Raw genomic sequence first — 72089 nt, forward strand, 5'->3', positions numbered from 1 at the left:
ATAAACAACCGTTGATGCACTTCGACCGTTATATTGATATTTGAATTGACGCCATGTGCGACGCGTCGCTTCGGGGGCACCCAGGCAGGTGTTTTACGAAGTACGAACGAATAAGTAACTTACAAACTCTATATATATTGTATAGGGTCAAAGGACCGACTCAAGGCCGGTGTTCAAGACATTCGCGTCGATAACCTTGCTAGGCGCCTCAATGTTGCCGATCGATGATGACAACTAAAATATATGATTTCATCGACGTGTAATATCTAATCTAAACATTTGCATACATAAAAAAGTAGTAATTGAATTTATAAAATAGTTAATATAGTTTTTATTTATCTTACTGAACATACTTTATTTATATAGATTTTTTAAAAGTATTATTAATAATTAGTAATATTACATTAGTTTAAAAAAGGCCAGTTGACAAACTGATCATTAAGTAGTAAATGTTCTACAACAACCATTTAAAATACATAATTATGGTTGCAGAAACTGAAAACAAAGTCAGTTCGTGCCTTTCAGTTTACCTAAACTTTTACACGTGTCTAATTTGTTATATTATGCGACGGCATCTGTAAACGTGTGTGTAAAATAATACATTATTGCAAGTGCAATTGCAAGTTTTACTCTTTTATTTAATTTTAATTTTTATAGGTATTTTAATTGCCTATCAACTGAAATATTATTCTAAAATGCTAATGAAGCGAGCGTTTTGTAGGTAGTTTTTTATAAATAATTATAATTAATATGTTTGTTTGTAACTATTTAGCATGACTACAAAAATACACCCTGGTAATATTGTCAGTTACTTTAAATTTTAACAAAAACTGTAACGGACATAAGCAACAATAATTTAAAAAAAAACAACACATTGTTGTTATTATACTTAAACAATTCTACGAATCTAAAAATATTATTATCTCTGACCTTTGAGTTATGATATTTATGGTTTCGACCATAAACTGTAAATATATACGCATGTCATGTTCCGACTTCGAGGGCGCCAGTTACTGATATTAATTATTATCGTCAGTAGTTATCAGTCAAAAGTGATACGAATACTATTTTATCATTTCGGCTATACACAAGATTAATATCTAATCAAAACTGATTCACCTGTACTTTATAGAATATTTTAAAACAAAATAACAAACATGTAATTTGTCAATAGGTATACGTAATTATCATTTTGTGCAAAAATATGTAGATAAAAAAGTATACAAATCAAATTTGATGTGAAACCTTTCCTTTAAATTTCAATTTGTTTTAAACATTTACATATTACTAGCTGACTCCGCAAACGTGGTTTTGCCATATATGTTATTAACCTCCTTAACCCCGCCCCCTATAACTTAGGGGTTTGAAAAATAGATGTTGGGCTATTTTCAGACCTACCCGATATGCAAACAAAATTTCATAAAAATCGGTCCAGCCGTTTCGGAGGAGTATGTTAACTAACATTTAACATGTAACTAACATTAACACGAGAATTTTATGTATAAAGATGTGTTTTTATAATTGTGTATGTTTATAGACATTTGAAGTATAATTGGATTGTTTATTTAGATAAAGGAAAATATTAGAGATATAATTAAATTGTAAAACGATTCTTAATCTTAGTTAAATATATTTGCTTTTTTTTTTGTTTTTTGTTATGTATGTTTAAACATTTCCAATAAATACTCTCTCAGTCTAAATCAATATAACTGACCTACACGAGCGCGTACGCCCACCTTTAAAATTGTAATCATAAATATGTTGATGATATCAATGATAATGAAATGCACCGCACATCCGTTATATCTTACTTGCTTTAAAAACATGCAGCTTGCTTACATTGCGTGTATTTATTGAGATGGTACCAGATGGTGGGTTCATTGTACGGTTCACCTTTTATTTTAGATATGAAGCCTTCGGGCTCGGGGGTTAGTAAGCTCCTTTGGGTAAAAAATCGTCAACCCACCTGGCTTTTAATATGTCTCCGACAACTTTCATATTATATACCCCGGACAGATGTAACAACAAGTAAGGTTTTATAAGTTCAATAGAAGTTGACATCATGTTATCATGTTACATGTCATGTGTTTTTTTTGTTTTCAATTACTGTTTTGCTTTGATGTTGTTTTTTTAATAATAGAATTAGATTGATTGATTTAGCTATTGGTTAATTCCAATAAGTTATGTAGATATAAAGGATTTGAAAAAAAAAAAAACGATCAAACAGTTGTGAAAATATTTGTATTGTACTCGTTTGTTTGAGCTCCATTTCTTAGTATTGTCTACTAAAAATTACCTGCTTTTGCCTTTTAAATTTACCACGTATATAATTTACCAGTAAACATAGAGTACCCAGTGCAAAATAATTTATTTATTTACAATTTTTTGGTAATCCAAGTGTATTTCTTAAATACAATGTGTGTTTTTAATACATTGATAGAAAATGTAACAAGATTTCTATTTTCTATCTTTGAAGCAAACGTAATGATAAATATTTTTTCTCTTTCAACATGTTAATTCATAAGTTTGAAGAAGGGCATCGGGTCTTGCAGATGTAATCAACATGCGTCGGAGAACACGTGCCAGCCAACAGCTGGCCAAACTTTTTTCTTTTTAATTTACATGTAACCATTGTTACTTTTTATATACATACATATTTTAACATGCGTCTCATCTTAAATTATTCATACAGAATTTTTTGATTATAGATATTAATTAATGTGACCACACAATTTATAATAAAACATTGAGTGGACCGAAACAAGGATTTAAATTTTAAATTAAATACGTACAAATATACGACATGACAAAAGTCATATTATATTATTTTATTTATATAAACAATAAAATATTGGATACAAGTTATAAAATATTTGTTTTTTATTGGGATGAGAAGTGGCTTGATTTTATATTAAATTTCCTTAGTGATCTACACTTCCGCCGCTGCTGCATATCTTAATATTATTGATTTTGTTCCCGTTTCCCGCGCTCAAATTCGACCCTCTTCGCTCTTTTCCCCGAGTCTCACCCCCCTCTCCTGCCACACTGTGCTGCGTCAGTACAAACCAATACTCGCTCGCAGTATTTCAAAACACAAATCATAACACTGGAAAATTAATGAAACCTGTCGCTAAACTTATAAGCTCCGATATTTCTGTTAATTTACTCCGAGTAAATTAAAACTTACAATATAAGTTAGATGATACGCACAGTTTCGTCCGCTCGATTGCTGCTCCGCTTATATGACTGAAATATTGCTATTCCTTACAGTTGCAGCCTATAAACCTTCCTCAATAAATAGACTTTCTAAAGAAAAAAATTATTAAATCGTGAGTCCGTAACATATCAGTGTTTTTGTATAGAAAAAAATCTAAGTAGGTATTAAATAAATAAATACAACATACACACACGGTCATCTGTTCCTAAAGTAAGCAACTTAATGCTTGTGTTTATAGGTAACAACCGACTGGTTAGCTACATTTTTTTTTTTTCGATAAACATATAAATAAATATATATAAAACACCCAGACTCGGAGTGGGAATCGAACCCCCAACTTCCGAAGCAGAAACAACAACGGGCTAGTCACCAAGTAGTATTAATATTTATTTATTCTTAAGGAGTAAAATTTGCTTTTAATTTATATTCATCATTTTATAGAAAAATATTTTGAAATATCCTTAGATTTGGTGTAGTAGTTACTTTTGTCAAGTAAGGGATAAGATGCATCTTGCAATAATCTTTTAATACAGCGTACACATACCGTAGCCTATAATTCCTATAAAATAAGCTCAGCGCAGGCCCTACTAAGAAGTGGGGTGGCGGTGGAAGGGAAGGGGGAAGGGGAGCTTCACATGACGGCAACAAACGGCATGCCGAACTTACCGCGGTTGTGCGATTATTCCGTCTACTGAGCGGAGGACGTAGTCAATGCCTCGCCTGCATCAAGCGCTGTGTTTGTTACTACTTCAGTCTGCAACGCGCTGTCGAATCGTACGGTCGTGTACACACGCAACTAAGTTTAATAGTGAATTTAATTATAATATAACGATATTTAAATTTAATTTATACATTCCGAAGTAAAAAAATTGTTTATAATATATCACGTTAGTTAATGGTGTTTGTGAAGTTCTAAAATCAATATATTGAGCTTCATGAACTGTGACCGTGTTTTGGATCATTTTCAACATTAGTACAACAGTGGTGAGGTACAACGTATGCGAAGTATAGAAATGAGCGGATTGACCATAAGAGTAAAAAGGGGTTCGAGGGGTAGTGCTACACTTCTCGAAGCAGCAAACAGAATTCTTAAGCTACTTGGCGTAAGCTCCACGAAGCGCGGGAAACAGCCATCAACCAAATCAAAGGTAAGGTCAACGGCTCCGTTTTATTTATATGTTTACCAGTATTTACGATGAAAATGTTATTATTAGGATTACTGTAGGCTGTGTTGATAAAACGAAAATACCAAATCTAACGTAGGTAAATACTAAAATAATAAATAAAAAGTAAATAAAAAATAAGTAAATAATAATTCAATATTTGTTCGTGATATAAAATAATAAAAGAAAATTGTATATAAAAACGTCCTTGCCATATTTAAACCTTAAAATACTTTGTTGATTGTATGACGTGGCGGTTTTAAAGAAACGGTTCAAAACTTTCGCTGCATCGTCTGTTTGTTTATACTTTCGCTCGTTGTAATTTTATGTTCAAGAGTACTGGAGAGGACTGTTAGTTGCGACAAGCGCGCAGCGTATGATCAGTTAAATGTAAATGATGCAAACATTGACGGCGGGCGCGGCACTGACACGGCACTTGTTTGTTCACGCGTAGTCTGCGTGATCATCTTGTTTACCACTACAAACGATTCACGATCCGCATTCATCGCCCTATTTGCAAGATTCTACGTAACATATTTTGTTATCTACGTTACTTTTTTATTTTTATGACTATAGACTACACAAAAATTAACAAACAAATAATATTATTTTGTAAAAATTTAAGACTCGCAAAACTATCAAAAGTAAGTACCTAAGTGATTGTGAGGTTTACGTTTAGTTATTTGGGATTGTTAGTATAGTAAAAGTAATATAAGTACTTAGGCATTATAAAGTAGATAGTATGTAAGCGAATAAAAAATATCGTCTCTGTTATGTTTTGAAAATATAAGGTTACATGTTTTACGAAGTTGTTTTTATTTCATTATTGTGGTGCGTAAGATTATTAGAGAAATATACGTCTACTTTTGGTTTGTACTTTGACACTTATGTATGAAATAGCTCGTAATAGATTGTGATAACCCTGTCCCAAAAATTATTTTAAAATACGTATATATTCAACTAGAAATATGTAAAGGTATATCTAAATAACATTATAATAAAACAGTTATGAAATATTTAGTTAATGACGGATGTATATAAACATAGTAAATGTTTATAGTTATAAAATAAAGATAACAATTTCTTGTTATGAGGAGGACAGTCATTCATTCAAAGCGTGAGTTTTATATCGGTACTAGTTTGCAGACCGTGATGGTTTGGACCGGGATGGGTATCTCAGGGGTCCACCCATAGTCATATCCCTCCATCTCTAAGCTTAAGAAAACAGATTATAACAAAAATACTGTAAAGAACTAAATCTGACTGAAATATATTTCGCTTAACATCTTCCTCTGTTATTCATCTAGAAACTTATCTAGACATTTTCTACATATTTTGCTAAATTTAGTTAAATTTGACACGAAATCTTTACGCGCCTCGTGCGGCATCTAAAAGAGAGAATTGTCTGATGAATGTGTTTGTAGGTGCGGTCATCGACGTAGAGGGTCTTAGTAGTGGGGATCGAGGTCGAGTACAGAGTAGGTGCGCGCGGACCGCGGAATGCGTTGCGGTGGGAATGCGCTCGGAGTACCGTTGTGGCGGTGTATGAGCACTGCCGCGGAATGCGAGACCCACTTGCGGTCTACATGAACTAACTCATTTCAGTGACTCATGTACCACATACATAAATTGCTCTGCAGTTGTTCCGACATTGCTGGATCTATGAGTAAACTACGGCTAATGAAGGGTTTATTCACCAAGAGCTATAAAGTAGTTTCTTGAAATGTCTAACATTTAAGTAGGCTTGTAATTTATGGACAGTTTATTTCATGTACAGATAGTAGTTAAGTCGCCAGTCGGTATTTCAGTATCAATTCTCTATAAACATCTCCCTCTTTAGATTTTCTATAAATTTTGTTTATTAAAGATTACCGTTAATTTGAAAGTATTTGTTTTATCTTTATTGCAATATCAATGATAAAAAACAAAAGCTCTTTCTCCATCTATCCTGGCCAAATTCAATTGAAACGGTGTTTTTTTTTTGTTTGACGCCTCCGTAAGCTGATGAACAAAAAACTTGGGCAGCAAACTTTAGAAATTGGATCATCGAACTGTAGGTGAGGCCAATGAACGTGGCGGCGTTTTGAATACATCAGACGTTTAGTTGTAAACTTAACTCTTAACGTGCTGGTGCGTCAATTTGCAACGACTTCATAGTTCTAATTTTTTTTTTCTTTTTAAAATTTTAAGAAAATTAATATATATAATAACTTGTTTGATTCGGAATAGATAACGTTGTCTTGAAATGATTTTTAACAGGTTTGTGTGGTTATATGAGCGTCATAAAAGAAAAAAATGTAGTTACATATAAAAACTTCTTGTTATGTTTTAATAGTATTTGATTGATACGTCTTTATTTTGATTACGACGTTGTCGTTGTATGGATTTCTGTTTAAAATCAATATTATATAATAAATAGTTTCATAATTTATCATACTCTTTTTTTTTGTTAAAGCCGAACACTAAAGTTACAAGCGAAGTAAGGGCTCCAATAGCAAGCACTGAATTCGCAACAGACTCTCCGGTCAAAATGCAAGCTTCACAAGCAGCGGCTGCTCCTGTCCAGACTCCGACGTCAACACATTCGTCCAATCAGAGCTATAGACACACCAAGCGAACTGCGAAAGATTATATTTTTGGAAAGTTGATTGGCGACGGCTGTTATAGTACAGTATTTTTGGCGAAAGACATCCATACTGGGAAGGAGTACGCAAGTAAGTATTTATATAAGTAAACAAAAACTGTTAGTCATAGTTTTATTACTGTTTATATACACTGGGTTGCAAAGAAAAGGGGTCGGTTAAAAAATCTTTAATATCTTCAAAAGTTCCTGACCCAGCTTTATGAAATAAAGACTAAATTAAAGAATTTTTAATGCCACATAAAATAATAAATGAGTAAAGTTCAGTAAATAACCTTAAGTATTAAATAAATAAATAAACTTCTTTTATTAATTTTTATTGATAAATATTTTCTAATTTTACATAGAAAATGGGTTAAATGAATTAACAAAAATAGAATGTTATTGTTTATAAATTCACATAAATAACCTTATTTTTTTGTTTACAGTTAAAGTTTGTGAAAAAAGTCACATCGTGCGTCATCAAAAAGTTCAGTATATAAAACGGGAAAAAGATGCCCTAAATATGCTTTTTAATGTTCCGCACGGGTTTGTGAAACTTTATTGCACGTTTCAAGATGAAGAAAGGTTGTATTTCGTATTGTCTTACGCAAAAAATGGCGAACTTTTGCATTATATTAACAAAGTAGGCTCTTTCGAGTTAAACGTTGCTAAATTTTATGCTGCAGAACTATTATTGGCTTTAGAAAAAATGCACGCAAAGGGGATTATTCACCGTGATCTGAAACCAGAAAATATTTTATTAGATGAAAACATGCATTTACAAATTGCCGATTTCGGAACTGTTAAAGTTCTTGAACCTGAAAAAATTAGATCTCCTAGTCCAGCTACTACCGAAAATAATGATGAAAGTGTAAGATCAAGAAAAATAAGTTTCGTTGGAACAGCGCAATACGTAAGCCCAGACATTTTACAAAACCGTGTCGATACACGTGCTTCGGATTTATGGGCGTTGGGTTGCATTATTTACCAAATGATATCTGGCTTACCTCCTTTCCGAGCTTCGAACGAATTTCTTACCTATCAAAAAATTTTAAAAATGGATTACGAATTTCCGGAAGGCTTTCCAGCAGAAGCCAAAGATTTAGTAGAAAAACTTTTAGTTTTAGACCATACTAAGAGGCTTGGATCTAGTGATAAAGGAGACACATATGAAAGTATCAGACAACATCCGTTTTTCGAAGGTATAGACTGGGAAAATATTTGGGAACAAACGCCGCCGAAGATAAGCCCCTATTTACCTGGCGGATCATTTGAAGAAGAGTATACAGTGCCTGATCATTTAGAACCTGGATTAGGAGGCAGGCAGATTTTACGATTATGGGAATTTGATTTATCTACATCTAGAGGTAAATAAATTATATATTTACATACCCTTTATTTAATATTTCGAAGTCTTATAGTTTTGTTAAAAAAATAATTTTCTAGATAATTTAAATGTGTAGAGATAAAAGGATGTACTGAAGCGTAAGCAAAAGAATTGTTCATGACCTAAATTCTTTTCAAACCTGATGTCATTTATAACCGAACTAGATCTGATAATATTTTATGTTTCCGTTTCTACATAACAGTCGAATTTATTCTAAAATTGAGTGAATTAACGCAAAATGTTGGGATGATGGAATTAAAAACCGTTTAACCAATAACTACACCACCAATTCAATACTAATTTGCGTTTAGATATAATGGTTAGAACTTTCAGGACATGTTTTATTACTTAACCATACTTGTAAAGTGTTTCAGATACAAAATTGTATCTTTAACTTGACAGATTTTTCATGTGAATTGACTAAATTTAGTCCGTTGGTTCACATTCTAAACGGATAGACTTTGTTCTTGAATTACCGTTCTATAAGAGACATGACGTCATTTTCCGGTGCATGGCAATAGCTATACAGCTGATCTCACAAGCAACGATATTTAAACTTTATAGATGACATCAGCTGACATTCAATAATGATTGAATTATTTAATACGACATTATGTCAATATGTAAAAATGTATTTTAAGATATTGATGTATATTCTTTCTTTATTGTTAATTTATTTAGAAAAATGATTACGATTTTTTCTTTTCTTTTTTACAGGAATTTTAAATATTAGTCCAGAGGAAAAACGTCGGCGTCTTGAAGTTCAAGCTAGAGAAAACAAATGGCACCAATTTGTAGACGGAGAACTTATATTGAAACAAGGTTTAGTAGAAAAGAGGAAGGGCTTATTCGCTAGACGTCGTATGTTATTATTGACCACAGGACCCAGATTATTTTATGTCGACCCCGTCAATATGGTCCTTAAAGGAGAGATCCCTTGGTCGCCGGAACTACGAGTTGAGGCTAAAAACTTTAGAATATTTTTAGTGTACACGGTAAGATATTAAAACATTTTTTTAATTCCACTGTAGTTTTGTCACTCTCAGAGAAGTGTTATTAATAAATATTGTATTAATATTGTTACAGCCAAATCGTACATATTACTTGGAAGACCCACAATCTTACGCATTAGAATGGACGCGAGTTATCGACGAAGTACGCATCGGTACGTACGGACGGGACACGACCTAGGCGCGCGTGCGGCGCCGAGCCGAGTCGCGCCCGCCGGGCTGCGCGCCCGCATTCCTCCCGTTCTTCGCACGGCGAGTGCACACTTCTAGGATAAAACTAGGCTTCATTTCGAGCACGAAAATCATCCAGAGAAAACTTTACATGACGATGAAAGATTCGTGTCCTGAGAATAAAAATTGGTAAATGATCCTTTAAGTTTGCGACGGCCAGTGCGGGCCGGTAGCGCTGGATCTACGTTTGAGCTGAGCAGCGCCACATATGTATCGAGAGCGCACGAAGACACGCTCGCGTCGGCGCTGCCCGCACTATAGGAGGACACGAGAAGACGACGTCAGTTCCCAAATGATCAGTGTGTTGACGCTGAATGACTGATTCCTACTAATATGTCCTGACTTTCTTAAATTATTGTTCTAATTTAAGTTACTTATTTAATTGTGGATATCGGCGGTTATATGTAAATATTTGTCGTAATTTATTATTAAAATCGTTAGGTGTATATAACGCGTATTTGTGGGCCTTTTTAACTTAAATTAATAATGGCCTCATGTATGAATGAACTTGTTATTCGCCACCCGCGTGTTCACGAAGCCCATTCCGGTTGGTAACTAGGCAATTCATAGCTAAATTAATAATTATTTATTTTATTTTATTTATTTGCCAACGGAATGCGACTTTTGTACAGATATTTAACAGTAGAAAAATAACTACGTTTCCATATTTTTTAAAACACTTGCCAGTAACAGTGTAAAGTTATCAATGAGAAATAGAAAGTTGTTTAATACTGGTGTGGCGTGACACTAAAATATGGAAATATTGTGAAAGAAGGCTAGCTTCTTAAATTAGGACTGGACAAATAAATGCAGAATCATATTATCATAATGATTTTTAAAAAAAATTCTGCACTTGTTCAGAAATTGTCTCTCTCAGATTGCAGTATCTTAATTTGTGTGCATTTTATGCATACTATGCACTATAGTCCTAATTTAGTCAAAGTATACGGATATTTTCACCAAAGGTGATTGATTACATGTTTTTGGAGTATTTGGTTAACTGTATATTAATTGATTAAATCCTGAAAAAAAGTCTATGATTATATCTAATACAAGTTTGTTTTATCGTTTATGTTTATTATAAAAATAATGAAGGAAGACCTACATTTTCAATGTCATGGCTTTCAGTTGATATTTTGAGTTATTTCAATATTAAAGCAGTGTCATTATGTTATAAACTGTTAGTTTAATATTTTTAAATGCCTTAACTTGCCTGAAAGTATTTATTTCAGAGGATTTTAATGTAGCCAAGGGATTAAATCCTTTAAAATCTCTTAGAAAAATTTAAATGTAAAAAAATCAACTGATTGTGATAAGTTTCGGTGACATTAATTGAATTTGTTAAACATTGCTTGGGACTACTCCATGACATTGTTATTAATAAAGTATCTGCATTTAAATTAAAAACCTAACTATACTAGCTATATTTTAAAACATTTGTATTGCATAAATTCCATAAATTAAATAAAAAATTGAAAATAAATTGAAGTTGATTTTTAAGTACACCGTTTTTTATTTTTATACAGCCTTCTCGCATACTATTTAGTTAGCTTATGAAGAAATTAATAAAACTAATTGTCTAGTAATATACTCTCTTCTTTAATATGTAGTGATATGATGATATATGATTTTCCAGTCTTGCTAAACACTCAAGTACAAAATAGTAATAATTAAAATCATTTCATAAGTGCCTATATATTTACCAGCTATCCTTACGCGGTTTCATACTCGGTAAATATGTGTACAAAATCTAGTTATGAGTTAATTACATTATTTATAAAGTAACTTCTGTTACTGCATCTACTTTCGTGTAACATTTTACGTAATTCGGGAGTAAAAATACAAACAGATAGACCGACAAAATTATAAAAATTAGTAGTTGGTTAGGCTTTTATCGACTTATCTCTCTTCTTATTAACTATTATTATAACCACAGACGGAAGTTTTATGGGGTCTGCAATACGTGAGTTCGGTCTTATTTTAACTAGCATGCAATTAGCATGTTTAGTTAAAATAAGTTTATTTAAACGCTTTGTTCTCTGTTGCTATTATTAAAAATATACACATAATAATTGTGTTTGCAGGCAAACGAAGAAAAACCGACTTCAATAATAATTATATCGACAAGTTTCTCTATGCTCCATGTCGACAAGTAATACAACGTAGGTAGACAAAAAAAAAGTCAAGTAAATACGCATTATCAAAGATTACTCCAAAAGTTGTAATCAGATCTCGATGAAATTTAAAAATGATCACATGATAAACATCGGCTTTCGATTAAATCATCAAAATCGGTATACCCAGTAAAAAGTTATACGGATTTTCGAGAGTTTCCCTCGATTTCTCTGGGATTCCATCATCAGATCCTGCTTTCCTTATCATGGTACCAAACTAGGGATATCTTTTTTCCAACAAAAAAAGAATTATCGAAATCGGTCCATAAACAACGGAGTTATCCCCGAACATACATAAATATATATATATATATATATATATATATGGTCGAATTGAGTAACCTCCTCCTTTTTTTGAAGTCGGTTAATGAATGTTCAATAATATTTTTTAACGATATATTGAAAAATTGTTCTTTAAGCAATATAAAATCTACTTTTTGAATGTACTGGTAAAATTTTACAATGTATAAAGTCCTTTTTTTTTTGGTATCGCAGGGGAACCCATTTACGGGCATATCCAGGACGCCCAGGTAGGCAGTCCTAGACCGTATGTTTGCTTCAGCACTTGGGCATGCAAAACCGACCAAACTCCTGCGGGAGCTTTCAGCCGCTTGAATTAGGGGGTCCCGGATCTGCAGGCAACAGGATCCCTCCAGCGACAGGCTGGCCTCGGCGATAAGGCCAGATTTTTCCTCCATGGGGACTGTCCGGTTTACCTTTGAACAATCGTCGGGATTCCCGACGACGTCGACGCCATGTCTAGCAGGACCGGGTTCCCATCCCGGCCCGACACGGGCACAGGGGCGTTACTCGAGGCGCATTAAGTAGCACCTCCTACGCGCCCCCGTTCGTCGCCTGCGGATGGAGGCCTTGTCGGCGGCCTCCTCTCTCATAAGCTCGTCATTCTCCTTCTGGGACATTACTGTCTCGCAAAAGGAGACCATTGCCGTCCAGGACTCGTCGTCGCCGAGCATCGCGGCGATGACGCTCGGGAGTGACCAGTCCCCTCCGAGGACTGTCGTCAGATCGCAACGCAGCGCCGCCCATCTCGGGCACACCTCGAGGGTGTGCTGGGCAGAGTCCACCGCCGCGCCACAATTATTTTCCTCGGCTCCTTTTGGGCCGTCCGACACAAGTATTCATCAAAGCAGTCGTGCCCGGTGAGAACTTGCGTCAGACGGAAGGTGAGGGGCTTGCGCTTACGGCGCATCCAGCGCTCAAGAATCGGGCGCAAGGCAGCCGTTACGCGTCTGCCATACGGCTACACTGCCAGATCCTACCCCCACCTTCGCATTAATGCTTCTTGCACCATCCGGCGTACCCGTAGGACCCCGTCCAACGTGGAATGTTTAAAAAGTCCAGATTCGTTATTATAAAATTTACATTTTACAACTAATAGTATTTAATTTATAATATATATTTATATACATGTTTGTTTCAGAATGCACGTATTGTATGATTTGTATGTAGTGTTGAGGTCAATCGAAATGAAAAAAACTAACGTTTACCTTTGACTTTCAAAGACGACTCGTATAATAAGGTACTTAATCGTGTATTTTCTGACAACATAATAATTTATTAATAATGAACGTTACAATTTAAGTTTTAAAACAAAGAAACGAATAGTATGAAGCTAGGCGCGGTTTTCCCGCCCGTCGTCCTCTCACTCGCCGATGAGCAACACTTCTTGGCAATCGAAGCGTCACTAATCAAGTAATCACTATGGACCAAGAAGCTGTTTCATATAAGCTTCTTGCTATCGACACAACTTAAGTTCTAGCTAATAAACTTACCAGAGGGATCAAAAAAAAAATATTTGACAGCAGTATTATTTGGCTGTGATCCAGGGTATACAATCTTAATTCTTAATCATAATACAATAAAACGAGGGCAAGCATCCAAATTTACAAAACTCGTGTACAGATGGCGCTGACAAAAAAGTTTACTCTTGGCAGCATTAGATGTCGCTTTCATACAAAATATTAGAGATCAAAACAATTTATTACTACTCTACCTACTCTGTGCTGTGATCTTTAGTAATGATGACGTAAAATTGTCTGCCCACTAGATGTCGCAACAAGACAATATATATAATTATTTGATAATTATATTATAAACCGAGCTTCACACATTAAATTAATTCGTAATATTAATTAATCATAATTTGAAACCAAGAAGCATATACAAAAAAAAAAATACAGTCGAATTGAGAACCTCCTTCTTTTTTGGAAGTCTGTTAAAAACACTTTGAAACTAAACTTTACATGACAACTCCTAATGACTAAATGTCAAAATGACTTATGCGCCTGTGCCACAGAGTACATTGTAACAGTAGGAAATAGAGATCAAACTCGATGGTTATAATGAGCTATACGTAGCAACGCCATCTCTACGCGTGTTTTCGAACTAATCGCAATATAGCGATAGTTATAGGTATTTACATGGTATTTAGTGATGCTCTACTGATACCTTAAAAAGCTTTAGTAAAGAAACTCTGTCTTTAATTTATATTTCTATAAATTTTACAGAATGTAAAAAGAAATATATTTCGATTTAAAATATATACTAATGGATTCTTATACTTATTAAGTATAATAATCCATTTGTATATTAACTCTGAATTATTTCTCTTTTTCAATTCTATAAAAATATTGAAATTATAAATTAAACAGTTTATTTTTAATAAAAAAAAGTATAGTATTAGGAAGCATTAAATAAAACGCGAAGTGAATAGTTGATTTTAATTATTTATTTTCTCGTTTATAACATTTGTGGAAATACTTTTTTACCTTAACTTTAAACTTATCGTCATAATCGTCACATTCCCGTTTGTTGCATATAATTGCTTATTGGCCAATTAGACTAACTTTTGTATAAAGTTTGTTCAGTAGGCATCGAAAAGGTGCGTTTTCACTTGCTGACAAAAATTTTCGGGGTTCCTTCATTTTGAGACACTGGATTAATAAGAGAATAATAATAAATAATTATTTTCATCTTATATGCTTCACATAAGATTTTGTCATTTCATTTTAGGGTTACATATAGTTTTAAAATAATAGAACCAAAATATGTAATGCAATGCTAGAACAATTTTGATGAAACTTCAAATTAAAATAATATTGTGATGAAAGGTATTACCTGGCATGTTCAATGTTGGTACAGCTATATTACTAAGTCTATTATATTGACACATCAGGTTAGAACCTGAAATTAATTTGAAATATATTATTGTTACTCAAAGTAGAATTTAATTTAGAGAATATTGGATCCCAATGATTATGTATTAGTGCTACTGAGAGCTGAGAGATGATTGCTTCTTTTTTTAATAAAGCTGGACACGTGGCTACTGTTGCTTTGGAGAATTGTTGTACCGTGAATAGTGACTTTTACATGACCATTTGTTTGCCGGAAGTTATTGATGAACTGCGTAAAAATAACCGTAAATGCCGTATCATCTTGCATCACGACAATTCTAGTTCCCACACGGCCAGACCGACAAACGAATTTTTGAAGTTGAAAAACGTAGAACTTGTGACCTTTTTTTTTGTTCTCAAAAATTAAGAACCAATTACGCGGTTAACGATTTTCATCACCAGAAGAGGCCGTCGAAGAGTATGAAAATCACGTTTATGAAGTCACCACGGAGGAGTGGCATAAATGTTTTGGTAAATTCATTTTTGACTTTTAATAGTATTTTTTCTTATTCGTTCCGGAAACTTTTAGTGACCGGAAACCCCACATATATATTCAGGTGACTATAGCTAAACTGGCGATTTTGTTTCATCATTCGATGTAAATAATTAAATGACAGTTCAATTACAGGTGAAGATAACTCAACTGACGATTTTGTCTCATCATCCGTTGAAAATGATTAAATGATAACTTACGCTTTTGGTTGATTTTTTTGTAATTGAGTGAATATTTATGTAGATAACTAAAAAAATTAATAAAACAAATTTTCGGACGTTGTCGCGATTTATTAGGTTTTTTAAATGCCCGACGTTTCGGATGCTTACGAGTAACCATAGTCACGTTCGGACCATGTCCTCATATGTCCAGAATCTAAAAAACTGCGATAAAATCTGACAAAGTTGTTTCATTGTAATGAGAGAAATTGTAGCAAACATTAGAAAACAATATAAAAAAATATTATTATTAAATACAAATTGATCTTTTGTACCATTGTATCATTTCAATTTACCTACAATATTAGTTTAAGTTAAAATTTCTCATCAGAATTTTAATCCAATGCACTTTACATTACATGATCAAATCGATAAAAACTTATACAAACTTGAATCGATTTATCGTGAGTACTAATAACGAATCGATTGGTTACTTCGCTATTTACATCCCGATGACAAATGTCAAAAATCAAAATGGGCCAATTATTTTGACTATTTTGATGACTTCCCCACTGTTACAATGTAGGTACTCTGTGCTGATGACTTAACGTCGAGATAACCAGTTATAACCTTATAACCAAAGAGTATATAAGTAAAGAGGTGTCACTCCATAGACACGGTCGAGCTCCGGGTTCAAGGTTTTGCTATACTTCAAGTCAGGGTTCGCCAAACCGATTCATAAAGGTAACCGTTTGAAACGGTTACCGTATGAATCGGATACCGATTGAAAAGGTTACCGTTTTATTTCGGTTCCAAAACCGTAATAAAACGGTTACCGATTAAACTGTAATACCGAAATATAACGTTATGTATTTCGGTTTTAAATGATTCGGAGAAGTAACAGAGGGTGACAAAATCTGTGAGCCATCGTTTAAAATGAAGAATCTGTAATGTTCCTTTGCTTTTATTGATAATGCTTGGTTTTTCATAAGACTGGCTTCTTTAACTATGAAAGTAATGAAGTTTTTTGTTTTGAATTATTTGTTATATGCAATGTAAACATTAACGCGAATAATTGTGTTTGCTCGCAAACGAAAAAAAAACCGACTTCAATTACATCGACAAGTAATACAACGTAGATCGACGAAAAAATAGTCAAGCAACTACGCGTTATCAAAGATTACTCAAAAAGTAGTTATCAGATCTCGATAAAATTTATATGTCACCACATGATAAACATCAGCTTTCGACTAAATAAAAAATTATCAAAATCGGTACACCCAGTAAAAAGTTATTACGGATTTTCGAGAGTTTCCCTCGATTCCTCTGGGATCCCATCATCAGACCCTGGTTTCCTTATCACGGTACCAAACTAGGGATATCCTCTTTCCAACAAAAAAAGAATTATCAAAATCGATACATCCAGTAGAAAGTTATGCGGTATAATACAACGTAGGTCGACGAAAAAAGCGTCAAGTAAAAACACATTATTAGATATAACTCGAAAAGTAGTTGTTAGATCTCAAATAAATTTAAATGGGACCAATTGGCACACACCACCTTTCGATTAAAACAAAATTTGTCGAAATCGGTCCACCCGCTCAAAAGTTCTGATGTAACATACATAAAAAAAAAAAAAAAAATACAGTCGAATTGAGAACCTCCTCCTTTTTTGGAAGTCGGTTAAAAAGAGATGAAAACTTGCTCGCGCCACGCCCGGGGCCTGTCGTCTATCACAAATAAATAAGTTTTAAGTAAAATCACGCAACACACGGGAGCGAATGAGATAGAGATATGGTGTACGTTCGGACCGCAATCCGAGCTAGCGCAGCGCAGCTACAAGAACGGGAATTGCCCGCTTAAACTTACGACGCGAACGTTATGCCTACTACCGGTTTATTTCGATACTGTATTACCGATATGATTCGGTTACCGAATGATTCTCTTACCGTCATTTTGATTCGATAAGTACCGTTTTATAAAGGTAAATAACCCATACCGGAATATCCCTGCTTCAAGTACCAACTTTGTGGTTGAGCTCTATTTTTTTCGTTAAATTGGTAATAATGAAGCAGTGTTGTTACTGTTATCCTACCGGAAATCGATAATAATGTGGAAAAAGGTCGATAAATTAGTCGATAAAATTATCGATACTTTTTGAGCACAGGGTTCTTAATTTTATAAATTTTATTTAAAATAAAGGTTTTTTGTATATATATAATGTATATTTAAAACTTCTTGGTATATACTACACTACTACTAAATTTCTTGGTACTACTACACTTAACCAGCGAAAAAAATCTACATTTTAAACAAAAATGAAGGTAATTGTTACAATTAAACATTACAAACATAATTATTATTTTGCCCTGATCACTAGTGTCTCGGTAGACATCACCTATCTATTATGTCATCGGCTTTATAAATAAATATTACAACAAATTATTTAACCTAATGTTCCTAGTATAGGCCGAGAGGAAAAAAAGCCGGACAAAACTCTCGTAGTCTTTTCAAATTTAAAGTTGTTATACAAAAAAAGTTACATTATTGAAGGCATGTCGACCACAACAGCTAACAAACAAATTTTATATTTTCGTAAACATACTGCGATACATCCCACAGCTCTCAGCACATTCTAGGCCTCTTTCTTCAAGTAGGAGAAGGATCGGAGCTTAATCCACCATTACAAAACAAATTAAATAGTAATTATCAAACAATAACAAACACTTTTACAAAACAAATGAAATAATAACAACTATTAATTATCAAACAATAACAAACAAAATGATTTAAAACATAAAAAACATGTTAACATAACAAATTCTTAATTATTAAGATATTAATTAATATTTAATTATAACATAGATGATTTACAAACATAACATAAACTTCTTTATAAATCAAATCAAAATAAATAAATATAATATCTTATAACATAGATAATTTACAAGCATAAACTTATTTACAAAACAAATTAAAATAAATAAATATAATATAATATCTTATAACATAAATGATTTACAAGCATAACATAAACTTATTTATAAAACAAATTAAAATCAATAAATATGAATAAATATAATATAAATCTTATAACATAGATGATTTACAAACATAACATAAACTTCTTTATAAAACAAATTAAAATAAATAAATATAAATAAATAAATATCTTTTTTTTTCTTTTTCTTTGATATGTATTATTTCTGTTTTTGGTGTACAATAAAGTGTATTATTATTATTATTATTATTATCTTATAACATACACACAGTCATATATTCCTATGTTAAGCAACTTAATGCTTGTGTTACAGGTAACAACTGACTGTACATTTTTTGAAATAAATAAACAGAAATAATATATATATATATATATATATATATATATATATATATATATATATATATATATATATATATATATAAATACACGTAGTACATTCAATCTCAGGCGGGAATCGAACCTGCAACCCGTGGAACAGTAAGTAACAATAACAAAAAAGATGATTTAAAAGCATAACAAACATTTACAAAACAAATTAAATAGTTTCTAATAGTAATTGTCAGCCAATAACAAAAAAGATGATTTTAAAGCATAAAAAAAAACATTAACAAAACAACTTAAATAGTAACAAATAGTAATTATCAAAAATTAACAAACAACATGATTTAACACTTAACGTAGCATAGTCACAAAAAAATCAACTCTTAAAAAGTGATACAAATGAAATGATCTCGCAAAACAGTAATTATCAATCAATAACAACCAAGACAATAAATTTGACCCATAACATATTCACAAAAATCTAAAATTTTTTAACGTTACATATGTAACGATCCGACATACAGTAAATAACAAACAAACATAACATATATATACAGATATTATCTAAGTAAAAACAATTCTGAAAAGCGTTATATAATGATCCTAGGCATACAGATAAAAAACATAATGATTTACAAACATAATAAGAACATATTTAGAGTAATCTTCTAAATTCTTATTTTTGTATTATTAAATGTTTGTAGTAGGTAATTCCATAAAGTACTACCGATTTTAAAAATTCTTTCACGGGATGCTACAATTCCATGTACGCCATTTAATGGTATGTGGATAAACGAACAGCGGATTATGGGAGAAAACGAAATAGCGAAAATCGCTTAATCTATGTGGGCCAAGCCACAGCGGAATTTTTTTTGTTTCTAAGCTAAAATATATACATTTAAAAACTTGGAAAACAAAAAACATTGCAAAGACATTAGATGTCAAGAAGAACTGCCAATATGTATGTTTTCTACAAACATTGTTTTATAGTACTGACAATATAAATATAAATATTCAACAAGAATCTTAAAAATTGTTATCTAAGCTTTGTCTTGATTACATTATTCTAATTGTATATTTTTGTCTTTATATGATTTTCTAATGAATAATAAACAAAGATTATGAATTAATTGATTTGTTTTTTTCTATAAAATGCTCATTACTTAATTGCAAACTAGTCTACTGCTTTATATTTTTAATTTGTAAGTCCTGAGATATAATAGCTTTGAAATGAATTTGGCTTTTGTTTACAAAATGACATAAAGGTTTAGATGGAAAGCACAATGAGCTCGAATCTTTCCACCATTCTTTAAAAGTAATATAATTGTTTAAGTCGTCTACTGGTTTATCAACTTTTAACGAATCTTTACATTTCTGACATTTCGTTCTAACTTATAATTTTGCAGCTAAATAACCACTAACATATACTACTGACTGCTCCAAAAAGTTACATAAATCATTTTCATATAAAAAGAAATCGATTTCATTGGGCAAAGACAAAACAGGATAAAATATCTCATCAACAACTTGAATGTCATCATTATTATTTCTATTAGGCATGTCAGTGCGGACCCTGCTAATATCGTTATAAGCTACAAATAATTTATTTGTGTCTTCCTCACAGTTCGCATTTCGACTGCCAAACGCTTTAAGCTTAATTTAGTTTGAGTCAAATGACTCAGCAGGATCTTCTCACGTTCAGTTAATGTAGAATCTGAAATTAAAAAAAAATCCTGTTATTATATATACATTTTTTTGTTGAAAGTATACAATATTATGTATAATGTGATCTATTCCTTTAATTTCATAAATTTTTACTTAAATATAATATTATAAAATAATTTATTGCTTTTATTATATTAAGATACATTTATTATTTTTATTTCAATATTAAACAACGCTAATATTGATATATTTTATTAGTGATCGTTACAGTTTAATATGTATTTAATTTTGCTTTAAATAATAACACAAGTATACGACAAAGGAATGCCCATTGCATGGTACAATTGGAATCATTGAATGTAATTATTATTTTTTCCCTTTTTCTTCAATTTACTTGAAATATTATAACAATAAAATATACGTATTTGATTACTAAGGAAAGAGCTATATCTAAATAAATTATTTTGTCATTCTATTTTTTAAACTATACTATACTTTAATAGTATAATATCGAAATATATATATATATATATAAATGTATAAAATATAGATAAATGAAACTGTTAAACATTAAAAATAATGTTAATGCATATTTAACAAAACTAAGCAAACTTTTGATTTATAAAATGTAAATTATTGATGCAGTATAATTAAAAATTGATTTGACTCTCATATGCTTGATATTATTCAAATGTGTACCGGGCTATTCATAGGTATAATGAAATAAATAATTTTCCCATAGAAAGAGTGTGTGCTTCTATTAATAACTGGCCTCAACTTTTAAGTGTATTGCAGCCAATGCAGACCACTTCGGATTAGCTTTATTTTCATAGAATTATATTAATGTATTAAACTAAAACACTGTAATAGTAATAAATGTTATGTGCAACAGAATAAATGTTTTTTTTTCTTTATAACAATATTCAGGACATATATACATATATATTGGCATTATATATTGGCCTGCAGTGTGTATATATATATATATATATATATATATATATATTTATATATATATATATATATATATTATGGATAGATACTAACTACTACTATTTACATAGTCTACCACATAACTACATTAATAACTACCACAACTTAATCTCTTGTAGTTGAAGTTGTAAATTATGATTTGAAAATAATTTCAAGAAAAATAATTTAAAAAGGAGTAGGCTACAAAGAACTATACTGAATTACATTCTTTGCTACATTAAAAGATTGTTGAAAATTATACCTCTATTTCTATTAGGTTTTCCCACAATTCTTTCATAGTTGCGAACAGGAACTTTAACATTTTCTACTGATTCATTCTGGGAAACTGTAATTACATTGATAAAAGTGAACAATAATAAATAAATATCTTTAACACATACACACGGTTGTCTTTTCCTAAGGTAAGCAACTTAACACTTGTTTTATAGACAACAACCAACATGCATATATATGCATATATATGTATATATATATATAAATTATAACATAATTATGTATAGTAATACACCCAGACTCAGGCAGGAATCGAACCTACAACCCCCAGAGCAGAAAATAGAACCAGCACAACTGGAATAACAGGCTACTCATCTAAATGTATAAAATTCAATTTTGAGACAAATAAACATTTAAAAAAAAATTAATACATAAAAATGTTTTAGTTGCTTATAATTATCTATGTAGTAACATATACAGTTAGAGAAATATTTTATATAATAAAGTGAACTTGTGTCATAAAATTAAATGCTAGTTAACTATATGCTTATAGTAGACATGTTACTTGTTAATGTTTTATGTAATCAAAAATGTGAAATTTTCATTTGTTATTCTTACCTAGTGTTTTTTCAAAAGTAAGTCCTTGTGGTGGCTGCGAAGTAGAGGGCAAAGGGAGAAAGCTGTATTCAGCATCTGAAAAATAGTAGTACAATATCTAAATATATCTAGTATCTATTACTTGTTATTTTTTTTTTTTACATTTTCCATTATTTAATCACTCTTAAATTATCTGAATTTTATTTTCTACTAGCTTCTACCCGCAACTTTGTCCACGTGGAATAGTTACTTTGGGCTAGCTGGGGAAGGTCTCAGAAGGAAAAAATCCGATTTTGAAACATTCTTCATTGGTGGTCCACTCTTATTGGTCTTTGCGAGATAATATATAGCCTATAGCCCTAGCCTTCCTTGATAAATGGGCTATCAAATACTGAAAAAAAAAATCAAATTGGTCCAGTAAGTCCAGAGATTAGCGCGTTCAAGAAAACAAACTTTTCAGCTTTATACTAATAGTATAGATTTGATATGAAATTATTTTTATTTTAAAATTAAAGTTAATGATTACTTATCTTGTTATATAGAAGATGAAAATGATTATTTTCCAAAGGTGTTATTCATAATCATTTTATAGAAAAATAAAACTAAAAATCTTATACTGCATTGGATCATTTGTATCATATGTTGTGAATCGTTGCATATATGTGTTAAAAGATATTAAAGATTCTCAGAAAGTGTTTTACATATATCTCTCATTTTATCAGCAATATGTATATCAATCAGCCTTAGATATCTGATATCTAAGGGCCAATATTATCTAGGTAAATGTATAAATAATAAATTAAATATATGTCAGATGATTTTTTAGAACATTGACTAACAATAATCTATTATATGATATTTATTACAACTGAGATTGTACTGCCATTATCAGTACAAAATATATTTAAAAATTATCTTTTTCTATACAGTACAATTGTGAACATTTGTATGGCTTTTATATAATCTCATCTTTATTTTTTTTTAAATTTTCAGTACATACTTAGTAAGACAGAGTTTTTGAAACAACAAGACATTGTTTTCAAGAAAACTTTTTGTCACTTATTAAAAATGTATAAGACTTGCAACAGCAAGTTATTAAAATTATAAGTAAGTTCATTTAATTAACAATAAAAATCTTAATTTTATCCATCATTAAAAATATATTACATAACCAAACATGAACTAACAAGATGCTGTACCTCTTAAAAACACTTGTTACTTCTAACAACATAACATAAATAAATATAATATAATAAAGTAGTTTACTCAATTTTAGATAAAATATTTTCATTGCATTGCACATTCTCTGAATTTGTTATATCTTGAAAACTAGAAAATAAAAAAGAATTTATCATAAACATCAATTAGCATATTATGAACCAGAAATAAGGCTAGACAAATAGCTAAACAAGAACATTGAGAAAAAATAAATATTTTCATAATTATGTTAATCATGTAATTTATAATTATCATAAACATATAAAAAAAATTTGCACCTTTCAAGACTTGAGATTTTTCTTTTTCTTCACCATATAAAGGAAAATCTACCAAAAGACTAGAAGACATCCAATGGTTGTGGCAAATTTAATGTTGGAATAGCATTTTTAATTAATCTATTGCCCTTTGTATTAAAATACTTTTTTTCAAAGTGATATCCACACAAATATTTAATTTCATGCAATTTTTTAACGGGTATGTAAGCAGTCTTCATTCCCAACTGCTTTGACCCAAGAATGACACCTGAGAGTAGAATTTTAATCGTCAATTTAAATTAAAAGTTTAAATTTTACATAATCTACAACTAGTTTTCTAGTATACATAAGTATGTATAATATTGTAATGTTACTTTATTACTACAGTTAGCAATTTACTGTTATAAAGATTATAAGTAGAATTTATTTAAATATTGTATTGTTCTATTGTTAACACCACAGAGCATAGTAATATTTACACTAACCGATCTGGATCAAGTGGAAACTTCTTCAAAAATACATTGGCTCCAGTCCAGGGGTCCTCTTTAGACCACAAATAGTACATTTTTGATATCTCACATTACGTTTCACTGTATTTTCTAAAGGAATGAAAACAGAAAAATATAGTATAAGTAATAAAAATATAGGTATAGCTATAAAATACTATTATTTTCTGTTGATATAGATATTAAGAACTTATTTTCAAAAGCAAAATTACTTCGTTCGACCAAAAAGACCAATGATTCAGGTTCAAATACAAACCCATAGTAAATCCCTAGAAGCGACGAATAATATTCTCACAATAAAGTATTAGGGCTCAGAAAATATATATGCAGAAAAAACTAAAAATCCAAAATTCCGGGCGTGGTTACTCGGTGGTTGCAATATAATATGGCGGACGGCGGTTAGGAAATAATTGTTCGAGTCAAAATTTGACAATTACGACGTTTCCGACGTTTAAATTTTTTCATTTTGACGTACAATTTTGCCAATTTATATAAAAATTCAAGTTTGGTATACAAAGTATAGCAAAAAAAGTGTCGCCCTACTGCTTATAACCAAGAATTCAATCGAATTGAACACGGGAATAAAACGAGAAAAGGCATGTCTTCGCCGGTTATTAAATATGTAGGAAGAACGACAAATTTTAAAGGCAAAACTCTTTGGGAAATAGTAGGAAGCCTTAAAAACTATGGAGTGGGTCGAATAATAATTCGGTCAGTATTTCAACGTTACCCTGAACCGAGCTTTATGAAAATTGTAAAAGTGGAAACTTGTCCAGATGAAGTGAGTTCATTTTATTTCTCTGTAATTCTTAAAATTCTTAATACTCAAATGCTTATTGCTAGTGTTTCTTAATAATAATATAGTTTCAATAAAAATGGCATTACATTTTTTTTCTTTTATTCGAACAGGGCGGCAGACAAGCGTACGGCTCACCTGATCGTAAGCGGTTACCGTAGCCTATAATCAGGGACACCAGAAGCATCGCAAGCCGAATGCCGACCCTACCCACGATCCACCATGGGAGCTCTGGCCTTAATACTCACCACAGGAACACAATACTATTTGAGACCAGTGTTATATAACTGATCATCTGTAATTTTGAGGTACGTCCCCAGACAGGCTCCTTCAAATTTTGAGCAGGATATTTCTATGAAACTGTAACATGTACATAAGAATAGGGTTGGATGATGGATCTTTTGGATTGAAGATCATAGAGTTTTTGGAACCAAGTTATTTATCAAGCGGTACACACATTGAGTGAGAGAGAAGCGAGATCACAAAAAGTAATAAGGCTTTTTCTCGACACTTAGTAAATGATAGTATAAAGTTAGATCTCGAACATGTGTCATATTTTAGTTACCAAAAAGTTATTATAGTGATTGAAAATGATGTTTAATATTATTAACTTTTGTTTATTTTTATACTCTGTATAAATAAAAATGAATGTTGCTGAGTGCATCATTCGAGAATGGCTCAACCAATTCGGCTAAATTTTATTTTTGTATGTTCCTTAAGCCCTACAGAAGGTTTTAATGTTAAAGAAAAAAAAAAAATCATTTTTATTATTAACTTTTGACAGAACGAAGTGTCTGGGCAGCTATAAATGTATTAATAATAGTCAATATTTACCATCCATATAAAGAAATATACATTTTAGACATGGTACCTTATGGCAGAAGAGTAAAAAAATTAAAGATAATTTTAAATATGTTTCAGGAGAGGCGAAGAGTTAAAGTTTGGGTTGAAAAAACTTTCAGAGGTAAAAAACTTCCCAATTTAACTGAAATTTACCGCACGTCATATAAGCCAGACTATAATCTCATCCCGAAACACGAGGAAGCAAAATTATTAGAATCAGCTCAGAATTATGAGAAATTATCTGAAGTTATTTTACCTAATACTATTGAAATGCCACCATTGATGAAGAAATTTATTGTAAAAGACTATGAGAAAAAGGGATTAGAGGTAATTTTAGTTAGACATTAATTTTGAGTTTTAAAATGTATTTTTATAATGAACAATTATTTCACTGTCCCAGGAAAATATACTACTAATTTAAATATTGAAAGTGGTAAAATATATTCATAATCACTGAAATTTTTAACTGAGTATCAAAAACTACATATAAAACAGATTTTTTGTTAAACTAAAAAACTAACTGAAAAGACGTATTTTAGACTCAGTGACCTCCAGTAATATATTCTTGTGTCAGGGGTCTGGAACCACACTCAATACATAACAAATGCTCAGACCACAGCAAAGATCTATATGCATATCTTATATATAAAATTCTCGTGCCAAAATGTTAGTTAAACTCCTCCGACACAGCTCGACGATTTTCATGAAATTTTGTGTGCATATTGGGTAGGTCTGAGAATAAACCAGCATCTATTTTTCATACCCATAAGTTACTACATTTATGCAGTTACTGCTTAAACTTATTCTAACTATATTTATTGTTTGCTCGCAATTGGAATATAACTGCCATCAGTTAATACAACGTAACTAGACGAAAAATAGTCCAGTAAATACGCGTCAAGAGTACTATTATCAAAGATTACTATCTGAAATTACTCAAAAAGTACTTGTCAGATCTCGATTGAACGCAAATGGAACCACATGACGAGCACCACATTTCAATTCATAAAAAATACTATGAAACAGGACATAATAAAATACAGTCAAATTGAAAATCTCCTCCTTTTTTTTTGAAGTCGGGTAAAAAGTGGCAGTTTTCATCCTATCGGAGGCTTCCTGACATTTTTGAATGTGAAAATTACATCTTCAAATATTATTTTACCATTATATAATTGTTAGATGATAACTTTTTATATATAAATTAATAGTGAAGGCTTTGAAAAAATAACAAAAAAAATTATGAGTGTGTGTTTAAGACCGCATGAAGTGAAAACTGCATTGGCAATCACAATTAAGCAATAAGTCCCGGGTTCCTCGATCGAGCCATTCACCGTTCAGAGGCGAAGAGCAGCTGTCTGTATCTTTCTCACTCGGGTACACTGGACGGTCCAAATTCACCCGATCGAGCGTTTCACTTCAGAGCGTGACAGATCAGCATAATTTAGTAACTACGAAAAAATGTGTGTGCGGTGTGCCAAAAAAAGTTTTCACTTTAAAAACAAACTTTAGAACATGTCACTACTTGATCTTGTTTGTAGAAGCTTCCTTGAAGATCTTTTGTTTTGTAGAAGCTAACTTGTTGAACTGATGAGATATGCAAATTTAACAGTTCACTTATCATAGTTTTCATGTGAAAGATTTTGTATTATTTATCAAACTTTGCTAATACTGTGTTAGGCATTACTGTGAAAAGTACTTTAGAAATATTGACAAATTTACTTTGTATTTATTTAAATAATCTGCATATTATAATTTTACTAGCTCACTCGGCAAACGTTATCTTGCCGCTAAACGCTATTTAAAAATAGGGGTTGGTGGTAAAAGGGTGATAATTTAGGGTTGTATGTATTTTTCAACGCCAAATCATAATAAAATAAAAAATAAATAATGTATCTAAAAATTAAACTAAAATTAGGGGTAGACTATCCTTAACATTTAGGGGGATGAAAAATAGATGTTGTTCGATTCTCAGACCTACCCAATATGCACACAAAATTTCATGAGAATCGGTCAAGCCGTTTCGGAGGAGTTTAACTACAAACACCGCGACACGAGAATTTTATATATTAGACTAGCGACTCGCCCCGGCTTCGCACGGGTGCAATGCTGATACTAAATATACTACAGAATGTCTTTATTTATAGTGTGAAGCTAGCTTATAGCATGGTTATTAACATAATAACAACAACATTCAAATATGCGTCGTTAGATTACACGTTGTTACAGAATGCGTTGAAGAATTAAAGGTTCAGTGCTCGTTCCTCGTAGGTGATAGCATGATAATATGTAGCCTATATGTTGACCCGACTTCTTAATAATATTCGTGCCAAATTTGAAGTAAATCCATGCGATATTTTTTGAGTTTATCCCGGACATACATACAGACAAATAAACAGACAAAAATTCTAAAAACTATATTTTTGGCTTCGGTATCGATTGTAGATCACACCCCAAGTATGCTTTAAAAAAAATATTCAATGTACAGTTTTGACTTTCCTACCATTTTATTTTATTATAGATATAGATTAGATTAATGATAATAATTTTCTAATTATAAATTTTTAATTTCAGGTCTTAAAGGATTATGTTATGCCTCTATCATACAATCACAGTCCCAACAGAATTCAGAGAATTGCTAAAGGTGATGAAAAACCAACAGTACAGTTTACTATGTCCTTAGGAAAACCTGCAAGTCCCTCTCTTTATGAGGGTGTTCAACTACAGTAACATGAATGTTTAATATCAGGATTAATAATGAATTAAATTGATAAGAATGTATAAATAGTTATAATGTTTTGAGTAAAACAATTTAGTTCAGAACTAATTTATTTATTTGAAATAAAATTAACATTTGAATGTAACCTTTATTGAGATGCAAATTTTTTTGCCAAATATGGATTTGTGTCTATTTCAGGTCTGTCGTGTTCTATATTTAGTTTCTGAAAGATAAAAGGACACGTGTAAAACATTGTACATAATACGCTTCAGCCTGTAATATCCCACTACTGGGCATTTATTTATTTTAGGCCTTATTTCCCCATGTAGGAGAAGGATCAGAGCTTAATCCACTACGCTGCTCCAATGCAGGTTGGCGGATATATTCCCTACTATGAGTAACGATCGCTATCAGGTGTACATGATAACAACCGGAACCGACGGCTTAACGTGCTCTCCGAGGCACGGTGAGTAGACCCGCTAGGACTGCACAAACACCTGTATGGCCAATGCAAATGTTTGTCATGTGCGGGGATCGAACCCGCAACCGCCAGCGCAACAGGTACCATCCATGGCTGTAACCGTTGCGCCAACGCGGCGTCAAAAATGTAATAATTACGTCTAAATTTATGAATTTCTCTTTCGAATCGTAGTTTAGACGTAAGTATAGTACCAATTACATATTAGGCTAGAAATATTATAGGCTAACAGGCATTGTATATAATTGTATCTATGTACATATACTACGATACTACGATATATAACAAAAGGTAGTATAAGGAAGTTGGTTTCGATGGGATTGTACTGTTCTGTATCAGCCTATATTTGTATATAACCTTCTTTTACGCAGAAAACGATGATTTGACTCGATCCACACTAGCGGTTAATGTACTTTTTTTACAGTCGATTACATTACGAAATAAATGATGTAGGTAAATTTGTACATCAAATTTTTAATAGTGCCAGTATGGATTCCTATACGTAACCTACGATTGAAATCTATAAAATATGTAGGTACAAAAATAATCCAAAACAGCCCCAAACTTAAAGGTAAAGTAAGTACAATTAAAATCCGTGATTTCTTCAAAAATGATAATTTTTTAAATTTAAAGTTTGAAGTCAGTAAGACATTTTGTTCTTAATTCAAATTACCTTCCAGAATTCACGCATCTCTTGTACTTCTTCTTCACGCTGTACAAAATATTGCCGAATAGTTTTTTGTATTAATGTAGCTGCATACTCTTCAGGCCAGAGCCAAGACTTTGGATAGTAAGGCCGGGGACTAATTCAGAAATATAGATATTTCAGTAAATAATTTATAACAATACAATACGCAAGAAAATTACAAAAAAAAGTACTATATGTATAGTATGAACATAATGAGCATTAGTTTCATCTTACGTTTTCTTAAGCTGTAAACGGACCCACGGCATATTGAATAGATGTAAATTGTCCAGTTTACGTTCTGGGTGGCGAGGGTTATTGTTCCATAGTATCTGGTATGATAATATATTACAATGAAACAATGTTTTCGGATTTTATCGCGGAAGATTTTGAGGATAGTCCTCCCGCGATCATGGTTGCGGTAAAGCAGGGGTTCCCAAACTTATTTTGTCTACTGCCCACTTTGAGAATAAATTATTTTATAGTGCCCCCCATTTTTTTACTGACTTAAAAACCACTATAACTTCAAATTTAATTAATTATTGCGAGCTTTATTAACGGAGATTAAACATTAATTCTAAAAGAGACTTTTACTATAACTCTCAAGAGTTAACTTGAGAACTGAGCGCAGTAGGTAGTACACAGCGGCGCTCAGGTCTCAAGTTAACTCTTAGGGCTACACTTGCCAGTGAGAAAGATTGTTGAAACGCAACTTTAATTATGTATTTAGACAGTATCTTTTATTCAAAATAAAAGAAACATAATCGATTCTAATATAAAAACTTTTGTGAAGGATGATTTAAATCGTCCCCCAAGTCTCTACACAACGCCACCATTTTTTTTCTGGGTCTCACCGCTCCCCTTTATGTCTGCAGCGCCCACCAGGGGGCGTTATCGTCCACTTTGGGAAAGGCTGCTGTAAAGTATCGAAACGTCGGGCATCTAAAAAACTTGATAAACCGCGATAATGCCCGAAAAAGTTGTTTCATGGTAATGAGTGAAATTCGCGTAAACATTAGAGAAAAATACGATATTATATTTTATTTATTAATTATACAATTTTGATAACATAAAAAACAGATGCAACATTGAAAACGAATATAATATTATAACGAATAACTTTTTTTTAAAATTGATTAATAGCTTTTATTTAAGTTGCAATTTACGTATGTATGTATGTTTGCTAGGGTGAAATCTTGCAAGTTAACTTTGAAGCATATTTCTTAAACTGATTGAGCTGAAATTTTGTACACATATTTAGTTTGGATGATATTACATGTTAAGTTATATTACGTAATTCTAAATTTAACATGGCGCCCACACCCAAGTTGGCGGAGTATTTATTTTTAAATAACCTCTGCAATATGAGTATCAAATGAAAGGGCTTGCTGAGAATAGTTTGAAACATTAAGTGACGTCACTCTAAAACCAAGATGGCGAACTTTTAAAGTTTGCGGTCTAGTCATTTTTAATGAACTACAATATGGATAACAAATGAAAAGGCTTGCTGAGAACAGCTCAAAACGTGAAGTGATGTCACTAAATCAAATATGGCGGACTTTTAAAGATGGCGGTCTAGCTATTTTTTTATACACTCCTCCAATATTGGTACCAAATAAATGGAACGTAACTCGAAAAATAAAAGAAAGTTTGTCCTTTCCTACAATATGGGTACCAAATTTTGCCTTTGCCAAACCAGGTTTGCTGAAAATACCAGACTAAGTAACCTCCCCAATGATAACTAAGAAGTAAAAAATAAATCAGAGAAAAAAAAAACCTTTTAAAAAACTAGCTTTTATTTTAAATGCGCTAAAAAGAATAAAATAATTATTTTCTTCAAAAAACTGTCTATCAACATAAAAATCTTTTTTATCATGTAAATTGTGCAATAACGTTATATGTTTATAGTAAAAGTTTTTTAATGTTTTATTGTGTTAGTTTTTTTTATTCTTTTTAATGCATTTAAGATGATAGTTTGTTTTTTTAAAAGTTAATTCTTTAATTTATTTCCTTTCTAAATAAAAGATAATCTTATTTATTTGGATCTATTGGTTTAATTATATCATATTGGTTCGATGGTGCGAATTTTAGAACTTAGTCGTGAGTAGTAAATCTATTTAATAAAAATATGAACTTAGTATGAGAATATTAAAGGAAATGAATACTGAAACAAATACGCCCAAAATTTAAATATAAACAACCGCGTTTAGTAATAGTCATTTTCTTGATTTGTAACAATGTGGTGGCACATTGTTACAAATGTACTCTAAGGTTACCTGTACAATGTGATCAATGCCGTTAAAAAAACACTTTTGAATCTTCAAAGCGTTCCACAGCTGAGCTTTGAAAAGCGTTTCCTCTAAAGCGGGTATGAGATAAATAAAAATTTTATATTTTATATAATCATGTTCTGTTTCTGAAATTAAAGATTGTGATCATAAGAAATACGTATATACATATATTCATCTATGAAGGCGGCAAGGTCAGATGAGGTTAATGGCGGATTTCAGGAATAAAATATAGAGTAAGGATAGTCTTTATCAGCAGAAGGTAAAACGGGCCCACACGGATTGGTTTACCTCAGCTAAAAACTAAAACTTGGTTTCATAGTTGCAGAATAAAATTTCGAATTAGAAGTGGAGATCGATAAGGGAAACAGTTGTAAGTCAAATAGCTTTATCAGCGGACGGAGAAACTGATGTTAAACGAGAAAATAACGTAAATTACGGTATATATAATTAGGTAATAAGGTACGATGTGTATTTTTATAATAAACCACAATGTTTGAAAAAATGATGACAAAGAATGTTATAAAAGTAATTTTTGGTGATTGTAAAACGAATTTTGAGTGCTGATGCTATTTTTACTCAACAAGGCATTTTATAAAACATTACGTTTTAAAAATTGAATATATACAATGTAAAACTAACTTAAAAACGTAGGTTTTCCAAGTATTTCCTTTCTACTCTCTGTATATTCTTCTATTGCTTTAAGAGTCTTATCACTTTCTTCTATGATTTCATCCCATTTAGCTTTGTTCCTTCTTTTTATTAGTACTGGAAATTCTATTTCCGAACAAGGTAAACTGTCTGGTAGTGTAAAAGTAGTTAAATTCTCTTCTAAGTCAGTAATCGCCGATTTTATTTCTTTTGACTTGCCCTTGCGGTCTGTTCCTTTTCCTGCCATTGTTTTTACTATTATCGTAATATAGTGCTGACTTCATGCAATATTAACACAACTTTTGTAATGATATTTGGACATACGTCTCTTTTATAACTTTTTTTGTTTTATGACGTTTTCCTATCTTTTTATGTAATCGTAGTTATTATATCTTGTTTTTTTGGAATTGTCCTAATTGGTAAACAAACCGCTGTCAATCGTAATTCACGTTTTTTCCGCATTTATCACTCACTTTCACAAAATATTAGCTTACGGACATTTGTAAAACTCCATTTACTATTTATTTCACTAAAAACAAATATCAATTTATCATTTTAAACACATAAAAACTACAAAATACGAATTCCGAGAGTACAGATAACTAATATTTTCGAATATGACATTTCAATATCTTTTTTTATAAGGCAAATAGGGATGTGGTCATAATATTTTTAGAAGTGAATGAGTATAAGTGAATGAACAGCATGAGCGATAAAATAGGCCATGTTCTTTAACTATATTTTAAAATTTCACGAATTATAACTTGTTAAATAATATTACAGTAAAGCGATTTGTTATTTATTTGTATTTTGTTATTAATTGTTTTTTTTTCTTCTTTTTTTTTATGTTGAGCGCACAAAAAAAATGCTTACAAAATATTGCAAATGTCAATCATTTATGGTAAAGTGTTCATTGTAAAGGTTTTATTTTATATTATGAATATTTCTGAATATCAATTTCATCCTGAACATTTTTAATGCTATCCCATATAATATTAAAGTATACCACATAGCAACGGCATAAACGTTTACTGTAGTTCACAGGAAAAAATTTTGAGACTTTAGGATGAGACTTAAAATTACCCAATGAGAGCTTCGTGGAGTACAATGTTATTAGTCCTTTTTTTAGATGTTAGAGAGAGTGTGCCGCCGGCGCAAGGTTTTTTATTCATAGTAAATACAAATAATGTGACAATAATATTAATAGGGTCGACTTTTTTTAGACACAGGCGGCCCCTTTATTTTGTTGTAAATTTTATTTTTGGCTTTTTTTTTACCGACCATATCACATAAACGAAATATATAGGGGACTGTCCACTTTGTATGGGGGTTTCGGCCCCGAGTGGACAGTCACTGAGAATAATAATTATATATTAAGTTAGTAGTACTAACAAGTATGAATTAGAAAAATGATATAGTTTTGTATCCAGGTGTTTCATTTTTTGTTTTTTTGTGGATAATTACAAGAAGGTTTCTGAAATAAAAAAATCATTGTTTTGTTATTTTTGTTTTACCAATCGGATTCGTACGTTAACAGAATGTTATCTAAAAACTAGGCAGGTAGATTTATAAAATCTTGAAACCTTTTTCAGCCCAAAAACCAAATAATTTCATGACATGGCCACAACAACCTACTGTCCGTCGACCAACCATGCAGTTGCAATAATATTTTTTTATGGCTTCTCTGCCTGACCTTTATTGTTTACATATAAAATAAATACAAAATATATTTTCCTACTTATGAATATGCCTACTGTGTATTTTACGTCGCAGTAGTGATGAATTCTCGGTTGACGGAAAACCTTACAGTAGGTTGCTTTATCACCATGAAAGCAACATCGAAGTCAAATGAATGTATGAAGCAAAAGTCTGTAGTTTAGGGTTGCCATAATAAATAATATTTTCAATAAACAAATAAATCGATTAAATCGATAATCGAATTTAATATAATTAATTGCTTGCTTTTTATTTAGTCAATAACAATGTTTCTAAAATAGTTTATTTTTCACGAAAGTTAAATGTTTTTTTACTAAATACACTTTTATAGACTTTTTTTAGACTTTTTTCTTATTAATTCGATTTAACAATACTTTTAATCGATTTTAACAAATAATTGATTTAAAAATATTTTAAAATCGATTGTTCATTAATAATAATTGTTTTTTTAAGACTGGCAACGTGTTGTAATCAAATCACCAACCGAAAATAAACTAGAAGTATATAATTAATGAATTAAAATACTTATTAAATAAACTTTTCATCAGTTTATATTGATAAAACTGCAATTCACGAATAAACATGATTTAATTTATGAAAATTATTGGTATATTTGTTTTTTTGTATGAATTCTGTTCACCTTGGGCCAAAATGGACAGTCCCCTTTGTTGCCTTTTATGCTCGATGCTCGATTAATATTTTTTTTTCGTAATTCTGTACCTCTACTAATTCTTAGCAAATTAAAATATTCAATATATTATTAGGTTTTGAAATAATTTTAGCAATATGGTATCATTAAATATTTCGATGTGAAATTAATTTTACTTTGTCTATGGCTTATTGATATTGTTCATTCATTTGCTCTTTGTGTCACTTCACTAAGCTACACTATACTCTAATTGTCTGTGGTCATAAGTACGCCATATTTGTTTACCAATTAGGACAATTCCAAAAAAACAGACCTTACATTCTATTTGTTATTATAGCATTCTGAAAAAACCTGTCTTATTCTATAAGTATTAATTAATGTTTAAATATTTATTGTTGGCAAATAAAAAAAAAGAATATACGATTATAACAACAAACACAACAAATAATTACTATAAAATAATTATAGCATAGCTTGCGATAGTTACAAGCTTATGTATACTATTTTTAACCGACTTCCAAAAAAGGAGGAGGTTCTCAATTCGACTGTATTTTTTTTTTTTTTTTATGTATGTTACATCAGAAGTTTTGACCGGGTAGACCGATTTCGACAAATTTTCTTTTGATCGAAAGGTGTGTGTGCCAATTGGTCCCATTTAAATTTATTTGAGATCTAACAACTACATTTCGAGTTATATCTAATAATGCGTTTTTACTTGACGCTTTTTTCGTCGACCTACGTTGTATTATACCGCATAACTTTCTACTGGATGTACCGATTTTGATAATTCTTTTTTTGTTGGAAAGGGGATATCCCTAGTTTGGTACCATGTTAAGGAAACCAGGATCTGATGATGGTATCCCAGAGAAATAGAAGAAAACTCTTGAAAATCCGCAATAACTTTTTACTGGGTGTACCAATATTGATAATTTTTAATTTAATCGAAAGTTGATGTTTATCATGTGGTCACATATAAATTTTGTCAAGATCTGATGACTACTTTTTGAGTAATCTTTGATAACGCGTAGTTACTTGACTATTTTTTCGTCGATCTACGTTGTATTACTCTTCGATGTAATTGAAGTCGGTTTTTTTTTTCGTATGCGAGCAAGCACAATTATGAATCACGAAACATTGAATGTGGGGAGGATTAGTTTTTGTGATGTAGTATTTATAAAGAGGTCGTTGAAATGCGATTTATTGTGACGAAGAAGGAGAGAGGGATCCAAAACGGTATGAGTTACACAATTACATTACTTAAATAGAATTATTTTGAATAGTTACATTTAAATAATTGCTGTGTGGTTAGGCAATAAAGAATACCTTATTGGTGATATGTGATGAGGTATAAAAATGTCCAGAAAAACATTAAGGTTGCAAGATATTATGATATGTAACTTATGTAAGGGTTATTTTTTACTTAAAAAATACACGTGAACGTAATATCTCATTACAGCCTCACCAGCCAAGCGGCTGGACCGATTTTGACGGGACTTTTACTGGCAGATAGCTGATGTAATAAGGAGTAACTTAGGCTACTTTTATTTTTTTATTTTTATAACTTCGAACTGAACAATAACTATTTTATTAAATTCCACGCGGACAAAGTCACAAACTACAAATGTAATTTTCTGTATATTCTTTTTTTTAAGTGCAATAAAGTATAATAGTGGTCGCCTAGTGGTCAAAATTCGACTATAATTAAAAAAGTTAATTTGAAAAAAAAAAAAACAGAAAATAATGAATATAAAGAACCTTTTTTGATAAAAGGTTCTTTATATTTATTATTTTCTGTCAATTTGAGTTTTCAATTTGAGTACAGACTTTGACAATCAACAAAATAGTATAATATGCGTGTGTGTGTCAAATACACGGTAGTGTGTTTAATATTTTATTTATTTATTTACTTATTTATTTATTTATTTATTTATTTATTTAATATTGATTCAATGTATTTATTATGCATAATTTAAAAAAATATATTAGCATTCTGCACTTCTATAAGTGTGCAAAATTTCATACTCCTCTGTTTAATCCTGTCGCAATTTACGTAAAAAGGGGTACAAAGTTTTTGCTTCACGTATTAATATATAGATAATAATTATCTAGTTTAAAAATTGGAATGAGTAAGAATAAGTACATATTTTTAGAATATGTAATTTATTTTACAAAATAATTGCACAAGCATTTACATAATATCTCTGGACCTTACCGTCCAAAGGTTAACAATAAATTAAACATTAAATTAATTATTTTTAAATAAACGTTAACTTTTTAAAGTTAATGTAATAAAATAAAACTTAAAGCGGTGGCTTCTGGAAATGCGTCTTCTCTTAATAATGCGTAAATTTTCCAGTGACTTGTGAGATCCAATCCAAATAGTGAGCAACTTTCACGTAGACACCTGGTACGCCAGCTTGTCCGCAACCGATACCCCAGGATACAACACCAACCAACTGCCATGTGCCACTGCGTTCACAGACCAGTGGACCACCGCCATCACCCTTACAGGCATCTTTACCTTCTTCTCCACCAGCACATATAAAACCAGGGTTTAGTTCATAATTGTAGCCTAAGCGTGTTTGTCTCAACTGCTGTTGACATTGTACATGGGGAAGAATTGGTACGTCGACTTCTTTGAGTATATTTTGGTATTTCCCATTGGAGCCAAAAGCATCTTTTCCCCACCCGGTTGTCCAACATCTCTGACCACCATACTCTGTGTATTTGTCCGGAAGACAAGCAGGGCTAATATGAGGGTATTTGGTCCAGTCAACGGGATGCTCTAGTTTCAAAATAGCAAGATCATTATCCAATGTACCAGCATAGTATTGAGGATGTACATGTACAGATATAACGTCTCTTTCAATGTAAGGGTAGAATTCAACATCGTGATTGACATCCCATTCGCCTAAGCGTACTCGTAACTCGAAGCCTTTGTATCTATAAAAGAAAAGTTAATATTTGAACAATTGAATTTATAATTCAGAAATAAAGTAATATATTTAAAGACCAAGTTTCTTATGGTCGTTAACACTATTGCACGCCTCCGACGAGGCCTACAAAATTTATGAAAAAATATGGGAAGCGCTTACACTTAAACCTCTGTGTTTTTATAACGTTAATATGCTATAAAATATACACTTATATATATAAAAAATATGAAACTATAAATTAAATATTATTTGAAGACTTTTTAATACTATTTTATATTATAGTAACAAGAATCGAATAAATAAATATTATGTCGGACGTCAACATTTTTGATGTACGGATTATAGCAAAATAACGCAAGAACCGCTTGACGAAATAAACTGTTTTTTTATTTTATTAAGCCAGGAAGCCTATTGAATATGAATGCTGAAAAATTCTTCAAGTTTTTACGATAAATATTTTTAGTTTCTACAATAATTAAATAAATGAATCAGAGTCATCTGTGATTATCTGCTAGAATTAAGTCGATCAATCAAATTGTACGGTCGATCATTAGTTTCTAAATAAGCCACTAGAGGGCGTAGAGGCGTGAACTTTTGGATTGTCCAAATATACTTACGATTTTATGCAGTGAGCTGCTGTCATGATGTGAAGTCCATCAATAAGTGTTCCACCACAAACATAAACTGATTCTTTGGGATCCTTCTTCAAAATAGCGGCTTGCCAAGGATATTCACCGAATTCACTGTCACCGTCGATGTAGGAAGGCGTCTTGATTCTTCCATTAATACCTTGGGAATTTCTTATGCCGCACTGGCCACGATTAGAAGCTTGTGGTCGAAGAGGTCGGCGACAGCATACTTGATTTTGTTGGCATTGAGGAATTTGGGGTCGACCAAAGTATCCTTGACGCTAAAATAAATTAACAGAAACTTATATGTGTTCAGAATATCAAATTAACTAAGAGTAGCTGAAATGTTGGTAGTTAAGGTTGTGGAATTTAATTGTTTTACCTCTTGAATATTTGTGCTTTTAGGAACGTCTGCCATAATTTCTCTTTTCTTTCTTTTATCGGGAAATCGAATCGCTTGGCCTCCCCGGTTTGCCCCAGGATTAGAAGGAATAGATAAGGAACGAGAATATGCGTACCGATTGGCGTAAGTGCCGCCTCTGTTACCGCTACCATTAACTGATATTTCAGAACCGAAAAAGTCATAATCTTGATTTTTATTTTGACCAAAATATTGAGCATCGTCAGTATCATCGTAATAGTCATCGTTGTCAGTCGATGTTTCAGGTAAATGTGAGTTTACACGGTAGAGGTTTTTATAATATGAAGAGTACGGCGAATAAATTGGTGGTCTATTTATACCGTAATGTTCAGGATGAATAAAAGGAGTATGTGGTCTATTTGAGTAGTGGTTAAAATAAGGATTATAATGATGATAATGTTCATGTTTATTCAAAAGATATTGCTTTTTCTCATGGAATAGATGACCTAATTTATTGATGACATGTTCATTTGGAGTAACATGTAAATTAACGAATGGCTTAACTAGTTTCTCTCCATAATCGTTTTTCGTTACTTGGATAGCTAATAGTGGATTAACGGAAAGTAGTCCGAGATTTAGACCACCTCCGTTTAATGCAGGGCCGTACGGATTAATCAAGGGATTTGAATTATAGGGATTAATAGGATAACCATTGGAAGGCTGGGGCAACCCAAAAGAGACACCAAACGTGGGCTGAACTTGTTTGTTGCTATTACCACCATTTCCACCAGTAAACCCGAGGAGGCGCTGCAGTAATATATATTTTATATTTAAAAACGTCTTTCAAGTTGTGTTATATTAGTGTCAATGCCCATTGTTTAGTTATCTTTTTGTGAGTTAACTCAATCAGATGGTTTAAAGTGTTCGTCGTAAAAACTTATCTGATTGAATAAGGGTTACCCCAGTCTTAATGTTTAGGTGAATAGGGTGCAAACAATGGAAAGGATTATTTAAAGACTGATGACGTAATTTGTATGTTGGTTAATATTAAGTCAGATAATATTTTTTTACTTACCGGTTCAATTTCTTTTGCTTCTTCTTTTTCCTTCACATCGCTGACATCTCTTTTGCTGACCTTCTTAGTATCAGTAACATTTTGGTTGATATTTGTATCGGTAGTAGTCTTATTTAAGTTGTCTAATTGTTCATCAGTCAGTGCTGTAATCTCACTGCCCTTGTTACGAGGATCTATTGGCAAATATAAGTCATCTCTGCGTCCAATAATTTCTTGACTAGGACATTGATCGTAGTTTACGCAGACGCAATCAAAACTTTGAGCTTTAGCCTCATGATAATTTTGTTGATACAGGTTGTTCTGACCAAATGTTGCTGGTCCTGAATTGTACAAATTGTTGCTAGATCCCACGTGAAGTTCTTTTTTGTAAAATTCTCCATTTTGAGAAGCATATGAACCCAAAGTGTTACCGTATCGCTGATCTTCGAAAGCATTATTAGTAAATTGGTTAGGTAACCCTTGATTTAGTACATTGTTACTGCCTTTATTAAAATTATTGTAGTTATACTGAGATTCATTTATAGTATCAGTTTCATAAACGGGTTTACCACTAGGAGAAAAACTGCCAGTCATAGGTCTAAATCCACCCGAACTTACAGAGTTGAAGTCTCCTCCCGAAGATGTTATAATGTCAGAAGCTTCTTGTGTATTTATTTGAGATGCTAAATGGCCAAAAGATCCAACTGGAATAGCTACTGGTTTTATTATAACTTTTGGTTCTTTTTCGGACTCACCATGTACATAATGGTGATGTACATGTTGCTGTACTACGGATTCCGTTTTAGTGTTGCTGTGCACACCTAAAGGCTCCTTATGGTAAGATGGCTTTGACTGTTCAAACGTATACGGTCCATTACTCCCATAACTAGGTGGTTTTGTTACATAATTAGCCTCGAATCCATTATAGGTACCACTACTTTGAGAAAATTGATAGTTGTTTCCTGCAATACCATATTTATCAGCAAAACCTGGGCGCCCATTTCCGCCATAGTTTGGTCTCTTAGACGGGTACTTCTGGGGACGAGGAGGGTACTGCATTGGTCTCGGTGGTCCATACGCCCTTGGTGGACCTCTTATAGGAATGGAGGCAACGGGCTTGCCAACGGGCTTAATGTCTACAGGTTGAGCGTAAATTAAATCATCTGGTGACAGATATGTTCTTTTTTCTTGAGATTCATCATCATCACACTAAAATAAAAATAAAAGTTTTGATATATATAAAATATTTCCACGTGATAGAATATAACATACAAATATTAAAATATTTAAGAAGATAAGTATTTCTAATTATTACCTGTATAAGTCCTAACGTGCAAAGACGGCTTTTTATTAGATTTCTTGCCTCTGTGTCGTCTCCAGCATCTAAAGCTTCTTTTATATTTGGGTCGCTATATACGTCATCAAAACCGCTTAGACTTCTGCCTTGTGATCTGCTAACTAATTCATCTACAATACCGTCAAGAACTGTGCCATTCGTATTAAAATTGTTTTCCTGTGCATCAGACATTTCTTCTCCTTGTAACAATTCAGTCGATTTGTCGTTACTTTCATCTTTCTTGTTGTCATCTCCTCCCCAAGACCAATCAGCTGATATATTCGCTATTGTCAATAGCAGAACACAACAAAATATAAATAACCGCATGATTTTTCTGAAACAAATAAATAAAAATATTATAATATTACACATTGACTCTAATAGAGTAGTATAGATGTCGAAACATGAGAGAGAAACACTTTTACTTTCGCGGACGGTTGTTACATAAGCTTCCATAACGTCGGCGCTTCGTTGTGACCGTTCAAGCAAGAGTGCGCCTGCGAAAGCGCTCTCACGTGTTTCATTAGTGCCTCATTATTTACAACCATCATACCTAAATGACGATAACTGATATCTTATAAATTAAATAATGTAATTATAATTGATAAAAATGTATTTTAAGAGATTACAGACATTCAAGATTTAAGCCATATATTTAGGTGGACTACTCTCATCTTTTATTATTAACGTGTTATTGGTGTCAGTGTCGTTAAAAACTGGCACAGCTGCCCATCTACAAGCTCCTCACGTACCAGTCGATGCGTCATAATTTCTCGTAACCGGTGTTACGTAACTTCAAAAATGTAATTCTCCTCTTTATGCAATGCATTACGGCACAAACTTGTTTGCGACTTATTTAAAAATAACATATTTTTGTCTAAAATGTTATTATTATAAAGAAGAAAGTTTGAGATGAATGATTAAGCTAAAGGAAGATGTTTCTTACTCTTCGTACAAAAATCGCTGAATCGATTGCGATAAAATTTTGTATATAGATTAAAGACTATTAAATAAATTGTTATGTTAAAAAAAATTATAAGATCATAAAAAGGGCAGTGAGGAAAAGCCCAATACATTTACGGTAAATAATGTGTGAAATTATTGTTTAATATGAGAGTGAAAACAAGCGCAGAGTAAGAGCGTAACAATAGTGTGTGTATAATTAAAAGAACAATCAAACTTTTTTAAAGAGATGCATTGAATCTATTTAAATTCGAAATAATCTGTATTTATGAAATTGCCTTTTGATATCAGTCGTTCAAGTGAGTGTCTATGTAATTGCAGTTAAGAAAAATATAAAGTGTGAGTAAAATGTATGTAAAAGTCTTATTGTTTATTTGACTCTATTAAAAATGTCACACTTCCAATCTTCTCTAAGCACAAAAAGTAAACTACAATTATAGTTAAATAGTTGGATGCATTTTACAGAAAGCTATTTAATTAATTACACTTGACGAATTTTCGCTATTAGTCACTAATTTAATCCGATTTTTGAAATTAAATTCCTAATTAAGTCAAAACCACTTTTGTTTTGAATATTAAACACAACAAACTTACTTGTATTGTAACACTTTCTTGTTATTCACTTATATGTCTATTGTAGTTGTTTTCACTACTCTACCGGCGCTCTGGTTGCGTCCGAATGACTGCCACATCTACCAACACCACGCTTTATACTTCGACCAACGTAAAGATGCACGCAGTCAGATTTTGTAAGATGATCGACTCAGACTTCTACCAAGACACGCATTTAACAAAATAACGACAAGATTTTTGCACCTTTGGTAAGGCGAATATCGATATAATGTACTTTACTATGGTTTGGTGGTACAGGGTATGACGTCTTTTTTGTTATTGATCAACCCTATGCTTCATTCATGTTTAGGTTCTGAGTATTTATTGCTACATGGGGATAAATTGAGGTCGTTATGACGGATCTCATAGCTTTTTTTTTTAATTTAATATTTTATGTTACGGAATATTTTTTTTCTTTGTATTTAATAGTTTTGTTCTTGTGTCAAGTAGTGCTAAGCAAAAGACAAAAGTTTAAAGAACTTGAAAAAAGGGGTTGCAAATTTGAAATTGAATAACGAATAATAAATATATCCAATAAAGTAAACATAAAAATGCATATATTCAATTTATCTTTTGTTTCTTACAAATAAAAAATGTAGTGGTTTATTTGCAGTTAGAGAACCTTATTTTAGTATGTGATATTAAATAATAAAAACATGAATGTTGTATTAAATTATTTACGTAATATGAATAAAATTGTACACAGTGTAGCCATTGTGACATAAGATTATCTAATAAAGTGTGTCTTCGGTTCCTCGCTCGGTGTAATGTAGGCTATCCTATCTTAAAAGGATATAATGTCTTTCAAACACTTTCACTGTTTATTCGTTTACTAAAAAGGTTAAGTATCGTTTTTTTAATCCACTTCAAAAAAAGGAGGAGGTTACCCACTTCGCCTGTATATATATATATGTTCGGGGATAACTCTGTCGTTTATGAACCGATTTTGATAATTCTTTTTTTGTTGGAAAGGAGATATCCCTAGTTTGGTACCATGATAAGGAAACCAGGATCTGATGATAGGATCTCAGAGAAATCGAGGGAAACTCTCGAAAATCCACATAACTTTTTACTGGGTCTATCGACTTTGATGATTTTTAATTTAATCAAAAACCGGTGTTTATTATGTGGTCACATTTAAATTTCATCAAGATCTGATTACAACTTTTGGAGTAATCTTTGATAATGCAAATTTACTTGACTATTTTTTCGTCTACCTACGTTGTATTACTTGTCGATATAATTGAGGTTGGTTTTTCTTTGTTTGCCTGCAAAGACAATTATTAATAAGGATATATTAATATAGATTAATATTTGTATTAAGTGTTCGTTTAAATACGTCAAGACCATCTTTCGAGATTGTTTTCTTTTTTTTGCATTAAGTACTATGTTTCAAGAAGATTTACAGTATATAAATATTGCCACTTGTGTAAGTGAATTAGCAACAGATGTCATACGGTTTTAACAGTATCAAAATATAAATAGGTGAAACAATATAGGTCGTCTAGCATATAATAAATGTGTATTATTGAGAAATTATCTCGAGATCGTTGAGTTTTCGTTTTAACTCTAAATAAAGTGTAGGAGCTGATTGTGACCTAAATTTTATTGTAGATTGCAAAAAAATAAAAAAATAAAACTAAAGAATTAGAATTGACTACTGTTCATTTTTGTTTTACTATATGCTATATAGTTTAATTAAAGAAATGAATATACATTTTTTCTAACATTGGGTTTTGCGGGATTAACTAGAATGGTAAAAGCAAAATATAGTAAGGCATTGACATTGTATAGGTACATATAAAAGATTTCAACGCGCTCGTCTTTTTATACAATTAGTACGTATTAAACTTTTTTATCGACAGCTTATGTAACAGAGTTTACCAAGTCGATTAACTAGGAAAGGTTTGTAAGGAGTTTAAAAATATTCTAAATATTTTTGAAGCAATTTTTGAAATTATTTTTAAGTAATTATACTCGTATATTAAAATACAGACACAGTTTAATTTAATGAAGATTTGTTACGTATAACATGCTTATAACACATTTTGCCTGATACAAATTATGTGTGAACTACTTATAAAGAGATTCTTTATCTTAAACAAAGATTTAAATTTTTGTTTGGTAGAGAATATAAGAAACAAAGCGTCATCAACATTGTATGTGAATACAAAATAAAACTTGAGTAATGTAACATAAACGCTTGACATATATTTTCAAGGTTCTCAGTAGAATTTATTTTGGATATTGTGTGTTTGCACAAGACGGGCTTTCCAGTGCAGCGCGAACCGGACCTGTGCGGGCGCAACAATCTGACGCTAGCGATGCGTTTGCGCAAGAGTTCGCTGAACCATTTCTACGTCTTGTTTAATTGTTTGTACTCATCGGCTTAGGGTAATAGTCTTTGTGTTTAAAGTAATTACAATCAATTATAATGTAAAGTTTTATAGCATTCAGTTTACATTTTAATATCGATTAGTAAATTATAATATGTATTATGTAACGCTTCCGGCTGTAATATCCCACTGCTGGGCATAGGCCTCTTTCCCCATATAGGAGAAGGATCAGAGCTTTATCCACCACGATTCTCTAATGCGGGTTGGCGGATATATTTCCTAGTATGAGTAACGATCGCTATCAGCTGTACAACCGGGACCGATGACTTAACGTGCTCTCCGAGGCCGGTGGGAGACCCACAAGGACTGGACAAACACCGAGACCACGGCAAACATCTGTACGGCTAATACAAATGTTTGTCATGTGCGGGGATCGAACCAGCAGCCGCAAGCGCAACAATCACAAACCAGTGTTGTGACCGTTGGGCCAACGCGGCGATGTATTATGCAAAACACGATATAATTGATTGCTGTTACATTATTCGTTATCTTGCTTTCGTTCGTTGATGAGTTCCGTTTTTTTAAGTCGAGTGTGTTTTGTTGACTCTGAATAATTCGGTGTATATATAAATAAACTAACAAATTAAATAAATGAGACTAATATTGAACTTCAAATTTAATTATTTATTAGTAAATAAAATGTTTTATAATTGGCGAAGTTAAAAGGTAATCTTCGCACAGAAATGAAATACAAAATTTTAGATTATTTCATTTTTGTTAGTTAAATTATTTAAAATCTTCGTAGATATATTTCTAATTCATATATAATAACAATCAGCTAAATAGATAAACATGTGGTACTGGCGTACATAATGCCATAGCGTTCTTGTGATACGCTTTCTGCTTTGGTTAAAAAGAAATGTTATTGACAATAAAAATAGCGTATTATTGTTGATGTACCTACTCTTACCTTAGTTCTTAATGTTCTTTAACTTTTCTTTCCATGAACTCAGAAATTTTAATAATAGTTTTTATTGTGACCGTTGCTTAAGGATTGCAACCTTAAAATTACGGTTTCTTTCGATACTTTTGCGATATGGTCCCGAGTATAGTTTATTGCTCCTCTTTTATAAGTAATATTACTTTAGTATAACTTGTAACCTTTAAACTACCTCTGTAGCTAAAGTAAAAAAAGTAATTCTTAAACTTGAATAATAATTTTAGCGATTCTCGTTTTTATACAAACAAGCTTATTAATTCTACAGTTAAATATAAGACTATCAAAAGTATTTTTTTATTCTAAGTGCAATCAAACAGTCTGTGACTCACAGTCGTATGGTTATTTTCACTGCAGGAAGAGAGCTACGGAAGGTTATTTTATAAAGTAATTTCTTGTTTCATTGGAATTTTAAGTCAATTTTTATAATACTATTTATCTATATATTAGTTATACATAGACTGAATGACGGATAAATCCTCTCATATCGCACATAATGTTTATAAAATAATGTTTATATTATTTATACTAGCGACCCTCCCCGGCTTCGCACGGGTGCAATGCTGATACTAAATATACTACAGAATGTCTTTATTTATAGTGTGAAGCTAGCTTATAGCATGGTTATTATTAACATAATAATAACAACATTCAAATATGCGTCGTTAGATTACGCGTTGTTACAGAATGCGTTGAAGAAATAAAGGTTCACTGCTCGTTCCCCGTAGGTGATAGCGTGATAATATGTAGCCTATATGTTGACCCGACTTCTTAATAATATTCGTGCCAAATTTGAAGTGAATCCATGCAGTACTTTTGGAGTTTATCCTAGACATACACACAAACAAACAGACAAAAATTCTAAAAACCATATTTTGGCTTCGGTATCGATTGTAGATCACACCCCAAGTATTCTTTTGAAAAAATATTCAATGTACAGTTTTGAGTTTCCTACCATTTCATTATATGTATATGTATAGATAATAAAATCTTTATATAGATTAAAAGAGATAGGTAAGCAAATTATATTTTTAAATTGTATTAAGTATGTTGTAAAATAAAAAAACAAGTGTTCTTTAGAGCGTACGACTAAAGTAATACTGACTATCTTCACTAACTTATATCTCTCTCTCTCAACTTCCGTTCGCCTTGGCCGATCACACTTTTCGTAATGCTCTCCCCAAGCCAAGCGAGCGTAAAGAAGTTTTAGTTTAGAAAGAAAATTATTTACACAATTTAAGCCCCCAACCTATACATACAGTAACTTGCAAGATCTTTGCAAAAATGTGCTACGCAAATGTGGTTTCTAATTTACATAATATTTTTTTATCTTCGTTTCTTGTAGATATTTATTAAATAAAATTACGTCAAATTTCTCTTATTTACGCAGATAATAATTAGTTAGACTTCTCGCGAGGATTCACGTGCTTTAAGTTTCTGCTACCGATCTTTCTTCTTAAATAACTGGGTTTATATAACAACAACAACAAAGAACAAGATCGTTAATTTTATCGGAGAAGCCATTCTAGCCTTCCAAGCTTGTAAAATCCTACCTCGTTGCTCTTCACTGACAGAGTTGAGATCATCGGCACCGCGGTTATGTAATAACCGCTACCGGCTACTGACTTCGGAACGTTATTTACATTTTTTCTGCCATCTTCTCGTGAAATTAATCAATCACAATGTAGGTTATTAAACTTATACAACCTATCAAATAGCTAAATATAAACATTTGTTTTTGTAGAAATATATACACACGAGTATTATTATTTTTTGTTTTACTACGTATCTTATTATCTTACTAAATGCGGATGTGGTATTGATTTATCTCGTTTAGGAGAAATATTTTGATTTTGTCGCCTTTGATACGATCCCTATGAAAAAATTCTAATAAAACATGGACAAATGCAGACCAAATTCTCATACAGGATTATGAGAGTTTATGAGATCTGATAGATTATTAATTTTGAGATGTGATTTTTGATATTATTTATTTTTCATGTTTATTATATTTATGATTTCTTTCTAAGCTACTACTTTCTTCTAAATAAGCTTTGAACTAATTATTGCTTTTTATAATGTCTTTGTATATAGGTAGATACATATACTTTATATGTAATTTTATTTACTTTTAATATATGTTTTTTTTTTGCGTTTTCTCAAATACAAAATTAATTATTATACAACATGTTTTTCATCTTTCTGACCAATAAAAATAAAACAAAGAACAGCTATTTGCTTTTGCTGTGTGGCTATGGTATTAAATAATATAGCCACCCCCACTCTTCCCTTGAGTGTCGTAAGACTAAGGGATAACACAATTCCACTACCACCTTGGAACTTATAAAGCCGACCGATGGCGGGGTAACTATCCAACTGCTGGCTTTGAAATGCACAGGCCGAAGACGGGCAGCAGCGACTTCAGTGCGACGAAGCCAGCCCTGCGATCACCAACCCGCCCTCCCCAGCGTGGTGACTATGGGCAATACACATGAGTTCACGCCATTTTTGGCGCGATCTTGTGGAGGCCTATGTCCAGCAGTGGACTGCAATAGGCTGAAATGATGATAATGATTTGCTTTGTTTTTTAATTGTTTTTTCCTAGTTAATGATTATTATATTTCGTTTTTAATAAGATCGAATTCCCTTTTACTCGCGATATATACCAATTATGAATAAAATTCAGAACCAGGTGCTAGTTACAATTATAATAGGTTTTGTCAAAAAATTTCCAAAATTAGGATTCGTGCGTTCATACAAATAAGAAGATAATGAATTGAGCTTTTTAAAATGGTTCTTTAAATCATGGTAGCCTAAGTAAAATATAATAATCAGTAATCTTTATAATACTATGTAATGAGACACTGACTAACAATAAGTTACTTATAACTATTCCTCAAGCATAAATTAATATTTTTTATTGAATTTCGTGAAATTAATGTTGCAAGTTGAACGCGGGTTTTCCGAACGGCGTCTATTGCAACTCGCAGTGGAGGCCGTACAAGTCTTAATCGAAGAACAAGAAGCTATAGAGTAGTTTATTAAACTAGCTACGTAAGAAGTTTATAATTATATGATACAATAATTAATATTTATCAAAAAAAGTATACTAAAACTGAATCATTTTTTTCCTTTGAAACAATATTAATTGTCACGTATAAATATTTCATTAACTAAACTATATTATAACCTATTAAATAAACTCCAAAGTTTCAAAATTCTCATTCTTAATGCCAATCTTTATCATACGTGTAATGTCTATAGACAAAGTGAAAGTACAAGAAAAATTAGATCGTATATTTATGCCACTGTATTAATTGTGTAGTATTAATAAATATTCGCCCGCTCATTTAAATTGTTTTCATTTTTACTTCAGCACGTGTTTTATAATGTATAAACTAGTTACTCCAAATACCTGTAATGCTTACGTACTGTATGGTCTCAGTCTCGAGAAAATATCACAAAAAATGACCAAGCCAATACGCAAGCTACATAATACACAAAAATATTTTACAGTAGATTTCAGTCCCAGATGGATAGATATTTGAAGAATACTTTTAATACAGATGTGGTTATTAAGTACTTTACCAAACCCTTTACGTGTTTGATACGTTAAAACGACACGACAGTTTTATATAACAAAAAGTTCATTATTTGGAAGTGTGTCGTCTCTATTATATCTATGCGCCAATTTATTCGATGGCCTACTTTTGGTCGATTGAACGCTCCGCCACGTAACGGTGGGCTTCCCTGCGTTCCTGTCAAGGTCTGTTTAGTACAGTACGTACAGGGACACTTATTAGGTTTTTACGCTTATTCACTTGATGTTTTGATTGCATGCTATCCAAACCTTTGTATTTGTGGTTAACAAATGTTGTTATTCAACTATGTATTTGCAATCAATTGTTTACATCTAGAACTCGTTCTTATATGAACTATAAACGTAATATTATATATATATTTCTCATTTGTAAGAAAACGTATAAATGTAGAGGGAAGGGAATCAGACACTATAACTGATCTTCAGACTCTATAAAAGTATAACAAATGCCAAAATAAAAATTTATTTATCAAACGTTTTTTGCTTCGAGATAAATAGAAATGATGCAACAAGAATAAAGTTCAATGGCACCGGAAGGTACATCTAATACTTGAAGAATCTGTTGTAACTGCTATTGGTTTTAGGTGGTTATAAATTTTTTTACTTCGATGTATTGTGAGAATAAATCCTTCAACGTATGTCCGAATCTAAAAGATATATGGCGTATGAGCGCTAAGACTTAGCATATTCGTAATAAGTGGAATTGGTTTTTGAGCATTTCTGTAAAGCATTATATGTTGAAACTTATTGGTACAATTTACTTAATCGATAACGCCATTCTACAAATATAAATGTTGTTTTAAATAACGAGTGGCTATACGCATAGTTGAAGTGATACATCAACATTTACCGTGGTTTACGCTGCCACTGGGTGGAAACTGAAGTAGTCAGTAAACTCGTAGTCTCAAGTAATTTTCGCCGTGTGGTGTCCGGCGCTATAATTTAGCAAACTTATCATTCTTTCCATCGCTCTGGTGTAGTGGTACGAGGAGTCGCCTAAAACACCGACCGTTTGCGGGTTCGATTCCCGCTCGGGATGACTATCGGTTCCGGTTGTCTTCATAAAAATCTGATGGCGATCGTTATTCATAGTAGGGAATATATCTGCCAACCCGCATTCGAGCAGCGTGGTGGATTAAGCTCCAATCCTTCTCCTGCATGGGGAAAGAGGCCTATGCCCAACAGTGGAGGTAACCCAAACGTACTCGTAGAATTCAACTCGATTTGGCAGGGTTGGGGAAATTTTGTACAAAGAATATGTGTACAAAGTTTCATGACGATCGGGTAGTTTTCGCGTGAAAGCGTAACAAACAAACTTACATTCACATTAGTAATATTAGTTTGGATAATATTATATATATATAATGACAGAAAAAAACAATAAATATAGAAAAATCCCAAGCTTTATAGTGAGAGATAATACAGTGCAACGGTATTACAGTACTCGGGGTAGAACTTCATTACTGGACTGCTACATGGCGTTGAAGTAGCTAGATTTTGAGATTTTTTGACATTTTTTTTATTTTTCGTAAAAAAAAAACATAAAAGTATCCTATGTTACTTCTAATACCTCCAAGAATATGTGTACAAAGCTTCATGATAATCGGCTGAGTAGTTTTCGCATGAAAGCGTAACAAACAAACTTACATTCACATTTATAATATTAGTAGGGATTCTATGTATTTATAACTGTAATACAGCTTACTGCATTATAGTATATGTAGCCATGTAACATCATTTTTGATCAATAGTCACCGAAGTACTTTTACTGGATCCCGATAGATGACGTCGCGACTATGTGCACTCTCCAGCACCATTACATAAATAGGCGTCATCAAAGGTTAATCAAAGTTTACTCAAAAAATACTCATCATATCTCCATCAAATTTAAATGAAATCTTGGGGATATGACAAGTAGCTTTTGATTAATAAAAGAAAGATCGAATTCGATGAAACCAGTAAAAAGTTATGAGGTGCACAATGTAGGGGTCAGCCTACAGATGAAAAAACAGTCAAGTAAATACGTATTATTAGATATAACTCAAAAATTACTTGTCGATCTCGATTAAATTTAAATGGGACCACATGACAAGCACGACCTTTCTATAAAAAAAAAAGAATCATCGAAATCGGGCTACCCAGTAAAGTTCTGATATATAAAACTACAGTCGAATTGAGAACCTTCTCCTTTTTAAAAATCGGTTAAAAAGGAAAATTATGTGGTGATATTTTGATGTATTTTTTATAGATAATAAATATATATTTTTTTTATTTCCTATTATTTATTACATTTATACGATTAGTTTATCTTTGCGTGTGTTGAACATGGCTAATAACATCGTTACAAAATTATTGAAATTCGTATAAATTGACATCTATTGCAATGTCAGGTAACTACAATGTTGAATATTTTACATATTTTTTTTTTAAATCAGTTGCTGTTTACAACCAGCTATTTAACTTCATTCAACTATTTAGTTCTCACTGTTCCTACTAGATGGCGGAGTTATTAAAAGTGTTAAAGTATAGTTACGGAAGAAACCTCACTATTTTTTGTTTTAAATCGACTTAAAAAAAAGAAGGCGGGTCCCAATTCGACTATATTTTTTTTCATGTGTGTTCATAAATATTCGGTGGGTGTATCGATTTGATAAATAGGTGTATTTGAGTTATACGCTGTAATGGGTAGATATTTAATTGAAATCGAATACATTGAAGAAATTATGCGGTGTCATGGGACACCAGGTCGAAACGAAGTTCCTTCGGATAGTATAGAAGCAACACAATTAAAAAACAATGTTGTATTTTATATAATATATATTTTAGGTCTTGATTTTTTTTTTAATTTTGTTGATTGGTTTTTAATTAAGTACATAAAAGTATTTAGGGAATTTAGTATTTTAGAAAATAACAAATACCGTAAAATAAAATAAATCGAACAAAATAATAATAATAATAATTCAAACTATTAAGTGAAATAAAAAACATGTGTCTTTATTTATTTTTGTCATTAGTATAAAGTTACATAAAAAATTAAAAAAAAAAGTTTACTATTAATATTTTAGTTTTACAAACGTCATATTATACAGTCGTGTGATTGATATTACGTCACTTCGGTTATATATTTTTCTTACGGTTTTAGTATCACATTTTTAACCGACTTCCAAAAAAGGAGGAGGTTCTCAATTCAACTGTATTTTTTTTTTTTTTTTTTTTTTTTTTTTTTTATGTATGTTACATCAGAACTTTTGCCCGTGTGGACCGATTTCGACAAATTTTGTTTTAATCGAAAGGTTTTGTGTGCCAATTGGTCCCATTTAAATTTATTTGAGATCTAACAACTACTTTTCGAGTTATATCTAATAATGCGATTTTACTTGACGCTTTTTTCGTCGACCTACGTTGTATTATACCGCATAACTTTCTACTGGATGTACCGATTTTGATAATTCTTTTTTTGTTGGAAAGGGGATATCTGTAGTTTGATACCATGATAAGGAAACCAGGATCTGATGATGGGATCCCAGAGAAATCGAGGGAAACTCTTGAAAATCCGCTATAACTTTTTACTGGGTGTACCGATTTTAATAATTTTTAATTTAATCGAAAGCTGATGTTTGTCATGTGGTCACATATAAATTTTATTGAGATCTGATAACTACTTTTTGAGTAATCTTTGATAACGCGTAGTTACTTGACTATTTTGTCGTCGATCTACGTTGTATTTACTCGTCGATGTAATTGAAGTCGGTTTTTTTTTTCGTTTGCGAGCAAACACAATTATTTTCAGTTCGCTCGCCCAGCCAAATGTCAAGCCTGCCGTAAGGAACTTCGTTCCAACAAGCAAAATTATTATTATGAGTTTTATTAAAATGAAATAAACGAGCAAAATATAACACTTATTGTAGTAGAATGGAATAACAATGCAAGTTACATTTGTTTTGATTATGGTTTATTGTTATTTAACGTTAAAAATATTTTATTATATTTAAGTAGACACAATTAATATAAATAGTGAAAACTAATAATAATAAAAAATGCTATTAATATTAGAACTTCCGCATATCATTACGAAACATTAGGTATTTGAATGATGCAATATATGTACCTAAGTATATCTTAATCAGATTAGGCAATTAAAATAACTTATGATAGAAGTATAGCCTGATGTAAAATATATATTTATATGTCTGTTTGTCCAAAAAACAATTTATACTGATACAAGCTGTACCCGCGACCTCGTCCGCGTGGAATTTAAGAAAAGTTATTGTTTAGTTAGCAGAGTTATAAAACAAATAAATTTCTTGAACAAAAGTAGCCTAAGTTACTCCTTACTGTATAAGCTATCTGCCAGTGAAAGCCCCTTTAAAATTGGTCCAGCCGTTCAGAGATTAGCCGGAACAAACAGACAGACAGACAGACAAAAATTATATATTTTTTTATTTTGGTATATGTACCGTGTATACATCCATATGCATTTGGTAAAAAGCGGTTATTTTAATATTATAAACAGACACTCCAATTTTATTTATTTGTTTAGATTACAAGTGTGAATAATACAAAACTTGTTGTATTTATCTGCTTGTACAGGTATATTACAGTTAAACTTGATACTTAGATATACATCATATACCGATTTGTATAATTTCAAGATACCAACCACAAGTAGAACTATAATAATTGTGTTTGCTCGCAAACGAAAAAAAAACCGACTTCAATTACATCGACGAGTAATACAACGTAGATCAACGAAAAAATAGTCAAGTAACTACGCGTTATCAAAGATTACTCAAAACGTAGTTATCAGATCTCGATAAAATTTTTATGTAACCACATGATAAACATCAGCTTTCGATTAAAATAAAAATTATCAAAATCGGTACACCCAGTAAAAAGTTATTGCGGATTTTCAAGAGTTTCCCTCGATTTCTCTGGGATCCCATCATCAGATACTGGTTTCCTTATCATGGTACCAAACTAGAGATATCCCCTTTCCAACAAAAAAATAATTATCAAAATAGGTACATCCAGTAGAAAGTTATGCGGTATAATACAAGGTAGGTCGACGAAAAAAGCAGCAAGTAAAAACGCATTATTAGATTTAACTCGAAAAGTAGTTGTTAGATCGCAAATAAATTTAAATGGGACCAACTGACACACACCACCTTTCGATTAAAAAAAGATTTGTCGAAATCGGTCTACCCGGTCAAAAGTTCTGATGTAACATACATAAAAAAAAATACAGTCGAATTGAGAACCTCCTCCTTTTTTGGAAGTCGGTTAAAAAAGGTGATTTCGATGCAGACGATGTTCTGGTTGTCAATTAGGGTTTAATAAAACTTTTAAATCCAATGAAAAATTGTTTAAGTAAGGCAAAAATTACCAACTTAATACAAAAAAAAAACGGATATTCTAATCGATAATAACATAACGATTATTATCTATAAAATGTCAAACGCTTTTTGATTAATACTTATATTGAACGCGTAACAACATCCACCTTTTCAGAGGACAATTTGGGCGATAGTTTACAAGGACAACAACATTTATGTTCCTGTACGCCCATTATAGAACGATCCACACAAAAATATGCAAATATTAAATCTATTAGCTGTTATATAAATAGTTGGTAATCTTCGAAACGAGCATCAGTCGACCGTGACGGTTTGAAGTGATCTTTCGAAGAATACACAGACCACGTTCAACATGAAATCGCTGGTGGTGTTAAGCGCGGTGTTCGCCGTAGCCGTTGCTGCACCTTATTATGCAGTTGGAACTAGGACCGTTTACGGCGTTCCTACTGTATATTCAGCTCCAGCAGCCGTTTCTCACCAGTCTCAGGTTAACGTACACAGTTCCCCAGCTGTGATTGCCACCGCACCTGCAGTTGTCGCCACACGTACTGTACTTGAACCTGAGAACACCATTGTATCAGCTCCCGCTGTTGTTGCACCGGTCCAAACCGTAGTTGCAGCTCCTTCAGCTGTATCTCACCAATCTCGTGTCGACGTACGCACCTCTGAACCTAAGTATGTTTCGACTGGACCAGTCGTTGTAGCAAAGTCCTTTGAACCCGCACAAGGTTTTGTAGTTAGCCCGGCTGTGGTGAACGTAGCTCCAGCTGCTACTGTCTATTCCGGAGGTGCTGCTGTTACACACCAATCAAGAGTAGATGTCAAGTCATCCCCCGCTGTGATCACAGAACAAGTTGTGGAACCTGCCTACGTTACACCCGTGGTTCAAGCTTACCCAACAGTCGTAGAAGCAGCACCAGCTGTTGTTGATGCGCGATCTGTGTACGTTGCTCCTACTCCAACTTTCTACTCTGCGGGCTATATTAAGAAATGAAGTGTTTTTCTTCGACAATAGCTACGATCTGAGATAAAACGAAATGAATTGAACTGAATAAGTGAAATAAATATAATTTTAAATATATATATTTTTATTTTTTTACGCTCCTATATGTTTTTTTAATCTGTAAAGATAACAATTCGTAAATGTATCGATACCGCATTTTAAAAACGAAAATGTTTTATTTGTTACTTTAAAACGATTTGCATTACTATGTTATAATAAAAAATAAAGAATTAAATGATTCAGAAATATAAGAAAAGGTTGCTTTGTTAAACAGTGTGTGTGCGGGTCTTCCTGACAGGCCCGAAGGTCTGTCCGGGTACGGGCCTCGAGGTTACCCTCTTTACCCGGGCTTTCTTCTCCGGGGCTTCGCCTCCGGGGTCATATCATTTCGGCTCTAAACTTGTTAAAGCTCTTGTTAAACAGGACATCTAAACATTTTAATTTTGACCAAAACTTTATCGTGTTAAATAATCTAATCTTATATACATATATACTAATAAACGAAGAGCTAGTTATTTTGTTCGTTTTTATTGCAAAAACTACTGAACCGATCGGGATAATACTTATGCCATAAGATGCAGCGTGTTTCGGAGATGGTTAAATAGTATACATATGATATGTTGGTTATTACTTACGGTGTAAAAAATATGGACGCACAGAGGTCGCTAGTATCGTATAAATAACCATGTATAGTAAACCAAGTAAATATACTAAGTATGTATACTTAACTATTTTATCTTCTTTAATAATTCGATTAACCCTTACCCTAACCATTTATTAGATAATCTATTTGTCTAATTTAATAATATAGTTATACTAGCTGTATAACTCCGCGTGAAATTTAACAAAAAAATTATTGTACAGTTCGCAAAGTTAAATAAATTTTTAAAATAAAGTAGCCTAAGTTACTCCTTATTACATTAGCTATCTGCCAGTGAACCTCCAGTAAAAATCGGTAAAGCCGTTTCAGAGATTAGTCGAAACAAACAGACAGACAGACAAAAATTGTAAAAAATGTTATTTTGGTATATTTACCGTGTATACATCCATGTGCATTTAGTAAAAAAAGCGGTTACAAGCGGTTATTTTAATATTGCAAACAGACACTTTAATATTATTTATTTATTTTTATTTATTTATATGCTTTATTGTCCAATAATATAAACAATTGTATATAAATAATTAACCGTCATAGAATAAAAAATAATAAAAAAAACATTCAACTAAATGTTAAAATCATAATTTTGCCAAATATACATTTAATGTTTTGACGTAGGGTAACAGACAAAGTCGTTAAATATAATTAGATTTAAAGAAGTTGACAAACTTGTTTTTAATCTGATATACTTGCCAGTTTTATATAACTAGTTCAGTGTGTATTGTTACCAAAAAATATGCCAATGTAATTTATTTTTTATAGCATTCTTTAAATTTAAATATAACACGTACAGTACATATGAGAAGTTTTGGTTTTGGCGGAAAAATCTCAGCCACACATGTTTTAAATTTCTTTCTAACCACTGCAATCATTACGCGATTAAAATTTATTTACACACATTAGGGACTAGTTCCATCTTTCATTCTACTTCTTCGATTTTGTGATAAGTCTTTAGTCTATAAAATTAAATAGTATAGTGTAGTAGTATGTGTGTTTGTGTGTGTGTGCGTGTGTGTGTGTGTGTGTTTATATATGTCCGTAGTGTATTTATATATAGATATATGTGTTTACTACCTTATTGTTACTGCCTACAATATTTTCTGTTTGGCCTAAAGATTGACTGGGAGAGAATGCCACTAGGCATTAAGTCCGCCTTTTGTTACAATTGTTTATATTGTTGGACAATAAAGCATATAAATAAATAAAAATAAATAAATAATAAATAAAATTGGAGCGTCTGTTTGTAATATTAAAATAACCAGTTTTTACTAAATGCATATGGATGTATACACGGTACATATACCAAAATAACATTTACAAAATTATTACAAAATTACAAGTAAAACAATAACTACTCTAGTATCTACTCGTAAGTTGTATTCAGTTTTCTTTCATAATTTGTTTCATTGACTATTAGGTTGAATACTGTTATTATTCTGTTATTGTTTTGACATATCTAATAATATTTTTGTACTTGTTTGTTGTGTGTGTGTTGTTTGTATTTGTTATTGTAGCCAGGTTGTTGTAGTATTTACTTGGCACCAACTTCAAAATTATAAAATATTTATTTAATCATTTCTGATTAACCAAATCAAAATACGAATTACTTTGTACTAAGTAAATTTATTTTTTACTTTTTAGTTTCCTTTTTGAAGTCGGTTTTTTTTTGTTAAAAATTATTTTATTTTACAATTTTTAGTGATGGGTAGACCTAAGAAGGATGCTTTTTCTCTTATGTCGGGGGTTCGGAAACATACACAATACACAAGCACAAACACCCGATCATGACAAACATCTATATGGCCAATACAAATGTCTGTCGTGCGCGGGAATTGAACCCACTAACGCCAGCGCAACAGCCGGTGCTGTGACCGCTGCGCTAACGCGTCGCCATACTATGAGTAAAGTTCGCTATCAGGTGTACGTAATAACAACCGGGACTGACAGCCTAGCGTGTTCTCCGAGGCTAGGTTGGGAGAACCACAAGGATTAACAACTAGACCAAAAATAAATATTTATATAAACATAAATATCCACTCCGAGCTAGAATAGAACCCGCGACCGTCGGTGTTTAGGCGCCGCCGACACGGCACATGCAACATTATATCAAAGCGGTCGTCAAACAGCAAAAGGTAACTGCTGTAAATTGTTGAGAAATTCCCTCGAGTGTTGATAGGCTCCATCATCAAACCTGGTCCTGCGACACAGATGAAAAGACAGCAGGTAATTGCTATATATCATTGAAAACTTCCCTCGACTATCTTTCGTCTCCATCATCAGACTGTAATGGCACTTGTAACTCATATAGGTGCAAAGTTCTCATCAATAGAAACGAATTAAGTTCAAATAGCAGGTAATTGCTATAAGTCGTTGAAGAGTTCCCTCGACTATCTTTCGTCTTCATCATCAGATTGAAATGGTACTTATAACTCATATATATGCAAAGTTCTCATCAATAGAAACGAATTAAGTTCAAACAGCAGGTAATTGCTATAAATCGTTAAAGAGTTCCCTCGACTAACTTTTGTCTCCATCATCAGACTGTAATGGCACTTATAACTCATACAGATACAAAGTTCTTATCAATAGAAACGAATTAAGTTCAAAAAGCAGGTAATTGCTATAAATTGTTAAAGAGTTCCCTCGACTATCTTTTGTCTCCATCATCAGACTATAATGGCACTTATAACTCATACAGGTGGAAAGTTCTCATCAATAGAAACGAATTAAGTTCAAAAAGCAGGTAATTGCTATAAATTGTTAAAGAGTTCTCTCGACTATCTTTCTTCTCCATCATCAGATCGACTCCAGACCTTTATTAAATAGTAGTGCTTTATAGTACTTAATGAAAACATGATTAAATTTACTAGTCACCCTTACGATTTTTGAAAGTTTCCCTCGATTTCTCTGGGATCCCATCATCAGATCCTGGTTTCCTTATCATGGTACCAAACTATGAACATCTCCTTTCCAACAAAAAAAGAATTATCAAAATCGGTTCATAAACGAAGAAGTTATCTCCGAATATACATAAAAAAAAAATATATATACGGTCGAATTGAGTAACCTCCTCCTTTTTTTGAAGTCGGTTAAAAAACAGCTTTAGTATGAATTTAAAGTTCGGCAACAGATTTGTGTGGTTACGGCATTAAGAATATAGCCACCCCCTCTCTTCCTGTGGGTGTCGTAAGAGGCGACTAAGGGATAACACAGTTCCACTACCACCTTGGAACTTTAAAAACCGACCGATGCCGGGATAACCGTCCAACTGCTGGCTTTGAAATACACAGCCTGCCCAGAGTGGTAACTATGGGCAAAACACATGAGTTCACTCCATTTTTGGCGCGAACTTGTGGAAGCCTATGTCTAGCAATGGACTGTAATAGGCTGAAATGACGATGATGATGATGATGATGAACATATTTAAATTTATAACGAGATTCGTTAGATAAAAATATTCATCACTATTAAATTATAAATTATGTACTACAAATATTACATGTTATGATACAAATAAGTTTAGCCTCTAAAATTATTTTATTTATTTAATAAAGTAATTACACATTTAACAATTTTTTTATGATATATCAGGAAACTAGAAAATAAATTAATCCGTATTATTTCATATTACGTCTTAATATCGTTTATAATAAATCAATTAAATCGTACCAAACAAGGTTTACTTAAATAATTGACATTGGCCTTTCACTCATTATAAATTTTAAGATCATGTGTGAATGAAATGAATTTAAATTTCGTCGGTATAAAAACCGCGTGGTTCAAATAAAATTTATCAGTCGACCGTGTACGGTTTGAAGTGATCTAGTTCGTCAGTAACACAGACCACGTTCACAATGCAATCGCTGGTGGTGTTCTTTGCTCTCGCCGCTGTGGCTTGCGGCTCAATCATTCCCTTGGCGCAGCCTGCGCATCACCCAGCGCTCGTGCTGGACCCACATGGCCGCCCCCTGGATACTGCTGAAGTTATCAACGCTCGCGCCCTCCACCTCCAAGCTAAAGCCCTGGAACACGGACACGCTGCATACGCTCCCCTCGCTCACGCCGCAGTCGTCGCCCCAGCAGTGGTCGCCGCTCCCGCCGCCGTGTCTCACCAATCTCGTGTGGATGTACACTCCAGCCCTGCAGTCGTAGCTCACGCCTCTCCTCTTGTTAGTGAGCATTCTCTCGCCTCCCCCTGGTTGGGCTACTCTGCATACGGACTTGGTGCTCACTACCTCAAGAAACGTTCCCTCGGCCACATTACCTACAACGCACCAGTCATCGCTCCCGCTGCCGTGTCCCATCAATCCCGTGTCGACGTAGTCTCTAGCCCCGCTGTCGTCTCTCACGCCGTTGCTGCCCCAGTGCTGGCTCACGCCGTCGCTACACCAGTAGTAGCTCAGGCTATCGTCCCTGCTGCGGTATCTCACCAATCTCGCGTCGATGTACACTCTAGCCCCGCAGTCGTAGCTCACGCCACTCCTCTTGTTAGTGCGCACTCTGTCGTCTCCCCCTGGTTGGGCCACTCTACATATGGACTTGCTGCTCACTACCTCAAGAAACGATCTTTGAGTCACATTGCCTACAGCGCCCCAATTATCGCCCCAGCTGCTGTGTCTCACCAGTCCCGTGTCGATGTAGTCTCTAGCCCCGCTGTCGTCTCTCACGCCATTGCTGCCCCAGTGGTTGCTCACGCCGTAGCTACCCCAGTCATAGCTCATGATGTCGTCCCTGCTGCGGTATCTCACCAATCTCGCGTCGATGTTCACTCCAGTCCTGCTGTCTCGGTGGCTACCATTCCTTTTCTCCATTCAGCACCGCTTGTCCACTCCTCTCCTTTGACGTATGGTGCTAGTCATTTAGTTCATAGCTGGTGAAGAGCTAAACAGACGAACTATTAAGAATGTCAATAAATATAATATGTCGAAAGTATTTAAAATAAATGAAATATTTATTACATTTTTTTTGTCTTATTATTAACTACAAAAATGTTTTTTTATATGAAGATAATATACATCACGGTATGACATCGTGTCAAATGTTATTTCTTTGCTAACAGCCTTATAGTGAAAACATTAAATTAATGTAGGAGTTTACATGATTTTTTAATAAAATAATAACGAAAAAAAAAAAAAATAAACAAAGACAAAAGGAAAAAATTCAAAAAGAAGTCAGGAATTAGTTCTTTACTTATATTATTATATGAGTGTTTATGGTCTTAAATAACATTGTAAATAGGTACTTGCGTAAACTTACTTTTGTAGTTAAATTATAAGCGAGAATATGTGTTTTACACTGTTAAACATTTTTTAACATATTGTAATACTTCATATATGATATTATTGTATCAGAATATCCATATCTTCTGACGTTAATATAAGGTTAGATGGATAAACTTACCTTTTCGTAATGAATTTGACCATCTCTATGTTACTAAACTCAATATAGTAATGAATACATGTAAATAGGAAAACAATAAATGTGGTCACAAACAAGCCTAAAATCGGTCTAATAATAATCGGTTATCGTAACCTATGAACGACTGCATTACAAGAAGATAAGAGTGTCGTAAAGGCCATGCTTGAAAGTGAGAGATCGTGGCAGGCTGCGGTCACCTTCTGCGAAGAGAAAAAATTCTTAAGTCGGGTTGCTCCAAATTTTGAACGAATATATTTCAATTGTCATTTTATGCACAGTCATTTACAATCTTTTCGTTAAAAACCTACAAATGACTCGGAATGCTGAATAATTTTATACAAACATTAAATCAACTCCTACAAATTGAACTAACATTAAATGTACATAGATGTATGTATGCGTAATTGTCTTTTGAATAATCTTTCACAAAGTGATGTATTTTACTTAGGTTCTTTGAACGAATTGGAAAAGTTAATGATAGCTTAATGTATTGATCTGTTCCTTCACACACCTTCATCTTTAAATATAAATGTTTTTTGCAACGTCGTACATTTTCCAATGTGATTGCTTTTTCTATTTTTGTCTGTTTGCCTTGCAGTTTGTTTGTTCCAGTTAATCTAATCAGTATGGAGTTACGTTCGCAAATAGGGCGAGAACAAGTTCATATTTAGTTGTTGCCCGCCGCTTAGCTAGAAATTGATTATATTTACTAAGAGGTGCTAAATTAATACCTTATTATTATTAACTCCGAATTTCACCCATATCACTTTGATGTCTGGAAATCTACTACAACTTGTTTTTTACGACATTTCCTGCTTCTCACGATTATTGTATGCTAACCAGCTACCACCTACAGTATTTCCGAACCGATAAGACTTAGAGACCTTGAAAAAAAGAGCATACTCTTGTTTGAAAGGCCGGCAACGCGCCTGCTAATCCTCTGAGGTAGGGTGTGTCATTCAATCAAAACGCTAATTTTTTTTAAAGCTTCTTAGAAATTTAACTTATATACGATATGACAGACATACTTGTAGATATGAGGTGGTAAAATTCGATTAAGACTGGGATACTTAATTATTTAGTACCTGGGTGACCGAGCTCAGCTCGTTATTTTTAGTAAATCGTGAAGGATTAGTAGTAGAAGAGAGAGTTAAAATGATTCGCTGCCGGTTTGGATGAAGTCTTTTTTAACCGACTTCAAAAAAGGAGGAGGTTACTCAATTCGGCCGGAGGAAACTCAATATATATATATATATCTCAATATCTTAATATATATTTTAATGTATGTTCGGAGATAACTTCGTCGTTTATGAAAACATTTTGATAATTCTTTTTTGTTGGAAAGCAGATATCCCTGGTGTGGTACCATGATAAGGAAACCAGGATCTGATGATGGGATCCCAGAGAAATCGAGGGAAACTCTCGAAAATCCGCGTAACTTTTTTTGAGTGTACCGATTTTGATGATTTTTAACTTAATCGAAAGCCGATGTTTATCATGTGGTCATATTTCATCGAGATCTGATTACAACTTTTGGGGTAATTTTTGATAATGCGTATTTCTTGACTATTATTTCGTGTACCTATATTGTATTACTTGTCTATGTAATTGAAGTCGATTTTTTTTCGTTTGCCTGCAAACACAATTATTAATAATGAATTAACGCAAAATAAAAATAAAAAATAACGATAAATTAAAAATTGATACAAAATACACAATTACTAATAATAAAAGATTGAGAGTAATTGCTTCTCAAAAACTGATAGGCGCTCCAACAAATCGTGGTTTTTTGAAAATCATGTTTAAATACGAATTACATATTTATAAAATATGAATAATATTTTTTTTTACCGACAATAATAAAAAAATATAAATAAATATAAAAGATCAAAAATAAAAAATAATTAAAAAATAATAGTGATAAAATATGAATAATTTTTTTCGATTTTACCGACATATTAATAAAAAACAGGAACTGCCTATTTAAATAAAAAGTAACGAGTGCAATTAGAAAAAAAAGAAAAAATAATTGATCAGGGACATGGGGATTTCAACCATGATCTTCTCAGCTGATCCCGACCGGCCGATTTCCCACCGAGCTGTTGCAACTAAATTGACAGATGCGTTCACTCCCTAAAAACAGGGATAAAACAACATTTTCTAAAAATGAATCCTAGCTAGATGGATTTATCTCCCCCGAAACCTTCTATATACTAAATTTTATGAAAATCATTAGAGCCGTTTCCGAGATTTAGATTATATATATATATATACAAGAATTGCTCATTTAATAGTATTACATTAATCAGTACGTAACTGGGTGCTATGCTGTGTGGTTATGGCATTAAAGAATATAGCCACCCCCTCTTTTCCCGTGGGTGTCGTAACCATCTAACTACTGACTTTGAAATATATAGCCTGAAGACGGGCAGAAGCATGTGATCACCAACCCGCCTGCCCAGCGTGGTGACTAGGGGCAAAACACATGAGTTCACGCCATTTTTGGCTCGAACTTGTGGAGGCCTATGTCCAGTAGTGGATGGACTACGATAGGCTGATGTGATGTGAACTGGGTCTAATAATAAAGATAATCATAAGGATATCCATAAGTTCAAAAGCAGTCCAAAAATAAAAGTTTATGAAACTTCAAAAAAAAAAATGCGTTTTCATACAAAATATCATGCTTTGTTTTATTAGAGATTGAACTTCAAAAATACTAAAATACGAGTACAACTTTAAAGGTAGATTCCCGAAAACATTGATATGTGTATTTAATTATTTTTGATGACGAATCCTTAATTCAAAGTTTCATACCTTTAATACCAAAATTAACGAGTTTCTTTACACACTTTCATCCCCTATGTACTTAATTCCTGCAAGACAGAAAATAAGTACTACTTAGTAGACTAAAAATAAATTGTTTATATAAATAATTTTTTTGAACTTATACTTATTTGGTGCGTTAGGGAAAAGTTATGAGAGTAAATTGTTACGATGCGCGCGCACACTATCACAAAAACCGACACCTTGAAGTTAGCTAGTTAACGAAGAAGTTAGCAATGTGGAGTTAGCTAGCCAATAAAGTATAAATTCTTACTGCGTATATAAGTACACACACCCTGTAGTTAGCTAGTCAACGAAGAAGTTAGCAATGTGGAGTTAGCTAGCCAATAAAGTATAAATTGTTACGTGCGTATATAAGTACACACACTTTTTTATTTAATGATAGACTTTCCGTACAAAGTACCAAAACATTTTACCCTTTTAAGGGAAGAATCTCCAGAAATACTGAATTAATATATGTACATATTTATATGTATATGAATTAATAAATGTACATATATATAAAACATAACGTGTTATAGTGGAACTAGCCAATACGGTCTCAGAGCAAGGTTAAAATGAATGTTGAAATTTCAATCCGGAAATTCGTAACACTTCCTCTACTCCCTTCTAGGACATAAAAATATAAATATTTTTAGGGTTATATTACTACTATCACAATAAGTTTAAAACTATATTATATGTATAATTATGTTTGTGTATTTTAATTTTTATTTATTAGAAGAGGAAAATGATAAAGTGTCAGTTGTTATTTTTTTATTTCTTAATCTTTGTAAGAGCTTTTACGCATATGAAATGCATATGTCAGCCTTACTTGCTCACTATAACCTTTTTATGCTAACCAAGTTTGTTCTAAAATAATGTATTAATTGCGAAGATGTTTTTATAAACATAATAATCCTTATCTAAATAAATACATTATTCATCACAAATATCTCATTTAAAACAAAATAGCCTTTTACATAATTCGATTTCAATGAGTATCTCAGGAGACATCGCAGTTTTAAAATAACATCGCAGCAAAATAATGATCAAGTATTGCGCGCGCCTCTGTTCAACGCGGACGAAGTCGCGCGCAGCAGCTAGTCATTTTATGTTCAGTATATCCATCAGTTTTTTCTATGACGAGCGCACAACATCTATCATTTTATTTACATATGTATTTTAATTTCTATTCTTAATAGGCCAGTAAGGGAAGGGTCATGGTTAAAAACTTTTTTTAGACTGTGTCTTACATCTTTCTATCTCTTTCTATCTTACGTTAGAAAAATCACTAGTTTTTCGACTATTGAATTTACATTAAAAATAATACATGTAAAAGTATAATTTTTAACTATTGCATCAAGGTAGATTGATATAAATAGAAATGGTAAAGATATAAGAGTTAGATTACTAAGTCTAATTATGTCACTCGTATTTATGTAGAGCTACAAATTTTCATATTTAATTTTTATGATTCAAAAAGTTTAAATCCCTTAATAATATAACAAACTAGGATTTTCAGGAACAGAGGCTGTGATCGGAACGGTGTTAATAAAATTCCTTATAATTATTAAAACCATTTTACAGGATAAGTGGCCTTTAAAATTAAAGAAAGTACAAGAAGTATTTTAAACAAGATTGTACTTCATTCGCTATATTTTAAAATTATGTAGTTCTTAAACTTTTTACAGTGCTATGCGGTTAATATGTTTTTTTAAAGAATTTGATATTAATAATATTCTAGATCTAATAATATAATATTTATGTTAAAATAGAACACGCAGTTCTACAAATTTTTTCCATCTATATTTAAAATTAAATATTATATTGTCGCGTGTAACATATCATCCGTCACATAGTAAAATATATTATATATTGGTTTAATATTGTGTAGAAAATGTTGTTATTATTTTAAGGCAAATAACAATATGAATATAATCACAAGTTTTATATGATGGAAAGATTGTGCCATAGTTTTGTTTTCGATTTGAACTACAAACTTAGTCTTGAATATTTTAATAACTTTTTTTTTCTTTAAATCTAATTTTAAGAACTTAACAAAGCTTATTAACAATTTTTTTTTGTAAAATTTGTTACATTTGATTTTATGTGCCTAATCTTATCTGTTGTTAACATATAAAACGAGTGGCAGGGAAAAATTATAAAAAAGCTTATTATTATTTAATATTTTATTCTTTATAAATATTTTTTTTATTATTTTAATAATTGCATTAATATGAGTTCGCCAGGTTTGCTCTTTACCAACCATGAACTAAGTGACCGGCACCATGCGCCAAAGGAGCGGCGTGGAGAAGAGAAGCAGAGTGGATGTAAGGAGCAGCTACGATACTGTGGGATAAGGGGGCAACTGCAGCCACGGAGATGGCAGGGCTGGTGCGCACATCAACGCGAGATTGGTGAGATACCGCGGCAGGGGCGATAGCGTGGGCTACCACTGGTGCAGCAACGGCGTGAGCGAGAACTGGGGCAGCAACGGCGTGAGAGACCGCAGCGGGGCTAGAGACTACGTCGACACGGGACTGGTGAGACACGGCAGCTGGAGCGATGATTGGTGCGCTGTAGGCGATGTGACCGAGGGAACGCTTCTTGAGGTAGTGGCCGTGAGCAGCAAGTCCGTGAGCGGCAAGTCCGTGGGCAGAGTGACCCAACCAAGGAGCAGCAAGAGCGTGCGCACTGAGGACTGGAGCAGCAGCTACTAAGGGAGCAGCGTGAGCGACGATGGCGGGGCTGGAGTGTACATCCACACGAGATTGGTGAGACACGGCGGCGGGAGCGGCGACCACTGCTGGGGCGACGACTGCGGCGTGAGCGACGGGAGCGGCCACTACGGCAGCATGGGCGAGGGGAGCGTATGCAGCGTGTCCGTGTTCCAGGGCTTTAGCTTGGAGGTGGACGGCACGAGCGTTGATAACTTCAGCAGTATCCAGGGGGCGGCCATGTGGGTCCAGCACGAGCGCTGGGTGATGCGCAGGCTGCGCCAAGGGAATGATTGAACCGCAAGCCACAGCGGCGAGAGCAAAGAACACCACCAGCGATTGCATTGTGAACGTGGTCTGTGTTACTGACGAACTAGATCACTTCAAACCGTACACGGTCGACTGATAAATTCGACTCGCGTTCAACCATATTTATACTGTACGGACAATTAAAAAGTAAGGTAATTTCTGTGGGTAATTGGTCAGTAATGCTAGAACAATGTCAGGTGTCAATAAAATGTTTGACCTCGGAACGCTTGGCGGTCATAATGTAAGAATTTCGTGGTCACAACATGTAGTGCGCAACGTCTGTTGTTCTTACCTACGAGTACAACGATAACATCGGTTAGCTAACCGATGACGCTGTAGTATTTTAAAAGTTACATATCTTAAAGCTGTAGTTAATTTGTAATGACTAGCGTTTTCTACGCTATAGCTACCTTACTTAGTGCGTCAATATACGATTTAATCATTTCGAAATAAGCAGTTGCACAGCTGTTCAAAATTTAGGTTCGGCCATAGGTATTCTATAATTCGTTCAATAGTAAATTTATATAGAATGAGAATAGAAAGGCAGCCTTGCTTGTGCAAGCGGCGACGGGTGTACACAAAGAAAGGTTGACCGACCTCTCAAGTAGCCGCTACAGATACCTAGGGTGTATGGCACTTATTATACCTACAATACTTACCTTACTTATCGATTAAACTTAGTTCCGGGTTCTTATTGAACACTAATGTTAAAAACGCAATAACTATACTAAAGAATAACTAACTAATTCTAAAATACTTAATAGTTTAAGGCATATAACGACGTTAGAGCTCAATTATATTTTGTTAATAATTTTTTAATATAGGTATTTGTATTCCGTAAAAGATATCATTGAAGAGCTAGAAATGAACAGATTATTTATACTAAGTAATTAAATAGTTTTATAACATGTATCAATACCAAATAACCAATATATCATAAATATTTTGTATTTGCATATTCAAAGAAACCATTACGGATATGAAAGGGTGGGTGTTGTCGTGAGATAAATCTATTCGCCTGTTTCTCAGAACTCGGTTATTATTACAGCCAAAACATACATTTATATTTATTACGAAATTTCTTAAAACACTGTTCTGTAGATATTAGTTTTTTTTTGGATTTGAAGTTTATAATGTTATATATAAAGTAATTTTTCTTCCAGGCAACCTTTGATCAGAGGACTGATTTAGAAAGTGTGGGAAGGGGCGAAAAATATATAAAAGAAAGAAAAATATATTAATAAAATATATCAAAAATATAGTACACATACTTATAAACAGACATACATACTTACTTATACATATGTTCATACATACACCAACCAAATGACACACACCACCTTTCGATTAAAGAAAAATTCTGTCGAAATCGGTCCACCCTGTCAAAAGTTCTGAAGTAACACACATAAAAAAAATACAGTCGAGTTGAGAACCTCCTCCTTTTTTGGTAGTCGATTAAGAAAGGAAAATCTCTAATCTAAGCATGCATATATTTAAGCATTTGCTTAACGTCCCGCTTGTATCGTCCTATTTCCTATGTTTTAAATTATTTAATTTTATGCCTAGTACGTAAGTATTACGGAAGTCACTGCCGTATTTCAGATTATTACTAAATTTCATTTAAATTGACATATCTTAAAGTTTTTATTACTGAAAAGTATATAACGAAAGGTTGTATACGTCATAAAAGTGGAATAATCATAATACCTCATACACATACAAGTTCACTTTGATATATGATAGTGAAATTGACTGTTTTATTCTCTTTTTTGTTTCTGATATTTAAAATTTCTATTATAATATAAAAATATGAGAGAATAATAGTATAATAGTATTACGGAAAAAAGCCTTCACGTTCTTCTACCACTACAGTAACGTATTTTTTTTAAAGGCAAGTCCACATTTTTGTTTGCTTACAATCACAATGTGGATATTAAAAATAGACCCGGGGTTAGTTGATCAGTATAAGGATATAATACCCTGATAAAGAAGTAGAGCCATCAGGCTCGTACCCCAACACACCTATGAAATAATATTATCAGGAAAGACCTACTTACACAACATGCTGCATTGACCTTGTCTTTTATTACCACGAAACAAAACATAAATTCCGTTAATGAGTACATATTATTTTTATTAATTGCAACTTGTTCGACAAAAATGCATATATAAATAATAGGTGTGTTTTATAAATTATGTAATTATAATACTTTTTTATAAAAAATAAAAAATATATATTATACAATATTTATACGATGTAAGATTCATATTGTATAATAAAACTTAACAATTAAATTACAAACAAAATAAAATAATTATAACCTTTTGCGTTATAATACCGCACTGGATGACCGTTCTGGTGTGGTATAGAGTAATGGTGCGTGTGTCGTGTGGGTGCCTAAATCCCGGTGGTCGCGGGTTCGATTCCGGCTCGGAGCGTATATTGTGTTTATATAAATATTGATTTACAGTCTAATTGTCTATCCTTGTTGGTCTCACCACCGCGCCTCGGAGAGCACGTGAAGCTGTCGGTCCAAGTTGTTATTATAATCACCTGATAGCACACGTAGCGCAGTGTGGTGGATTAACTTCCGATCGTTCTACAACATGGAGGAAGAGGGCTATGCCCAGCAGTGGGATTTTTCAGGCTGAATCTTCATGTAATAATAAGATTAATAATTTTGGTAATCATTTGAAAATCATATGAATTTTATGATAATAGCGCTAGTGTAAATTTATTGTGATGTAGCTGAAATCTCGATATAGCGTTCTGGAATTTGGAATTTATTGAGTAACAATGCAGTTCCGTGTCGTTGCCCTAACAAGGTGCTTTATTCTTGTGATTTAGTACTACTATTCGTATCAATGCTCTAATAATAAAATGGGAGTTATGCTGGTCTACTCTATGTGTGTACTTTCAAAGACTCTACTTTTTAAACGTAAGCAACAATAATATCTTAATAAAATCTTAACGTAAAATAATAATATCATTTTAAATATTTTCTCTAGAAATGAGATTTATATTTATTGAATTAGTTTTTAAAAATTATTAGTTAACGTGTATCGTTTTTAGGGTTCCGTACCTCGAAAGGAAAAAAACGGTACCTTTATAGGATCACTTTGTTGTCCGTCTGTCTGTCAAGACCCCTTTTCTTAGGAACGCGTGAAGGTATCAAGCTGAAATTTATATCAAATACTCAGGTCTACTGCTCCTTAGAGCTGTGAAAAAAAATCAACTTCTGAGCCAGCGCAATCAAAAGATACAGCAGTTTATGCTGTAAATTTCGACACTCGCAAGGGAATCAAAACCTACAGTGTACTTCCCGAGAACTAAGAATCTTGAAATTTGAGAGAAGAGATGAAGGAAAAATTGCGAAAAGCATAAATTTTTAGTTACCTAATATAATATAATAAAAATATTTTAAATATTGTTTGTACGGAAACCTCGGTGCGCGAGTCCGACTCGACTTTGCCCGTTTTTTTTTGTATTTCATTATTAACCCCGCGTGAGTCAATATAACGCTCTATAATTTTATTATATGGACTATATGATTACCAAAATATCAACAGTGTTTGCATTTCGGTGGTATTGTATTGAAATTTTTTAATAAGTTAAAAAAGACTTTTTTTAAATATTGCGTAGGGTGCCTGGTGTTACTAAGATTGCGATCACCTTTCCCTTTTTATTCCTCAGTTAAGGGGCTTCAAAGAATATTTTACCCAAAATATTCAATAT

General features: G+C 32.5%; 7 protein-coding genes and 4 long non-coding RNA genes across 14 annotated transcripts; 4 read left to right on the top strand and 7 right to left on the bottom strand.

Moving 5' to 3' along the window:
- The first annotated feature begins 3831 nt into the window (after window positions 1–3831).
- LOC123659698 (3-phosphoinositide-dependent protein kinase 1) lies at window positions 3832–10683 on the top strand. The gene is made up of 5 exons (XM_045594887.1): window positions 3832–4365; window positions 6836–7094; window positions 7450–8370; window positions 9108–9385; window positions 9477–10683. The coding sequence occupies exons 1-5, from the start codon at window positions 4216–4218 to the stop codon at window positions 9579–9581; spliced, it is 1713 nt and encodes a 570-aa protein (XP_045450843.1). The 5' UTR covers window positions 3832–4215; the 3' UTR covers window positions 9582–10683.
- Window positions 7323–13689, bottom strand: LOC123659703. Its single transcript, XR_006744068.1, has 2 exons — window positions 13314–13689; window positions 7323–7742 (listed from the first exon to the last, which is right to left on the bottom strand). It is a non-coding gene; the product is annotated as an uncharacterized LOC123659703 (long non-coding RNA).
- An 843-nt stretch (window positions 13690–14532) lies between these two features.
- On the bottom strand, window positions 14533–15675 carry LOC123659704. 2 transcript variants are annotated; one of them, XR_006744070.1, is made up of 3 exons: window positions 15488–15675; window positions 14944–15009; window positions 14533–14759 (listed from the first exon to the last, which is right to left on the bottom strand). It is a non-coding gene; the product is annotated as an uncharacterized LOC123659704 (long non-coding RNA). The 2 variants fall into 2 exon arrangements; XR_006744069.1 differs by lacking the exon at window positions 15488–15675 and having other exon boundaries at window positions 14944–15192.
- A 497-nt stretch (window positions 15676–16172) lies between these two features.
- On the top strand, window positions 16173–28880 carry LOC123659699 (28S ribosomal protein S34, mitochondrial). The gene is made up of 4 exons (XM_045594888.1): window positions 16173–16280; window positions 24967–25202; window positions 26139–26387; window positions 28632–28880. Exons 2-4 carry the CDS (start codon window positions 25020–25022, stop codon window positions 28785–28787), a joined length of 588 nt encoding a protein of 195 aa, XP_045450844.1. The 5' UTR covers window positions 16173–16280; window positions 24967–25019; the 3' UTR covers window positions 28788–28880.
- On the bottom strand, window positions 20492–22841 carry LOC123659702. 2 transcript variants are annotated; one of them, XR_006744066.1, is made up of 4 exons: window positions 22626–22841; window positions 22465–22539; window positions 21875–21958; window positions 20492–20689 (listed from the first exon to the last, which is right to left on the bottom strand). It is a non-coding gene; the product is annotated as an uncharacterized LOC123659702 (long non-coding RNA). The 2 variants fall into 2 exon arrangements; XR_006744067.1 differs by lacking the exon at window positions 21875–21958.
- Window positions 23584–24802, bottom strand: LOC123659701. Of its 2 annotated transcripts, XR_006744064.1 has the most exons (4): window positions 24678–24802; window positions 24401–24514; window positions 23940–24183; window positions 23584–23772 (listed from the first exon to the last, which is right to left on the bottom strand). It is a non-coding gene; the product is annotated as an uncharacterized LOC123659701 (long non-coding RNA). The 2 variants fall into 2 exon arrangements; XR_006744065.1 differs by lacking the exon at window positions 23940–24183 and having other exon boundaries at window positions 24678–24789.
- On the bottom strand, window positions 28873–33125 carry LOC123659700 (IQ domain-containing protein K-like). The gene is made up of 5 exons (XM_045594890.1): window positions 32870–33125; window positions 32216–32355; window positions 30177–30271; window positions 29928–30057; window positions 28873–28999 (listed from the first exon to the last, which is right to left on the bottom strand). Exons 1-5 carry the CDS (start codon window positions 33123–33125, stop codon window positions 28925–28927), a joined length of 696 nt encoding a protein of 231 aa, XP_045450846.1. The 3' UTR covers window positions 28873–28924.
- Window positions 33126–37386: 4261 nt separating this feature from the next.
- Window positions 37387–41887, bottom strand: LOC123659544. Its single transcript, XM_045594753.1, has 5 exons — window positions 41539–41887; window positions 40245–41432; window positions 39191–39976; window positions 38797–39089; window positions 37387–38186 (listed from the first exon to the last, which is right to left on the bottom strand). Exons 1-5 carry the CDS (start codon window positions 41884–41886, stop codon window positions 37577–37579), a joined length of 3225 nt encoding a protein of 1074 aa, XP_045450709.1. The 5' UTR covers window position 41887; the 3' UTR covers window positions 37387–37576.
- A 13834-nt stretch (window positions 41888–55721) lies between these two features.
- On the top strand, window positions 55722–56501 carry LOC123659740 (cuticle protein 16.5-like). Its single transcript, XM_045594920.1, has one exon. The coding sequence runs from the start codon at window positions 55775–55777 to the stop codon at window positions 56414–56416; it is 642 nt and encodes a 213-aa protein (XP_045450876.1). The 5' UTR covers window positions 55722–55774; the 3' UTR covers window positions 56417–56501.
- A 4380-nt stretch (window positions 56502–60881) lies between these two features.
- LOC123659675 (calphotin-like) lies at window positions 60882–62045 on the top strand. The gene has a single exon (XM_045594871.1). It carries the CDS (start codon window positions 60938–60940, stop codon window positions 61958–61960), a length of 1023 nt encoding a protein of 340 aa, XP_045450827.1. The 5' UTR covers window positions 60882–60937; the 3' UTR covers window positions 61961–62045.
- Window positions 62046–67501: 5456 nt separating this feature from the next.
- LOC123659939 (cuticle protein 38-like) lies at window positions 67502–68445 on the bottom strand. Its single transcript, XM_045595100.1, has one exon. The coding sequence runs from the start codon at window positions 68387–68389 to the stop codon at window positions 67586–67588; it is 804 nt and encodes a 267-aa protein (XP_045451056.1). The 5' UTR covers window positions 68390–68445; the 3' UTR covers window positions 67502–67585.
- Between the last annotated feature and the right edge of the window lie 3644 nt (window positions 68446–72089).

This window comes from Melitaea cinxia, chromosome 14, assembly GCF_905220565.1.
Source record: "Melitaea cinxia chromosome 14, ilMelCinx1.1, whole genome shotgun sequence".
In the NCBI taxonomy this organism is placed as follows: domain Eukaryota; kingdom Metazoa; phylum Arthropoda; class Insecta; order Lepidoptera; family Nymphalidae; genus Melitaea; species Melitaea cinxia.

What these genes read in the sequence shown, in the direction of transcription:
- LOC123659698 (XM_045594887.1), top strand. Translation starts at nt 4,216, where the DNA reads ATGCGAAGTATAGAAATGAGCGGATTGACCATAAGAGTAAAAAGGGGT. An exon ending in AGCCATCAACCAAATCAAAG is followed by an intron (nt 4,366 to 6,835) that starts GTAAGGTCAACG and finishes TTTTTGTTAAAG; the next exon opens with CCGAACACTAAAGTTACAAG. An exon ending in GAATATTTTTAGTGTACACG is followed by an intron (nt 9,386 to 9,476) that starts GTAAGATATTAA and finishes ATATTGTTACAG; the next exon opens with CCAAATCGTACATATTACTT.
- LOC123659699 (XM_045594888.1), top strand. Translation starts at nt 25,020, where the DNA reads ATGTCTTCGCCGGTTATTAAATATGTAGGAAGAACGACAAATTTTAAA. An exon ending in TGGAAACTTGTCCAGATGAA is followed by an intron (nt 25,203 to 26,138) that starts GTGAGTTCATTT and finishes AATATGTTTCAG; the next exon opens with GAGAGGCGAAGAGTTAAAGT. An exon ending in ATGAGAAAAAGGGATTAGAG is followed by an intron (nt 26,388 to 28,631) that starts GTAATTTTAGTT and finishes TTTTAATTTCAG; the next exon opens with GTCTTAAAGGATTATGTTAT.
- LOC123659700 (XM_045594890.1), bottom strand. Translation starts at nt 33,125, where the DNA reads ATGGCAGGAAAAGGAACAGACCGCAAGGGCAAGTCAAAAGAAATAAAA. An exon ending in TGGAAAACCTACGTTTTTAA is followed by an intron (nt 32,356 to 32,869) that starts GTTAGTTTTACA and finishes CTTTAATTTCAG; the next exon opens with AAACAGAACATGATTATATA. An exon ending in GCATTGATCACATTGTACAG is followed by an intron (nt 30,272 to 32,215) that starts GTAACCTTAGAG and finishes TTATCATACCAG; the next exon opens with ATACTATGGAACAATAACCC.
- LOC123659544 (XM_045594753.1), bottom strand. Translation starts at nt 41,886, where the DNA reads ATGCGGTTATTTATATTTTGTTGTGTTCTGCTATTGACAATAGCGAAT. An exon ending in GCACGTTAGGACTTATACAG is followed by an intron (nt 41,433 to 41,538) that starts GTAATAATTAGA and finishes TTTTTATTTTAG; the next exon opens with TGTGATGATGATGAATCTCA. An exon ending in GCAGCTCACTGCATAAAATC is followed by an intron (nt 38,187 to 38,796) that starts GTAAGTATATTT and finishes TTTCTTTTATAG; the next exon opens with ATACAAAGGCTTCGAGTTAC.
- LOC123659740 (XM_045594920.1), top strand. Translation starts at nt 55,775, where the DNA reads ATGAAATCGCTGGTGGTGTTAAGCGCGGTGTTCGCCGTAGCCGTTGCT.
- LOC123659675 (XM_045594871.1), top strand. Translation starts at nt 60,938, where the DNA reads ATGCAATCGCTGGTGGTGTTCTTTGCTCTCGCCGCTGTGGCTTGCGGC.
- LOC123659939 (XM_045595100.1), bottom strand. Translation starts at nt 68,389, where the DNA reads ATGCAATCGCTGGTGGTGTTCTTTGCTCTCGCCGCTGTGGCTTGCGGT.